At 39.2% G+C, this 58,725-nt stretch overlaps 1 protein-coding gene across 2 annotated transcripts; it reads right to left on the bottom strand.

Moving 5' to 3' along the window:
- Positions 1 to 1,901: 1,901 nt before the first annotated feature.
- On the bottom strand, positions 1,902 to 27,531 carry LOC117300346 (homeobox protein Nkx-2.2-like). 2 transcript variants are annotated; one of them, XM_033784119.1, is made up of 3 exons: positions 27,451 to 27,531; positions 8,467 to 8,889; positions 1,902 to 5,242 (listed from the first exon to the last, which is right to left on the bottom strand). In XM_033784119.1, exons 2-3 carry the CDS (start codon positions 8,777 to 8,779, stop codon positions 4,554 to 4,556), a joined length of 1,002 nt encoding a protein of 333 aa, XP_033640010.1. In that variant the 5' UTR covers positions 8,780 to 8,889; positions 27,451 to 27,531; the 3' UTR covers positions 1,902 to 4,553. The 2 variants fall into 2 exon arrangements, with proteins under 2 accessions (XP_033640010.1, XP_033640004.1); XM_033784113.1 differs by lacking the exon at positions 27,451 to 27,531 and having other exon boundaries at positions 8,467 to 9,053.
- Between the last annotated feature and the right edge of the window lie 31,194 nt (positions 27,532 to 58,725).

Below are 58,725 nucleotides of genomic sequence, written 5' to 3' on the forward strand. Positions count from 1 at the left end.
TAGAATTGGTCCTTTGAGAAAACACTTCAACTGTTGTTAACATTGAGTATCCATTTTTTCAACACAGTAAACGGATTAGTATTTTTTTTAAAAGAGGGAATAATAAACAATGCACACAAAGGTTCATGTTTTCGGGAAACATAAAGTCTCACCACCGCAATGAGAAAACAAAACAGTCAATTTTTGCTTTCCCGCTCCAAACAAATCTGAACATGGTGTTGGCTTCAAAATAACAACATCGAGACACCAATGGCCAGCGAGCAACGTTGTTTGTTTTCGTTATGCAAAAACTAAAAATTATTTTAAATTATAGAGATCAACTAAAAGTTGTCAATAGTATTTAACGGTTTTTATCGCATCTGGGGTGTGACCCCCTCTTTTATTGCACCACACCCCCATTCGCCACCCTAGACTCGCCACTAGTTCTTCACAGCCTCGAGCTACGATACAGCGCTAAACGAATCATTGGCAAACAAACATAAACAAATCAGGACAAAATGACATCAAAAACAAATTGTGTTGAATTACATTCGGTGGTTTATTGTGTAAGTTTGATTTCTTGCATCTCTAAGACAAAGGGTATTGTATTATTAACGTAGTGATAAAGAAACCTCAAATCTAGGGCTTAAATAAGTCCACGACTACATAATATTAATGTTACACGAATAAACGTCGCCATATTGGTTTGGATAGAAACTTAAACTTAATAATAATTATTTACAAAAAACTTCACAACTTCTGCATTTGGTCTTTTTCTTTTATACAAGTACACGAGTATAAACATTACAGGAATCGGCATTGACCGAATGCACTGACGTCACGCCATAGATTCGCAAGTCTCGCGCATATTTGAACATGAACCCTTTAAAGTGCGAGAGTTTGTTCCTCTTCACGTGTTATAGCTATCTACGTGGGAACCAACAAAAATCCCAATGTTCAAAATACGCGCGAGATTTGCAGTCTTTGGAGGAAGTCAAACCGTTAACGTGTCAAAAGACGCGTCAACTAAACAGGGCACCAAACTGTAGAGCACACAGTCACATTGACTCCCAAAATGGTCGCAACTAAAATCATTGAGTTGGTGACGTCAGATGGATTTGTTTAAGTATAATTATTTGCCTCATATATAAAACACTTTTTCCGTCCACTCCGCATCCAAATATATTATAACTGCGTAGATATAAAATCTTTATATTCGTCTTATACTGTGAAGTTCATGATTCTGGACTTCGATGAAGATGCTCTGCATACCAACAAAAGTTTGAAGCGCAACTATATCCAAGTTTTCTTGAAATTAGAAAAATTCTCTTAACAATACGGGGAATAAAACGATAAAAAAAACAGTCTAATTCTTATGAAAACACTGTGTGATGATACAGTTTTGTTTTTTCTTGGGAACAAAATAACGGCTCTAAAAAGGGCCGTCTGGTGAGTCAAATGAGTCGCCTTTGTCATTTAGAAGTCACACATAATACATTGCGACCAAATATTTACCAGGTGTTGAAGATTTACAAATATATCAGACTTGTAACATCTTGTTTGAGTAAACTACTCACAGCTTTAAGGCAGTGGACACTAATGGTAATTACTCACAATAATTATTAGCGTAAAACCTTGCTTGAAAACAAGTAATGGGAGAGGATGATAACATACAAGATTGTGAGAAACGGCTCCCTCTGAAGTGAAGTAGTTTTCGAAAAAGAAGTAATTTTCCACGAATTTGATTTCGAGACTTCAGATTTAGAATTTGAGGTCTCGAAATCAAGCCTCTGAAAGCACACAAGCTTGTGTGACAAGGGTGTTCTTTTCTTTCATAGTTATCTCGCAACTTGACAACCAATTGAGCTGAAATTATCACAGGTTTGTTATTTTATGCATATGTTGAGATCAAGTGCGAAGACTGGTCTTAGACAATTACCAATAGTGTCCAATGTCTTTAAACTAGTTTCACAACAAAATGAAATAAAAACAACAGCTACAATTGATCAAAATGTGCACATTCAAATTCCTCATCCCTAATAAAGTGTACTTTTACAGCACAGCGCCACATGCTCTTAACTTCGTTTTTCAAACTTGCTCCCTCTGGTGCACATCAGATCAGGCGCCAAGTTACAAACATTTTCAACAATCATCCTGATATGAACACGGAGCCAATTAATATTATGCATACATTTTGTTGTGAAACTATATTATATAGACCATGTAACCTGTGACATGTTTGAAAAGGTGCCACAAAGCCTGGACTTCTAGCAGGCAAGATCTGAACACAGCTGAATTGAAGTACAACTGAAATCTGATACTTTATGGAGGTTGCACTGTCTGATTTTTTTTGTATCAACTTTTGCCTTGAAGAAATGAGGCACATATCCAAACCTGTTCAGCTGTTACTTGTAAAACTCTTGACTTTTTTTGTGGGAATTATAAAACAAAATGTAATCTTTCCCTTATGACAAGTGTAAATATCTTGCCTGCCAGAAGAACCATGGAATGCATATGGTCACGTTTTGGTTAATAAAGGTTACATGGTCTAACACTGTGAGAGAGAATAAAGAAGCGAGATATTATACCAATGGTTGTTCCACCAATGCGTCTGAGTTCACGAAGCTCAATTCAAATTCAAACTAAAATTCATCTCTCGCAGCACAGTGTTTTACTTGGTTTCATAATAAATATTTGCCTATGATTAATTATGCAGTGCCACTCCTTTTGAAACTCGGGCATTTAGTACACTCATAACAGCTTCAACGCCCATGGCAATGTTGATTAAATACTACAGTGTACTACAATGAGGTCAAAAGTCGACATTTTGTGTCCACAAAGTGTGTGGTGATTCACCGATACCAAACTGATATGCTTCAAAAATCAACCTGAAACTACACCGGGAAGAAGTGTCTGGTTTCCCTCACCAAATGTCCGCTGAAAAGTAGCCGTTAATTTGACAACAAATAATAATATTTATCTCTAAGATAACTCTACACGCTACATGTCTTGAAAATGTTACTTGTTCTTCAAAGTTACTGGTATTTCTTGTTCTTTTTCTTATATGTATATTTCAGTTTAAGTAATTACAAATTGCGTCAAGTGTGTGTCATCCATGGCATCTTAGAATACAACATAATGTGATCAAACAGCTTGGGCAAAACAAAGAAAGACTGAGGAGGAGGGAAGCAAATATTTTGCTTGCTGGGTACTTGGTGGTGAGTCGGCTTAAGGGGACGTGTTTGGACGGTCCTTTGTGACTGAAACGCTTGACAAACAGTTTCCTGTCAACCCGGTCGATTGGAAGCTGGCACCGTATGAATAAAGTCAGCCTAGCGTTTTTATGGCTTACATACAACAGACTGTTGAAGTCGGTGGGAAAACTAAAACCCAAAGAGGGTGTTACTTGACAAAGGTGCACTAGAGTAAAGGCTTTGTAGGTCGTTTTCTAAAAAGGGTTCATCAAAGTAAGGAAAGAGGGGGGGGGGATGGTATGATAGATGAGGGAATTGACTTGGATGGTTTCTCTCGAGCCAACTTCTTGGCATCCCTTTGTTGAGAGGAAGAATAAAACGACCACCAAGCCGCTGTTTTTAATGTCACTCTATGGCTAAATCGCATTTTAGTTTCTATTCATAGGTCACACCTGTAGCCTTTCGTCTGAAACAGTTAAACGGGAAGGAGTTGGATGATAAAGATGAGAAGGACACTGGGTGTCATTTCATCCTGAAGAATCCATTTCCCATGTGTGTCAGAGATCGTAAACAGACACGTCTTGATAGAACTCATCAAGCTATCAACCAACTACTGCAGTGGTTCAGTTTTAGCTATTTGACAAAAAGCAAACGAGATTTTCCAACCAAAGTTTCTTGAGAGTTCAAACAATTCGAGCCTTTGGTTCGATTTAGATTTAGAGGAAGCTAATTGCGCTTGAAAGCATTCTACTGAAATTGAATGCACTTTGTTTGTTTCAACACATCACAAAAGACTCACTGATTTAGCTTTTGAGCACCTGAATTGCCAATTCGAGTCCTTAAACTTACAATATTCCATCAATTATTCAGTTTGTTTGAATTGAATATGGCTTGGTAGTTAGCAATGTCCTTGTAATAATTCTCTCGTAAAAATGGAAAGAGAGAGAGAGAGAGAGAACGAGCGTTGTTGGGTTTTGTTTCTTTTCATGGAAGCGCTTGTGCAGTAAAGATAATTTACCGTCTCATTAAGCACGATGGGGTTAGGTAGCAGCGTGTGCAGGTGTGTGCACTCTTGCCCGTCTCTGGGTTGTAGAGCTTGCCTGGTAAAAGTGAGAGAACTCGTGGTTACTCAATCGTTGAAAGAAGAGAGGGGAGACAGAGGTCCTTGACGCAACAAACTGACTGACGGGATTGGTCTGGGATCAAGGGGGTTGCTTAATGACCATTGAAACATCCGCTTCAATCCCCAATAATAAAATAACGCTAACTGTCCAAAGATATAGGCACCTCCTTCTTGTCTATTAGGAGAGACGTTTGGGGTTGGCTTGAGTTTTTTTTTAGTTTGAAGTGGCAGAGGGAATGATTATGTAAATCGGCTTTTCACCAAGTCCACGGTTGTGCCATTGAGCCTGAATATTGCATATTGTTCGACATGCCTGAGAAAGTACTGTAACTACTGTAGGGTGCAGCGGCGTAGCTACATTGTGACGGATATGCCTGCATGTGTTGGAGTGGTGGTGCTGTGGCGGCGGTCGTTGCTATCATTTCATGGTGTGACTTTGGCCCCATGCACGGCGCTGCGGCCATCGCCGCACTCGCTGAACCGTTCATGCCAGCCCCGCAGGGCTTACCGTCCCTAACCAACACCGGCACGGCAACACGCCGTGGTGACGGCAACGGGTTCATGTCCAGTCCTTTCTCTTGGCGTGATCGCTTCAACTTGTAGCGGTGGTTCTGGAACCAGATTTTGACCTGTGTTGGGGTGAGGCGTATGATGCTGGCGAGGTGCTCCCTCTCCGGGGCTGAGAGGTACCGTTGCTGGCGGAAACGTCTCTCCAGTTCGTAGGTTTGCGCTTTGGAGAAGAGCACCCGTCGTTTCCTCTTCTTGGGCGGGTCTGATGACGAGGAGTCCTGGTTGGGGGACTCATCGTCGCTCCCGCTCCCACTGAGGTTCCCGTTGCTGATGTCGGTGTTCGCTGACGTTGTATTCGACGCCGTGGTTGTGTTCACGCTATTGGAAGTGGTTTTAGCCGAGGACGAGTTCGGGGTAGTCGCCGTCTGGCCGAGAGCTTTTGGTATCAAGAAAACAAAAATGAAAATACCATAAGTATACAAATAAAAATACAATCATAAACCTTACATCTTTGCTCAGTCAGCGGCTGATTACACATACAAACGAATAACATCGCCATGTATAGCCAGCAGCCTTCTTCAGTAGGCAAACAGTAAAGGGCATTAATATACAAGTCAAGTTGCTTAAACAGTGACAGTGTGCAATCAGTCAGAGAGGGGAGGGAAATGCAGGTTTGCTGAACGTGAACGGCATAATGTTAAGACGGCGCACAAAATTCAATCTACCACACATTACCCGTCTCTCCACTACATAAACCATTGCATGTTAGTGTAGTTTAAAGGCCAGTGATAGTGATGGATCGCTATGGAGACCCGAGTTTTCTTATTTTGCTTCTATCCCATCTCGGCTCCATGACAGCAGAGCGATGGCAGCGTAGTTTATCTACTGCCAGTGCAGGCCTCATAAGTCTATCTCAGTGTTTGCTCATTGGCCAAACAAATTAATTCGGAAATGGGCACAAAAAACGATCATTACTTATGAACACAGACCAAGTCGTGGGAAATTCGAAACGGTATTGAGATTTATTTATGGAAGGAAGGCGGGTAGTAATGGGGCTGCAAACAAGCAGACAATTAAACACTGACACCATGAATGGATATCATGTATATATCACTGTTTAAGTTACACATTGGTATACATTATACATTGTGTATAGAGTTTATACAAAGTAACTGCAATCCTTGTTTCCATTGGTACATTTAATCTGATTTGTGTCAAAATGGTATTTTAAAACATAATTGTCATTTACACTACGAAACGCATGACTGACATTTTGATTTCAATACTATTGTTAAACAATAATTTTTAGCAACCAACACGAAATTGTGTAAATGATACTATTTGGAACGTGATTTATCTCGACTTTGACTTTGGGGATTTCTCTTTTATTAAGTTCGCTTTTCGGAATTTTAGGCTGCTGTTTTTTGTCTACATATACCTTTGTTTTTCGTAATTCTGGGTCAGAATTTTTGCCTCAATCTTCTATTATTAGCGTATTGTTTATTGTTTAAAGCCTGAACAAACAATTAAATAAATCAATCAATCAAATAGTAAAGACTGAATCTGCTCTTCACACATTTCTAAATTTATTAAACGTCAATTGTTTGTGAAAGGGGAATGATATACATGAACTTGACTGACCGCTCTAAGCATGAGACATTTGATGACATAGCTTAATGTACGGTGACCGATCCAATACGTGTTGCATTAACACTTAACGTCAAATTTGCGCAGTGTCACACGAGGTATATTGTGTAAAGTTTCAACAACCATGCTACAATTTCGCAAGGGACCCTTGCTATAATGCTCTCGTGTGAATGTGGCTTCATAATTAACTGATACCACTGTTGAAGTAAATGAAGACATGTGTGTACAATTGTACACGTGTATTTCATTCAAACTAATACTTTAATGGACGAATATTCAATGTTGGAAAAGATTTTCAAACGGGACCTTGGACACTGTATACACAAAATGTTGTCTTTCACACGAGATACATTTTGTAAAATTGAACAACCTTGTTACAACTTAGCAAGGGACCCTTGTTATATTTCTCCCGTGTGAAAGAGGCTTTATTTAATGTGTAGGTCCGGACATTTAGAAAAGTGGCGATGCCAGCTTGCAACTGCGTTAATAAATTAATTAATTGAATTACGTGTAAATTGATTTAACCTCAACGGTGACACGTATAGCGATCTGCCGTAACAGCCAAATGGCAGTTAAAACAAACGAGGACCAGTTAAAACTCACCCAAGTGGTTTGTTGGCTAGAGAAAAAGTTGAAAAGTCATTCCTATTTCATTTGAAATGTGAACTTGTGAAAACGCTAACGGACTTGTGAAATGATAAAGCTAACTGATCCTGCATTCCTAAACAGTTTTTGTGTGAAAACCCGATTAATCTCGTCCGTAAAGTCGTCAAAAACAATCTTGATAAAATAAACTAATATTTATGGCTAAAACGAAGGTTTTTCATCACAGCAAACCGTTAGGAACATACACACTATTGCATTGGTCTTACCATCGACTGCCTGTGACAGCTGATGATAGCATGTCAACTAACATACATTGAATTTGCAGAAATTAAACCTAGCAAATTTTCAAATATTAACCTTTTTGAAAAACACCTTAACGAGAATAATTTGATAGTTTTGCAATCTTTGTGTAACTTAACTTTGAATTATCCCTATTTGGAATTTTAAAAGTAAGTTATGTGATGGAATCATGACTTCCTTTCTTTGAGTATGGTTTGAGGTCTAAACACAAAGTTAAATGTATTTGTTTGAATATATTTTTGTGTCAGCGTTTGAAGCAGCCTTAAAACGAAAATTCGTCTACAATAGTAAATTTGTTTGCTTAATAAAATGTCAAATAAGTATAAATTCTACCATGGTGCTATTTTTATTTGAACTGGACTATACCGGGGTAATAAATGATATCAAGTGTAATGGAGATGCGGAGCAGTATATTCAATAACATCATAGTGACTCGGAGTACGAAGGAGTGATGTTAACCGTTAACAAGTAATCGAAGACAATTTGGCATTTTAGCAACTCGCTGTAGTTGAAATGAGGTGTACGACCCCTGTGGTATTAAGACTCACTTAAAGGCAGTGGACACTATTGGTAATTACTCAAAATAACTATTAGCATAAAACCTTACTTGGTGACGAGTAATGGGGAGAGTTTGATGGTATAAAACATTGTGAGAAACGGCTGCCTCTGAGGTGACGTAGTTTTCGAGAAAGAAGTAATTTTCCACAAATTTGATTTCGAGACCTCAGATTTAGAATTTGAGGTCTCGAAATCAACCATCTAAAAGCACATAACTTCGTGAGACAAGGGTGTTTTTTCTTTCATTATTATCTCGCAACTTCGACGACCAACTGAGCTCAAATTATCCCAGGTTTGTTATTTAATGTATATGTTGAGATAGTGCGAAGACTGGTTTGAAAATTACCAATAGTGTCCAGGTTCTTTAATTACAAACTGCGTGTGGGACAATTACAGTAAAACGCAGTGATAGTTTTCTGGGGTGTAAGTTAAATTTCAAATGCAGATTATTATTCTATTACTATTTGTTGATAGTTATAATTAATACTCATACTCAAATTTCAAAATGCAGATTATTATTATTCTATTACTATTTGTTGACATACTCACATGAATAAGGGATAGGATCGGATCCCTGGCTCTGCAACCAACGCGTGTACGGGTTGTCACTGGCATCATAGAATGAGTTTATACCGATGGACTCGTGTGATGTGATAGCGGTGGCCCCGTCCTGCAGAGCTGCTACCGTGGGGGACCCACCGCTCCCTAGCCGGCAGGACCGTGCCTTAGCCGACTCGCTGGCTGCTGCAGCGGCAACCACAGCAGCCGCTTGTGGCATATCCAGTATGTCCTTCACAGAGAAGCTGGTCTTGACGTTCATAGCAATCTCGGTCTCATCCATGAGTGATGGAGCTGTCCACATGGGGGCACACTAAGGAGGATGGGTTTGCAAACTCCAAAACTAAAAAACTCCAACAACTTCACTCGCAGGGTTTTAGTGTTGTTGGTATGGTTTCTTCTTCAGCGCTCACACTTGAAAGACAAAAACACATGCATAGAGAGTATTAATTGAGTGTCGCTGTGAACTCCCAAGAACTCCTGCCGAGAATGGATGAAGTTGTGGTGGTTAGAAGGAGAGGAGGACACTGTGGGACACCGATGCTCTCCGTGTGCTTGGATCCACTACACTGACCAGTAGACATATGACGGATTATCTTTAAAAAAAAATGACAACACAACACGGCCTTCCGATCCAAAACATTGTACGCATACACCATACGGCGAGAGGTAGCTGTGTGTGTGTGCGGGACACGGTGTGCGCACGAATGATGGCCACGGGCGGACAGTGGGCGGCGCTTAGAGTCAATTGCCCAAACAAGGTGTTAGCATAAAATCAATTTGTCACCCAACTCTGGGAGTTAATTTGATTGGTGTTCAAGTACTGCCGTTGACCCGCGTGTCACTGAGGTTTTATTACACACCGGAGGTGGCGGGAGCGCTTAGCCTTTTGTCTGGTTACGATGATACCCACAACTTCATCCCGTCCAAAAAAAAACAAAAAAAAAAAACACCTGACGATCTTTTCATCCCAAATTTAATTGAAGCGTTAATACCTGCACAAAGCTCTCAGCCTCCACACAGAGTGTTGAAACGGACCGCTCCAAATTCAGTATGGATTACGGTTTACGAGCTAGAATTGAGCCGCGTTTTCTCCTTTTGCCTTTTTATCATTCCTAGAATACCAGCTCGTGTATAAATTCAATTAGGATTCGAGACATGTACAAAAAACATTAACACCTTCATGAGAATTAAGCTATAGGAATATGTATACATAAACAGGTAGGAGTTTTAGTCTCCATTTGGTTTATGAAAACATGACAGGAGAGACAATAAGAAATCCACCACGGGACTCACAATACATGCCAAGAGAGTGTCATCAACGGCCACGATTATTGACAAACATTCCTCTTCATTACGCAGACACTATACAAGGGGGAGAAGTATGGAGAGTTTCAACTGAGGACTAAAATCTGCTATGCAACCGTTTCCTATTCCAAGCATGATTTGGTCCTTGGAAAATGTAGGAACCTTTAAAGTCGAGGGTTAACCAACATGTGCTCGTGGTATAAGCTTTAGAAGACTTTTCTGGCTCTTTAGCATCGTTTGGTTACGTTTATACCTTTTAATATAGCACAAACATATAACTTGTGCAAAAGGGCAACCCGAATTGGACCTTTGTTTACACATCAGAATAAAACAAATTAACAAAGACACAAGCAAAAACGAGAATAAATAAACCAGTAGAAAACACAATCACAATTTTTCTGATATATTGCAAGACAATTGGAAATCAGAATATCATGTCTGCTATTTAAAAATGACAGTCTCTTCCTGCACAGTCAGTACCCAGTACAAGCTACACGATATAATTTATACGGAATAAATTTTTACAGAGTTTCTCAAAGAGAAAAGATCTGTATTCTGTATGTAGTCTGTATTCTTCTACATGAAACAGTTGTCTTTTACCTATTATGCATTTGTAAAAGATGCGCTTCCTGAACGTGCTCAGTTAAAAAATAACATTATTTTCACAACCCGGGTGTTTTGTTTATAGTATCTGTAAACGCAAATGCTTGCCCTATAGAAACTTCTCGCTTCTGCACCAACCACTGCTGTGTTTTTACACAATTTTCCAAGTTTGACCAGAACAGAAGTTCACATGTTTGAAAACCAGCGAGCAAAAACGTTTGTCATGCTTTGTTTTTGACACATTTAAAAAGGGCACATCACAGTCGTGCTTATTACAAGTCTAAATAGTGGAACTAAAATTGCTTACGGGGCAATGTTCTGACCATAATCTCACTAAAGGTTTAGATCCATATATTAACCCGTAGAGGCATAGCCTATCGGTGATCTCGAATTCGTGCACCCACTACAGAGATTACAGTGTGCCGGTTAAGGGCCTGCCATCGGACCCTGAGTGACCGGACGCAGACTACCCCACCAAGGCTCAGCCTTCCGTACCATTGGACTTCACAGTGGGTCCGTGGCTGTAGTGCAAACCCACCTATAAAACATCAACCCTAACTTCTAGCTCTTCTATCCGGGGTGATGGTGTATGGGGTTGGGACGGTATCTAAACAGGGATGGAGTGGCCGTCGCTCTCCAAATCTCAAGTCCATACAAGTTGTCGCACTTCATACCCCTACGTTAAAACTTGACTACTGTTTCCACCCAATAATGTAATGTCTCACATTTTCTTTGACGAGTCGGAAGACAAAATTCATGACAATTGCAATTTGTTTGAAACTTTTCTGACAAAAGCAGCACTAGGAAAGTTTCCGGATTAACATATTATAATCCTTTGTATTGGTGTACAAATCCTTGTGAAAAGTTGGATTTTAGTTTAAAATTATGAATTAAAATGACTAAAGTTGTCAAGTAAGGTTGTTCTGCGTATTGTTGATACTTCAATGTCTGTTAATCGTCTGTAAGAAAATATTTGTTTCACGGCAACAGTTCATGCACGATTGATGCATTATGTACATGAATAGTCTTGTGGAAGAGTTTTACGACTACTAGACTGTGCAGCCATGGTGGAGTGGTGCAACCTTTCGTGAGATCTTTCCCCCAAGGATGCAAGCCGTATATACTCGACTACAAGATCCAGGAATGATAGACCGAAGGCCCGTTAGCTTTCCCCCTCTTCTCCTAAACTTTGGGTGGTAATTATTTTCCCAACAATTTTTCCAGTTGTCACTCCGATCTCGAGTGTTCTTCATTATCAATGAGCGGTTTAATTTGTTACCAACTTGACGCAGACAAAAAGCGGGCGCTGTCAGTCAAACCTGTGATAAATCGCTAAATGGTGATATTTTTCTCGATAAGATCTCGGCCCCGAAATCGCAGGGCTTTTATATTATTGTCGCCACAGACAAGAGGGGAACAGAGAGCAATATGCCACACTGCTACCAAACAAACCAAGGACTATCATTTATGTAGGTTATCCGAAAAAAGGAGCATGTCGCTCCAAGGTACAACACTGCAGAAAAGGGAGTTGTTTTATGTAAACTTCAAAATCCATGCAACAAAAAAACACTACACAGTCGAGGGGCTGCGTGAGGACAAAAGACACTAGTCCGCGGGTTTGTTCCTACGGACAAATACAGTTGCCTTCACTCACATAAACTGATAGTCCAACAAAATAGCACGAAAAGCAATTTGCAGAACATGACTGATATTGAAACCTTCAATTACGATTGAAAAGGAATTGTCTGTAGAGACGGTAAAAAAAACCTTTTTCAAAAAACCTTGCAGACAGGAGAACACTTACATTGCTGTGGGAAAAAACATAAAAGAAAATACACGCTCGGGCGTATAAAAACGTAAACTAAGAAAAAGTTGATATGCATCTGATTGAGTACACACATCAATGGCGTCACTCAATAGACAAATACACAGCGTTTGCCTTTAGGGAGGGCACCTGCTAAACCTACCATACTTTTAGTATACTACTTTGAGAAGAAATGACAAAAAAAAAAGCCGGCATGCGCAGACGATCTTTGACTAAAGGACAAAGTGATCTAACGGCGTGGGCGCGAAGTCGACTCGGCCTTTTATGCGCCTGTCAAAACCTGCAATTTATTAACTTCTTTGCAAACTTTTTGGTCATCCTGTTTTTTTTCTTTCTCACTCTGTCTTTCTTTCTTTCTTTCTTTCTTTCTAGAAGGAGTTTAGTTTATATATATTTTTTTCCTAGAGATAACGGAGGGGGAATTTGCGATATTGGGGGTGGTCGTACTTTAACATTGTAGGGCCACCCCTGCTATCAGATTATTATTTGAATTTATCTAGATTTTGAGAGCAGAGGTAGAGTTTTAGTCAAGGGGCAGGGTAAATTGAGGCTATGTTGATAGACTTGATAAACCTCTCCAATGCTGACAAAGAGGTGGGATGACACTTGTTGTGTGTCTTTATCATATAAATCCCACGTTATATGTCCATGGATAATTAATACCTGGTCACACAGAAGTCAGAAAAGTGGGACATGAGATTAGGGGAAAACTGACAGCGTATCAATACTGGGCTATAATCATATTCAAGGTTGCTGGGACGAGCTGGATATATTTGTAACCAGGCTAGACATTATTGCAGTTGTGGATGTTTGTGTGCTTCTCTAGAAACAACTTCAGGTGTTGCTTTATTAGAATAAAGCGTCTCTGATGTCTCTGATGTGATTGAAAACATGTTATTTGTTCAATTTGATGTGCCGTTCTGCCGAATTGCCTTGCTTTCAATGCATTATACCAATAGAACTTATAAATTTAATAGTTTGGCGTGTCGTGACCGAGCGGTCTAGCTATATTCCACCGGACCCAAAGCTCATCTGCTGTCAGGAGTAGAGTGTGGGTTCGAGTCCCTGTCATGACACTTGTGCCCTTTGAGCGAGGCACTTAACCATAATTGCTTCGTAAAAGTTGGGAAGGTAGTGCACTCTGCTGTACCAGCCAGGCTCCTAGTGGATGATACCCTTGCATAACATTCTTACGGACTGTAATGGTTGTTAAAACTATTTCAACCCCAGGAGTATGAAATGCTGAGTTGGGTCGTTAGCCAAAGCAGTGGCCGTCCAGGCCTTGTAATGTTAGGCAACGTCTCATAACAATATATATACAAACACTGTTTATAAATGTGCAAATTAATTGCATTATATGCACCGTTGAGTTGTCTGACTATGATGAGGAAACTTCGATCTCCATCCGTGTACTTTCTTTTCGGTGATGTAAATTTGGGGCGAGATGCCAACACGTCTAAGAAAATGATGTGTAATCTTAGTATAGCCATTTGTAAAAGTCGCATAAGAACAGATCAGTTTGACCCAAAGTTATCTCAATCAACTTTTACTTCTCTTTTGTTTTCATCTCAAAGCGCATAGGGACTTCTCTGTTTATTGTGATATGCGCTCTACAAAAATGGTTCACTATTATTATTATTATTAATGTGGAATATGATAAGGTTAAAACAAGACACCAAGTACAAACAACACCTATTATGCTAATACTATAACAGAGGTATATAGCTCAATGATTCTCCATAGAATAAGAAAAATAACACAACGCAAACCGGACGATTGTTCCACAAGAATGCCAACAAAGCAATACCGACTGACTAGCGTTTAGGATATCAAGTTTATCAATTGACTGGCTAGTTCACAACAATATATACTTTGAAACGTCACTTCAAATGTATCCGATTCGTGCTATTATGATTTAGCTCACCAGATCAACTGCACATGATCAACGGATCACGTTGTCATAGCGTAACTCAAAACCCAGAAGCACCGACTGGCGTTACCCGAATGAAGGCATTTGGTGTCTCCTTCTTCAACGGCAAGAACAACATCATTCCAATCTCAACACTTCTTTAATGCTAGACAATTATTTAATAATTATTTGCTTATGGGTTTTACAGCTCTCGTGTGTTAGTGCTCAACATGGCTTCGCCAATCCCTGTGGATGGCCTTGGTTTGGTGGTTCTATGATTTGGACAACATTATCTGTCTAGTTGGAGTGTAATGGTGATTATTTTTGGCATTTACAAACAATGCATTATAAGGGCACTTAAGAGATGCTGATTAGACATTATTGGCCTAAAGCATTAGCGGACTGGCACATTACAACTGTGTGGTATATGTCTCCACCGTCCAATATTCATAGCAGGTGTTTCATTGTGCAAAGGTAATAGTTCGCAAAGTTAAGTTGCGGACAATTAAGTACTGTTCCTACGGCAGTCTTGTCCAAGGCTCTGTGTTCAATATTCAAAAAAGCCACACAAATTTTATTCGAACACTGTCTTTGGAAGATTTGTAAAACAAAATCCTCCATAGATTATATGATTTATTTATTTTGATTTATTTAATTGATTTAATTGAAACAAACGATTGGTGATACCTTTGAGTCAATTGTTGCTTATTAATAACATCTGTTTGGCGTAATTAATTGTTGTCAATCTCTCTAATGGAAGTAAGAATACGGTTCAGTTTTAAGTTTGGATACGGTATGTTAAAATGCAATTTGACTCATATACTTATTGTGATTTTTTGTGGTGCACAATTAAAATAAGCTATCGAAATCTATTATACAGGGTTAAAGATGAATTGCAGCTACTAACATTTATTTCAAATATTATTTAAAGGCAGTAGACACTATTGGTAATTACTCAAAATAAATATTAGCAGCAAAACCTCACTTGGTAGCGAGTTATGGGGAGAGGCTGATGGTATAAAACATTGTAAGAAACGGCTCCCTCTGAAGTGGCGTAGTTTGCAAGAAAGGAGTAATTTTCCACGAATTTGATTTCAAGTCCTCAGATTTAGAATTTGAGGTCTCGAGATCAAGCATCTGAAATCACACAACTTCGTGTGACAAGGGTGTTTTTTCATTCATAGTTATCTCGCAACTTCGACGACCGATTGAGCTTAAATTTTCACAGGTTTGTTATTGACAATTACCAATAGCGTCCACTGTCTTTAAGAATACGGTTCAGTTTTAAGTTTGGATACGGTATGTTAAAATGCAATTTGATTCATATACATATTGGGATTCTTGGTGATGCACAATTAAAATAAGCTATCGAAATCTATTATACAGGGTTAAAGATGAATTGCAGCTTCTAACATTTATTTCAAATATTATTTAATATCACAGTTCAGTGAAGCACTGTTGTAAAATATGAACATTACAATATTGTTACGATAAACACGTGATACTATTTCATGCTTCATTTTAGCTTTTAAACTTCCATGGCCATTATGCAGACCGTGAATTTCAATCTATGTCAATCTGAAGCGAGTTCGTTATGATGGCTGACAAAAATAAAACATGTGTTCTTCATCCGTAATTTGGTCCCTTCCTCTTATTTATATAAACAGTAATCAAGTTACAAGTAAACCGAGACCTTTGTGACCGCGTCCTTTATGAAACATTGTAAGTATCAAATAGATACGAAAGAACCCTGTGCAGTAACGAGCGAGAAGACATCTTCCAGTCGTGATGAATTTGCCGACTTGCTTCTTAACTGCAGTGTGTGTGTAGAAACATCCAAAGGCAGATCAAACAAAACAGTCCTTAAGTACTATCAAAAGGCCCTTGTGATATCGCACACTTCTTGGCCTTTGTCAACGAGTTTATCCAAAGGTTTAGAGAACCCGCCATAAAAGAAAAAAAACCCGTCAACAAACCAAACATGGCTTCTCATTTGAACAGGAGATGGAGAATGTTCCTCCACCTTTTTCTCCCAGCCTTGAATAGGTTTCCTTGTAATCTATGTGTTTAATTTTGTTTGTTTGGGTCCATGGCAGTCAAGGCAATACTTCTTTACACACGTCCCATGGACAATGGCTGCAGGTTTTTCTTTTAGATCAATCATTCAGAGTTTGAGCGATGACATTGTCAAACAGCAAAGCAGGCACCGATAAATTACACAAGTTGTAAAGTCGAGAGGGGGTTATTTTAGTGATGTCAAACTCTTTTGTTCAAGCCACAAAACTTCAAAGGAAAATATTCGTTTGTTATGAAACACCAATCAAAGGTTTACTGGGGACCTGAAAGAAGCCTTTCGAATTGGACTAAATCTTATACACTTAAAGGTATCGATTATATATTGCAAGGGGAGTGTAGTTTTGAACACAACTTATGATAAACAAACTTCTATCTGGACATCTTAATTGTGACATTATCTTAAAGGTATTATATTGCATCTTTGTTTAGATGAGAGCAAAGTCATTCACATCCTCTGGTTTTCAATAAATGTTGTGTAATCAACATTTTGTAAATCTCAGTCAACGTTAATAGGGATAGCCGTGTTAGTCTAAAGGATGAAAAAAAAATGAACTTAACTCAAAATTACCTAATACTAGAAAAACTGCATGATCTTACGAAGTAGTTTACGTTTTGCCAGCGATTTCTTATACCGATTGCTGAAATCGAACTAAGTAACAACGCTGTGTCTTGCTTAAAAAAAAAAAATTGCTTGTCTAAAAACACAAACAAAATTCCCGATATCCGAAGTGACTCATTATATGCCGCCTGTTCTCGAACACGAACCTATAACATTAAACAATGAATGTCGACCACAATCAAATAAAAAACACCAACGTGTCGAGTCCAACTCTGTCTTTATTATGATCACATCACGCGATTTGATGGGACTAATGATCAGAGTCTAAAGTTTGTTATGTGATAAGACTGTAGTGTATCCACAGTCTTTCATATAGTGTATGAATAGTCGTAGCCTGCAGACGACCGTACATTGGCCGAGTTTGTACGGGGTGTCAACGAAGCTTTAGACGGTATAAGGTCATCGTCGGATCACGGAGAATGCTTTGGACACACATACCATGACTGACGGGGCCGGATTAGACGTCAGACCTCCAACTTGGTGTTTTTGTTTGTTTGGCAAACCGCATAAAACCCTAAACAAATAAAACAAAATTACAGCCGCGGCACTCAATAATGTAACACGGTTTGTTTTCTTCAAAATTTGTACCATCCGGAAATGATATTTCCAACAATTTCTTAAAAGATTTGGCAAAGAAAAAAAATCCCATAAAAAAATGGCAAACAAGAAAATTGTTTGGTGGCCTTATACTTAATTTGAGGTATAGAGGCACGGGTTGCCAGGTGTAACATTACTGCTGAGGGGATGTAAACAAGAGGGTGGTTATCTAACTGTGATGAACTTGGCAATTTATGATCATCGCGCCAATTTCGTTCCGTTGAGCAGCAGGCTTAAGTACAGCAATCGTACCGAATGAACGCATTCAGCTATAGTCTCATGACTAAGGTCACAGAGTCACACTGCCACTCACAGCCAGCCGACCCTGCCTGGCCAAGCCCTCGATCTACGGTATGCTTCACTCCTTCCCCCATGGTACTTCATTCAAGCTCTCGTTAAACTCTCCATTAAAGGTGTTGTTAAACAAACACTAACAAAGAACCTGCGCATCAAACTCTTCTATCGACACTCAAGATGGGTATAACTTTTGTATGTTGTCGATACTAGGGTGTGATATGAGTGGTAACTTTGACAAGAGGAATAATGAGGTACAAAGTGGACACGGGGTGGCTAGATCACAGGGCAACCGAAATCAACTAATAAACAGTCCCTTTTTACATTCATACAGCTAATATAATGGCATTTAAAGGCAGTGGACACTATTGGTAATTACTCAAAATAATTATTAAAACCTTTCTTGGTGACGAGTAATGGGGAGAGGTTGGTAGTATAAAACATTGTGAGAAACGGCTCCCACGGAGTAGTTTTCGAGAAAGAAGTAATTTTCCACGAATTTGATTTCGAGACCTCAAGTTTAGAATTTGAGGTCTCGAAATCAACCATCTATAAAACGCACACAACTTCGTGTGATAAGGGTGTTTTTTCTTTCATATCTCACAACTCCGATGACCAATCAAGCTCAAATTTTCACAGGATTGTTATTTTATGTATATGTTGAGGTACACCAAGTGAGAAGACTGGTCTTTGACATTTACCAATAGTGTCCACTGGCTTCAAAGGCAGTGGACACTATTGGTAATTACTCAAAATAATTATTAGCATAAAACCTTTCTTGGTGACGAGTAATTGGGAGACGTTGATGGTATAAAACATTGTGAGAAACGGCTCCCTCTGAAGTAATGTAGTTTTCGAAAAAGAAGTTAATTTCAGATTTAGAACTTGAGGTCTCGAAATCAACCATCTAAACGCACACAACTTCGTGTGACAAGGGTGTTTTTTCTTTCATTATTATCTCGCAAGTTCGATGACCGATTGAGCTCAACTTTTCACAGGTTTGTTATTTTATGCATATGTTGAGATACACCAACTGTGAAGGCTAGTCTTTGACAATTACCAATAGTGTCCACTTCCTTTAATAAGCCTAATTTTAAACTGCAAGCTAATAATGGACGGGAAATTTGAATTCAGCAGACTTACATATGCATTCTAGTGCCAAGTTTTGTAACAGGGCGCAGAATAGAGTGGGTTGAACTTCTTAACATCATTTCACACTACTTTGACATGATACGGGTATATTTTCATTGGGTATTCCCAGTTCAAATGAATCAGTTTTCCTTGCAATTCATTCTATCCCATTTATGCAGTTTGCATTTACTATTTACATGAAACGGATTGATATAAGACCGGGTAATGCCCAGTTTTCGTAAATGCTATATGTGCAAACACAGAAGACCATAACAATAAAACAATTTTCCCACTTATGATCCACAATGACATCAGCTTGACCTAATCACGTACAACCGCACCTTGTCCCTTTCCCAAACTGATATATGAATATTTTTACCAAACAACGGTTTGCTCATCAGATTAATATAGATTTTCCATTCTCTAATATTAATGCGACCTCCCGATGACCAGCCAGCCGCCTCGTTCCCGTGTCTCTCTCGTTCTATCCCGATACCCAACGACGTGGCCCCGGTGCGTTGACAGGGAATATTTGTCTATGGTAAATTACCGCTATAAAGACGTGATTCGTAGCGATCACGGGTGTAAATCAAACGGGCAGGCTGACGCAAATGACCTCATGGAAAGCTTGCTTTTATGGGAGTGATTACGCTTGGAGAGCGAGGGTTTCCCCAGTTCTTGGATTGTAATAATAGGGGTGCAGATCCAATTTGTAAAAAAATATACATGTGTTTCTACAAAAACATAAAATGATTTAAATATAACCCCCAAAACAACAACAAAAACGAAACTAAAGTACAGCGTTGGTAATTATTGAAAAATTGAAATCAAAATGCTTTCAAAATAAATTAAAAAAAAAATCCGTGTGGAATGACGTCAAAGTCTCAGAATAATATTTGAAAAAAAACTCATCCGAATTACATTGCTCATTTCGATTGTTGTCACAATACAAATGAACACAGGAACGTCCAAGCATAATCATGCACGATCCTTTATGAAAATACACATCACATTTTTTTTCCCTGTTTTCTTTTTGTTTTCTTCACAAAAACGAGGTTGTCTAATTATTTTGAGACTTTCAACGGTTGTGTGTCCCAAACTAGAGGTTGGTGACTAATTTACTATTTTAAAAAACAATATAGGGATATACAGATAATTATAATATTAACTTATACCTTTCTAGTTATTAAAAAAAAATGTTCCGTCATGTAGCCCATTTAAAAAGATGGACCTTTAACCTTGTTTATGGGCACCTTTCATTGAAAAAATAATAACAATAAAAGGTGTATTTTACTATGCTAATCTGAGAAGAATCATTACTGATTTCCCCTCTCTTCTCTCAGCAGTATTACTTCACCAAGGATGACTTTACCCAGGATGACTTCACTCATGTGTTTTTTTGTTTTAAAGCCAGTGGACACTATTGGTAATTACTCAAAATAATTATCAGCATAAAACCTCACTCGGTAACGAGTAATGGGGAGAGGTTGGTAGTATAAAACATTGTGAGAAACAGCTCCCTCTGAAGTGACGTAGTTTTCGAGAAAGAAGTAATTTTCCACGAATTTGATTTCGAGACCTCAAGTTTAGAATTTGAGGTCTCGAAATCAAGCATCTGAAAGCACACAACTTCGTGTGACAAGGGTTTTTTTTATCATTCATATCTCGCAACTTCGACGACCAATTGAGCTCAATTTTTCACAGGTTTGTTCTATTGTGCATATTATGTTGAGATAAACCAAGTGAGAAGACTGGTCTTTGACAATTACCAATAGTGTCCACTGTCTTTAAAACCAAAACATCCATTATGAATGCTTTTATAATGCAACGACCATGTGTAATTACAGCAAATCGGTTTTCATGTATTTACTCTATTGAGTTGTACGTAGTCTGTGGCTTCATATGAAGCCCGTAAGCATGTTGACTTTACGGGGGGAACCAAACTTGGATTGACCCCGGTTGTTTGGTAAAGTAACGAGGGCTGGTTCAGGCATCAGGCTGGGTCCAATCGCAACCATTCCCCTTCATTGATGTCTGCCCCATGAACGATATTATATCAACAACCTCAACTCATATAAAAAGTTTAGTATCAACAATACATTACCAGCATTAGCCCCAATATGCAGCGATTACACGCTAATAAAAACGACACCGCGACCGAATCCAGATAGAAAAAATGTTGTTGGTATAATAAAAGTTATAATTAAGGGTTGGAAAGATCATATCATTCCGAGTTGCGCGGGCGCTCGAAAATAAAAAAGGTATAATAACGACAAAACAAATATAATTCGGCTCTTTGTAAAAGATTTGACTAAACTAAAGACTTCTACTGTGGTGGGAAAACAACACTGTAGGTCAAAGTCGGAAGGACATTAGCTACTCCGCAAATGAACTTAAAGGCAGTAGACACTATTGGTAATTACTCAAAATATTTGTTGGCATAAAACCTTACTTGGTTATGAGTAATGGGGAGAGGTTGATAGTATAAAACACTGTGAGAAACGGCTCCCTCTGAAGTGGCGTAGTTTTCGAGAAAGAAGTCATTTTCCATGAATTTGATTTCGAGACCTCAGATTTAGAATTTGAGGTCTCGAAATCAAGCATCTGAAAGCACACAACATCGTGACAAGGGTGTTTTTTCTTTCATTATTATCTCGCAACTTCGATGACCAATTGAGCCCAAATGTTCACAGGCTTGTTATTTTATGCTTATGATGGGATACACCAAGTGAGAACCCTGGTCTTTGACAATTACCAAACGTGTACAATGCCTTTAAACATCAACAACTACGTTTGTCATTCAACATCAATCAAACAAAATATGTTTTCGAGAGAAATTACAGACCACCTCCCCCGTCTTCACCGTTTTAATAGCCCACATGGTGCATGCGTTATTTTAGCCCTTGCATCGGCAAGATGTATTAGCTGTAAGCCTACACAACTCAACCGTAATTATTACGTGCCATGGGACCCGCTCCAAAATGCCTACACTTTTCCCATCTTCAATAAAACATTACAAACGTATTTAAGAAAACCTTCGACCGCCGCCTGTCGAGGCCGAAGATTTACGATGTACTTCATTATAGATGAATTAAGTTGATGAGAAATCATTGAGTTTAAAACTCCATCGCCACTCATTCTCACGCATTCTTTGTAAGGGCCTGGTTTTGTGTGTGTGCTGAATGTTACCAAACGAAGAGGGCGCTGTTTATCATCCCACGTCACATTGATGTTCTTCCCCATGTGGAATGTTTTTTAACGACTCCAACAAAGTATTTTGTTTGTGCTTCTTAATGACGTAACGGTTGAAGTATTATACAACCCACCGAATCGTTTGTGTTACCACAATGATTCACTTCTATGAACAGGAACTGTAGCAACAGCATGCAGCAACATCATCGTTCACAATCATATTTAAAGGGTCTATGTACTTTTTGTAGAACGAAAAACACAATGTCTACAGATTTACACTAAACTTACAGTTTGAAGATAGTATAAAGCTTCCCTGAATATAATAGTTGCTGAGGAGCTGTAGTTTTTGAGAAATGAGTAAAACAATGTCATGAAAATAATTTTCGTCTCACTGATCGTGAGACGAAAATTATTTTAGCTTTTAAAAACGTATTTTCTTGACATTGTTTTACTTATTTCTCAAAAACTACAGCACCTCAGCAACTAATTTTAAGGGAAGCTTTGTATTATCATTATCTTCAAAACTGTGTAAGTTTAATGTAAATCTGTGGACACTGTGTTTTGTGTTAGAAAAAGTACCCACATTCTTTAAGTGAAGTTATAATGGATAGTCAACACGTAAAAAAAAAGCAAATTAATGAAACAAGCGTTTTGTGCTTAAGATATTGTTCATAATAACAAATGCTATACTGATGGCGAGATATTGTGAATTCAACCAATCGGAGTCTGAAATAGAAAGTGTTTGTAGGGGTCACAATGACTGAGTAAGAGTCACTTTCTTTGTTTTTCAAAAGTCTTTAAGATTTCTCGATAAAAACCAAAATCGGTTACAACGAACGACGCCAACGGATAATTCTCATTATCAGTCTAAGATTTTTACACCAGTTTTAGATCTAGGGTTGTTGGTTTTTAGAAACAACTGACTGGAACCTGATAACTTTTTTTTTTTTTTTTTTAATGCAAACCAAGACTGCTCGATTAAAACCTGAAAGACTGTAAGGCAAAATCAGGTGAAATATCATTCCAAACTTGCTCTTTTCGTGAGCAGATTCCAAGCCCTTGCGAAACCCACCCGGTACGACCCTCCCTGCTACGAGAAAACGTCGACAGATGCGCCGGCGATTTATTCCATTTGCTGCCCACTCCGTGGCCCATTTCCTCGGCGGGAAATATGGAACAGACCTCCCCCGGATCGAGTTACCGAAGATGAGGGACCTCGCACGTAGCTCGCGCAACCGCCGTTCCAAAGCGGCCCCGTACGGTTTCCTATTCTACAGTTAATCGGTTTAGCTTGGGGGAGTCGGCAGGCAGTTGCATCGAGCCCGTTCCCATATTTCCCTACTTATTGGTGTTTCCTTCGGATATTTGATACCAGTTTGATAAGGGTGATATCTCACTTTGCCCTGTTTCCATATTTCTGGTCGTTTAGAACGAAGGGAGTCATATCTGTTAAGAGTGAAGATTGTGTGTCATGTAAGTTTTTATTACTAAGAAGTTTAAGGATTTCACGGGTAGTGGAACAGAGACTAAAGGCAGAATCTGGCTTTAATGGACATGTTGAGTCACCTGCTTTGAATAAAACCATCCTTTTTTCAAATAAGTTTTCAAAAAGACTCTGGACACTATTGGTAATAATTTTGTCAAAGACCATTCTTCTCACTTGGTGTATTTTAACGTTCCGTATGCACAAAATAACAAACCTGTGAACATTTGAGCTCAATTGGTCGTCGAACTTGCGAGATAATAATGAAAGAAGAAACACCCTTGTCACACGAAGTTGTGTGCCTTCAGATGCTTGATTTCGAATCTAATTATGAGGTCTCGAAATTAAAATTCATGGAACATTGCTTCTTTCTCGAAAACTACGTTACTTCAGAGGGAGCCGTTTCTCAGAATGTTTTATACTATCAACCTCTCCCCATTACTCGTTACCAAGTAAGGTTTTATGCTAATAATTATTTAGGAGTAATTACCAATAGTGTCCACTGCCTTTAACCATACAACCGCATGTACCTCATATATATACTACACAAACAACCAAGGAGCATAGAAACAATGCGGTACTGGCTTTGTTTGTTCACCAAACAAAGTAAGCAAGTTTGAATAATCAACAACTAAGCCGGAATGAATGTGCATTTGATTCTATACCTTGACTGGAAAATGTCAACTGTTAATAATAAGAGATTGCTAAGAGCCATGCATTATTAACTCAAGAGTATATTGAAGATCAGTACAGTGTAATTATATGTGATATAAACATAAAAGCCCTGCTGTCTTCGATGAGCATTCGGAGCTCGCTTCGTCTTCCTCGTTTTATTTCTCCTGGAGCCGTTTTCCCGCATAATGTGACGGCGCATGTTTGTGAATCCGAGCGAAATGCCGAAATTGACATACCCTCGAACGAATCGAGTAGCTGGCGATTCAATTTCCACACGGAATGCCAGCTAACTCAACTAATGGACGCCGATCATCACTTAAGAAAAGGACGTAGAGGAGGGTGGACATGAAGAGAAGAAATCACTTTTCAATTCAATGGAAAAGGTTAAGCATCTTGTTTGGTTAATTAATAAAAAGCATTATCAACAACATTTCAAATGGCAATGACGATTTTTGTGATGCATTTAAATATCCCAAAGTCGATAAATTCCATTTCGTGTTTGCAATGAGTCATTTGTAAACTGCTGTTTCAAGGGATAAGTTTACGCCCATTTAGCATTTCCCATTGAAACATTAAAGATAACGCTTCCATTATACTTGTGTGTGATTTCAACTAAAACCCTTCTGCGATTTTGTTTCATCCGAACAGCCAAACAAGTTATAATATATAGCCCCATCATTTTAGCTAAAATATGTGATGGTTTAAAAGGGACGGTACACGTTTTGTAATCGTCAAAGACCAGTCTTCTCACTTGGTGTATCCCATCATAAGCATAAAATAACAAACCTGTGGAAATTTGAGCTCAATTGGTCATCGAAGTTGCAAGAAAAAGATGAGAGAAAAGTAACCCATTGTTGGACGAATTTGTGTGCTTTCAGATAGGAATAAAAGACTTCTAGCTAGAAGTCGTTTATTATTTTAGTGAGAAATTACCTCTTTCTCAAAAACTACATTACTTAATCCGTTTCTCACAATGTTGTATACTATCATCAGCTCTCCAATGCTTGTTACCAAGTCAGTTTTTAAGTTAGTATTTATTTTGAGTGATTACCAACCGTGTACCTTCCCTTTAATGGTTTACCCTTCCTTAGTTTTCTTGTCAACTGATTATAGAACTCAGGCTTATATTATTTAACACCCAGACATCCAAATTTGTAAAGAATTTTGAGTAATGATAATTGAAGTTAAGTGAAGGAGAATTTTGTTTAAATATTGTTAGAGCTAGGCTTAAATTTAAGCGATCAAGCCGACTAACAGCTATATTATTCGTTTTTGACAAACTTCCTCTAAATGTTTTAATTGTTTTGTTTGGGAACATGTGTTATATCGTGTATGAAAACACGGTTGTAACGACCGCAGATAAACACACAAATTTCCGTTTATTCCCCTTCCTATAGACAGTAACACGAAAGCGTAACACCATGCCTATATTATTTCATTAATCTCGAATCTGAATTTGCAGAAATCAAAATGACGACCGTACAAAATCTTTTCAAAATGTAAATTGGATGAAACACGATGGAAACACGTTACTATAATACGTGTGAGCGAGTTTGGATGTTTAAGCCCATGTGGTATTATGCACTGAGCGGAATTCGCTTCGCGTCAACATGTTAAGTCCGCACATCGGGCAGCCATGGCGGGCAATCGGAATTTAACGAAAACGTCAAGATGAACTAAAAAGCGATTACCTTTGTGAGCGTAAAACGTCACAATGATTACACCCTTAATTAGTTATGACTTAATTTGGGCATAAACAATGAGTAAAGTTATTTAACACGATGCTTTCTGAAAGACTCGAAATGCGTTTCGTTGAGCAATGGTACATTACATGGGACGACGTTGACAAGTCTATGAAATGATTATTATTAGTAGTATTAATTATACGATAAACATTTAATGATAACTATAACAAAATATTTTAAGCTGTTTTATCTTTGCGGGAGAAATGGAATAATATTTTGTATTTCATTTAAACAATTACATTACACCGCCATTAGAGTGACGTCTTTGTCCTCAAACGTTCCGATTTGCTTTTTAATAAGTCAGTTGCTTTTTTTCATTCATTTTTCATTGATCATAATAAATTATTCAATCATCATAGTTAATCATTTTTCAAGTATTGTGCTATAATATAATACTCTTGAATTAAAAGCTTGCTTTCAAAGGATTACTTATCAGTTAAAATATGCTCACACTAAAATTATTATGGAAAGCACATTTCCATTTCTGGAACAAAACTTCACTTTGATTCTAAGAAATGGATAGAAGGGAAGGGAACGTATAAAGTAAAGGAATCAGATCAATGAAAACACTACAGTGAAATTACCGGTAGCTTAAAAAAAATACTTCCAAGTGAGAAGTGAATAGCATTTTCAGGTCAGGCAATTAAAGAAGTTATCCAATGGGCATGAGTAGAAGTCCGCACAAAAAATAGTTAGCTTGAGAAATTTTGTCTAAACTATTTAAAATTTAATAGTTATACATTTATTATTAGGATACTTAATAAAAAGGTTTCTTATGAAAAACCACTGAACCATTATGACCAAAATAATTGTTGAACATTTCAACCCAAGAAAACAAACAACTTTTTCACCAAACCGAAAGGAAAACATTTTTATTAAAGGAAAATGTGGGATAAATGAAGTCAGAATATAAGAAAACAAATTAGAAGAGTTTAGTTGTCGACCTCGCCAGTGACTGTCATTTTTAAAACGACATGAGATGTTGATTTTTTTTTCAATATTAATTATGTCAAATGACAAGTGGAAATACAATCTAAAGATTTGACAGATGTAAGACAAAAAGTTATTTAAAACATGCATAATCAAACAAAATTAAAAATGACGCAATAATTATGATAATTTAACAAACATGTAAAATATCACTCCAGCGAAGGAATCAGTACGTGGGAATATTTAATTGGCTTAAATAAGAAAAAATTGTTAAAAAGAAGGATTTTTTATTTTATAATCATCCAAATCAATTTATTGAGGCAGATTGTGCCCTGAGAAGCTTGGAGATCCAGCAGACACCCAAATGTGCAGTAATGCGCAAGAACGTGTACAAATAAGACATTCACAAGTGTGTGACACTTTAGAATTGCATCTATACTTGGGAAAGAGAGAATCTGTCCCCAGCGATAGTAAGTAGTGGTGGCCCAGTAAATAAAAACGATGCCCCCCTCTTCAAACTAAAATCAAGCATGATTCCTTCGGCTGAAGTGCTCAAGCGCGTACTCCGCACCAAGTAAAGACCCTTACCCGTTCTCAAGGAAGCTGATGACTTTAGGAGGAGGACCTCAGAGAGGAGAGTGAGAGTGAGAGAGAGAGAGAGAGAGTAGCCGCTCTACAGAAACAATGAGGCGAAAATGAGGCAAAACTTTGCTCGCCAAGAACCGTGGCAAGAGTGATGTAGCAGTCCCGCCCACATAGTAGTTTATATATAAGGTGATGATGCGAGAGAGAACTTGACGCGAGAGAGGTGCGTGTTGACACAGTCAAATGGTCACGGGCACGTATTAAGAGAGAGAGAGAGGGGGGGGGGGGGGTGTAGTGAGAGTTGTAACGCTCCTCAACGGCCGCGGTTTCCCCAAGCCGTTTGAATTATTATATCTGCACTTCATTTTTTGTGTCTTGTTTCTGGCAAAGCAAAGCCCGCCATATGCTTCTCGTACTCATTGTCAATAATACTGAAGCTCCCATCATTTTGATTTGGCGCAATATGCTCGACGCGCGCGCGAAGATGACATGTTATTGACTCTTGTTTCCTGCTAGGTAAACACGGGGCCGCGGAACTTAGTGCGGCTAGCAAATACCGAGATCGCGCCTGCAGCTCTCTCCCCTGTGTCTTATGAATTTTATTGGGTTTTAGACTAAACATATAGGGCCTTTAGAGATGAAAACGGCTACACACGGCAAGAGAGTGCTTTTCGATGGAAAGGGGGGGATGCCCATGAGTTTAAGGGTCGGGAGAAGGGAGGGTCAATATGGCCAACAGACGGTGGGCACTACGCCAGCGGCACACATAGCCTTTACTAGTATTTGCCGTTGCCAATACCCCGGCTAAGCAAAACATTTTATGATTTCCTCATAAACTGCATAAATCACAATTTGGGATTCTAATATGTGGTAACTAAATACTTGGTGGGTTTGCACTAGCAACTATTAGTAACAATGCATGCCTGCGTAGGTCAGAGTCTCGTGTTTACCCACCGCCTGCTCCCATCTGGCGCGCCAAAAAACTCCCGCCGTTTTCAAGCAAGAGTCTCTACTCGCTTCCCACTGAGGCCCGGGTACAGTGGAAATGATGTTTGCTTTTCCACAGTCTATCACTCCCTTGGGGCTACATCCCCCGAGGCTTCTCCCCCCTGTATAGCAACGCAGCACGTCACTAAATACTAGAGCAAGCTGGGACTGTGTATACGCGGTGGATTTTCGCCAGCTCAAATGCGTTTAGGCATTGTCGGTAATAGTCGATGACATATGGCCGTCGCTGACAACTTATTGTGCGCAAAGTTTAAACAAGAAATCGCTCTATTCTGCCGCCTCTTTGACCGAACAATATTCCGCTCAGCCCCGTGTCATGATCAGCCATTCATGATCCTTATGATTAGGTTTTATCGCAGTCATTATAACGGTTCACCCAGGAAACTCCCCTTTTTCTGTGCTATCTACTGAAGATAGCAGGCGCATGCAGTGTGTGTACGGCCTGCCGGGCTGGCCGAGTGTGATAGCAGACTGTCTGATTGAGTCATGACCTATCATCAGGCTGGTGCTTTAACTCCTAATGTCAAATCTACGAGATGAGATGGCTGATTACAAACGGCACTAAACGGAGAGAGTGCACGTAGAACTGACTCAGGCTCAGTCCTATAGAAAGAGAAGGGATCGAGATTGCAGCAATGTAAAGATGCAGGATTAAAATTGGCTTCAATACAGACAAATCAATTCAAAGATGTCATTATAGCTTATTGACTCCTGAACACGATTCACACCCAGTAAAAATCCATCACAATACTAGGAAATGACAAAGACCATGAAGTAAGTGGCACAGACTCCAATATTTTCCCTCCTTGATGTTTTATAAAAGTTCGAAACCAGATTCGAAAACTTAACATTTCATTGATCACGATATGAGAGATTTTTAAAAATTCAGCCTCTATTCAATAACAACAACAAAAATCAGTATTTGGGGGGGGGGGGGGTGGTGTTCATCGTAAAGCAAACGCATCATTTACTTCCAATACACGATGACATGGGGAAAACCTTTACACTGAAAGTCACATATTATTAGTCAAGGTAAAGTTACTGTCGACACAATTCACAAGAGATTCCCTGTACACTCCAGTATGACCTTCTTGAAGTAACACGTCAACTCATTTCAGGTTTCAATAAAAAAAATGCCGCAACTAAACCTCTCTCAGCTTACATGAGATAATAAAGTTGAGTTGATGCAAAGTAAACAGAGTCAAACAGAAGCTGACTACACCATCTAGCTACTAATCGATTAGATGTCAAGGAAGCTATATACAGAGCTCTCTGAGAGTATAGGTGTAAAAGCATCGCTTTTAAAGGCACTGGACACAATTGGTAACATTGTCAAAGACCAGATTCTGACATGGTGTATCCATATAATGCAAAAAATAACAAACATGAGAACATTTTGACTCAATTGGTCATTGAAGTTGCACGTAAACACCCTTGTTGCACAATTCATTTGTGTGCTTTCAGATGCATAATAAAAGGCTTCAGGCCTGAAGTATTTTAATATTTGAGTAAAAATTACCTCTTTCTCAATAGTGTTCAGTATGTTTAAGTTCTTGTTCCTCCCGGACTGCAATTCAATGGATTGGAATGGGGGGGGGGGGGGGGAACGAATGGATGACAGAAGAGACTAGTTGACCTTAAGTGTGTCAGAACCGAATCGGGGTAACGAGAAAGCTCATGTGACTTCAGACTGTAGTCTTCCTTCGTGAACTTTTTACATCGATTTAAAGGCAGTGGACACTATTGGTAATTACTCAAAATAATTATTAGCATAAAACCTTTCTTGGAAGTGAGTAATGGGGAGCTATTGGTAGTAAAAACATTGTGAGAAACCGCTCCCTTTGAAGTAGCGTAGTTTTCGAGAAAGAAGTATTTTTCCACGAATTTGATTTCGAGACCTCAGATTTAGAATTTGAGGTCTCAAAATCAAGCATGTTATGAAATCACACAACTTCGTGTGACAGGGGTGTTTTTTTCTTTCATTATTATCTCACAACTTTGATGACCGATTGAGCTCAAATTTTCACAGGTTTGTTATTTTATGCATATGTTGAGATATACCAAGTGTAAAGACTGGTCTTTGACAATTACCAATAGTGTCCAGTGTCTTTAAACCACCACTTGTTTACGATGTTTTGTTTGCAAAAAACATGACTTTGTTCATAGCAGCAGGGCACTATGGCCGTTTCCGAATTAGCGGCTACAGCTAACGGATACGGCTAGGTTTCTGCGTCATCATGTGTTGAGGTATAACAGGTCCTTAGCAACACCCTTGGTAACAGCCGTAGCCGTAGCTGCAGACGCCACTTCGGACACGGCCTTAATGCCATCCAGGGTTCCACGTATATATCAGCATTGGTACGTTTTACACTTGAATTTCCGCAAGTATGAAATATTAAATGAAACAAATATGAGATGTCATGAAATGAACCGGTCATGACTGCAAGGCTTATTTAGAATGCATGGCATGTCCAAGTATGCCTCACACTCAATTAAAGGTTAAAGACAGAAAATCATTTCAATGCTCAGTGGATGTTTTACATTACATGGACCATTTTGAACATTAGAAAAACAAATGCAAAGTTATGCTTAAACTGATGCTGTGCATAAAATGAATTTGAATAAAAAAAACAGTAGCAAAGGTCGATGTATCATTATTTATCACCCTCACCATAAAAAATACTTCTTAAAAAAATCTTTTAAAGCATATTGTTTGCTGACTTTTGAGAGAGATTTATTTGTTATTTTAACTTATGTCCTCGCGGTATGCCGTGGGCTTCATGGAGATAGTGAGGTTCAATGAACGCCATTTATATCCCAGTGCATAATATAACAGTGATGACTCCATCATGTGAATGATAAAAAACAACTCCCTCTCTTTTTTTATTTAGATTCGAGGCTGAGGATGAAATGCAAGGCACTCTAGGTGCAGAAAGCGGGCCACTTATCAGCCCCACGTCCATTTACGCGCATCGATTTCCCGTCATTCCCCCTCGCTCGTCCTCCTGAAATGCTCAATATGAGCAAATATCACTTGCCAAGACGTGCATGAAATCGGTGCGGTGCTATAAACCTCGGTAGTAGCTTCTTCGTCTTCTTCGTACTCAGTCTGTGTATGTGGGGCCGGCCTCGCCGAAGCAAGCTCAGCGCATATTTAACGCTACGTTGGCGGCAATATTGTCCCTACAACCTCGGCTGTATTTTCTACCCACTAGTTCTTTCTCTTTCACCACAAACAGGGAGCTGGTTGGCCCCGGGCGATGATGTGCGTTAACGCAGTGTCGCTCACTACTGTAGGATAAAGGTCCGTAACAAAAATATAATAAGAGAAAAAAGGGCTTGGGGCTGAACGACTACCCCATTAGAAACATGCGCAATTTGTCCCCAGCCTAGGAAACCGCTAATATCTCCGTCGCTTACCCCGACGCTTTGGAAGTTAGACAGGGATCGCTCATTATCGGTTATATACACGTTTTCCTGCCTAAATGACTGTTAACAGGAAGTGATTGTCCATCGGAGTGGGGTCTCCCCGTTTTGCTCATTTAGAGCCCTGTGTGAAGTTAAAATTGCTTAGTGATTCTAACCTCGCAAGGTTGCCTGCCCGCCTGACCGGCCTCAAACCTTTAAAGGATGGCTTTTTATCATTTGATGCGTGCCACGGCTTCCCACAATTATAATGGTTTACTGGTTGCCTGCCGGAAACCTATTCATTGTTGTACTTGCATTAACCTATTAGAGCATCGGCCTGAGAAATCTGTACAGAAATAACAGGAATTGGGAATTCTTGAATCGGATAATCGTTTTGGTCGATGTATCTACCCTCTTTTTTTGTTAAGCCACAGAATAAACAGACTACAGGTTTGTTTTTATTTTCATTCATATTTTGTTAACTGCTTAATGCCATGCCACTCAAATCAGGACAGAAACAGAAGTCCATGACAAAACTTAAAGGAAAGTGACTGTATAAAACGAAAAAAAATGTTAGACTTTTTAATCGATGATGTAAAAGTTACCGTCCTGCACGGTATAATTGCCACCAGGTTCTCAATGCCTTTTACAACATTGTTTTTTATTTTCATTATTGCTAACGCCATGACACTCAATTTAGAAAATAAATATAGTCCACGACAAAACTTAAAAGAAAGTGACTGTATAAAACCAATCATAATTATTAATTGATGATGTACAAAAAAGAAAATGTAATTATCAATACCCCCAAACAAAGATATTTGGAAAGAATGGGAGATCGCCGACATAGGGCTAGATAGCTCAGTTGGTAGAACACCGGCACGTTAAAACGGAGGTCGTTGGTTCGAGTCCCACTAAAAGTCAATTATCTTTGTTCAACCCAACATCATCAACAATTTAACCGTTTACTGTCCTGCGAAAACTTGAGGACATGGTATCACCGTAGGGTTCTCAATGTCTCTTTAAAGATACCAAACCCCTTTCTGAAGTCCGTGAACCAAGACACAAGAGCGCCAGCTACGTCAATCACACTGAGCCAAGGTTCATATCGAACCCCTAGTCTAGTCGTCCAAACCCTACCCACAGTCAAGTGAACTGACCTCCTGTATATCTTCTGATATGTTTTACATGTACTTTCCAACTGCAAACATTGGGAAGTTTTAATTCACTGCACTCTTGATGACGAAACATAGTTTTACCAATGTGTACCAAATTGCCGATGTTAGATTTAATGCTGTTGCATAATGTAGTCGATTAAAGACAGTGGACACTATTTGTAATTGTCAAAGACCAGTCTTCTCACTTGGTGTATCTCAACATATACATAAAATAACAAACTTGTGAAAATTTGAGCTCAATCGGTCGTCCAAGTCGCGAGATTATAATGAAAGAAAAAAAACACCATTGTCACACGAATTTGTTTGCTTTCAGATGCTTGATTTCGAGACCTCAAATTCTAAACTTGAGGTCTCGAAATCAAATTCGTGGAAAACTACTTCTTTCTCGAAAACTACATAATGTCAGAGGGAGTTGGTTCTCACAATGTTCTATACTATCAACCTCTCCCCATTACTCGTAATCAAGAAAGGTTTTATGATAATAATTAATTGAGTCATTACCAATATGTCCATGCCTTTAATGCTATTAGATAATAACAGAAAGCATGATTACATTTTCTGTATATGCGCTACCGCTACTTTCCAATCATGTTGGGGAATTATAATTTAGCAATACTGATAACGAAACACACAATTACTTGTACCAATTTGTTCGTTTCATATTGCCGATGTAAGATTAATGCTACTGCATAATTAAACCGGATCAAAAACACAAGTGTATAACAGTAAACATAATTATACCTACTCTAAATTAATTGCCTCAAAACTTCCATTTCTTGCCAAAGTACACAAAACTTGCAAATCTCGATTAACTTTAACTATACGGCTCCTAACGTACAGTAACATCCAAAAGAACTTCCTCAAAACAGAAAAAAAAAAAAAAAAAAAAAAAACCCAGAGTAAAGATAAGAAAATGAGGCCGGATTCACTGATTCCGTAAACGAGGTTCCTCAAATTATTAAAAGCCCCCAAAATAAACTCATTTATGCGCCAATTTCCTGCCGGTGACAACGTGTGCTGCAGAGCAAACACTCGGCGATATTCGACTGGAACCCCCAAGACCTCCATATGGCCGGTCATTTATCTTGGGAAAATATTAGTTTGTGTGGATGTAATGTCTTACAGTATGGCGTTTATATTATATTGTGCCTGAGTGAGGAACGGAGATCGCAAAAAAACACTTTGCATTTGATGATAATGTTAATCTTTGAGATTTGAGATAGGGGGGAAATGGTGAAGGAAAGTCCACCGAGGAAGGTTACAGACAGAAACGGATTGAGCAGATCAATTAAGATTGGCAAAAACTTAAATTTCATTACCAGGAAACAAGGCTCCATAAGTTGTCGTTCTCCTGAAATTGTGGCAAAATCGGTGAAATAACATTTCGAGATTAAAAAAAAACCCACAAAAAACACCGTTGCTTATTTCGATTTCAGCAATCGAAATTAACCAGGTACAAAATCCACACAAACCCAAAGACAATGTTGTTGTTTCCACTTAAAGGCAAAACCTTATTTGATGAAAACCAGAGCACCAAAATGAGTTGACGGTGTCCAAACTCGTCCGAAACACAGTGCATTATTATACCTTTAAAGACTGCTGTAAGGAATCAGTATGATATGATACAATGACGTATCGGTCCGAAAAACAAGGACGAGCAAGAGCAAACTATTTAGCAATATTATTCTTACGTCGTCCTAGTACCAGTTCAAGCGTCATGCCCGTCAAAATCGGCAGATATAGTTTATTTGTACTAGTATTTATTATTAATTTTATGTTAATTTGCGTCTTAATTCTACTTTCTTGATTTGTATTTTTTTTTTTCATTATTAAAATATTTAATTATAAATGGAAAGGAAAACGCAAATGGTAATCATATTCATATTGTTTAAATATTATCCAATCATAATTGGATCAATGCAATCACAATGACAGAAATTTATCTCTGATTTCGCGCGTTCACATTTGTTTCCAGAGGATGCAAATTTAAAAACATCAGACATGCATTATTATGATTTGATGTGACGAACAGAGCACTCACAGAGAGCACTACTGGGCCATTAGATATGACAATTAGGCAAGATCAATGAACAAGGGGTAGACAGTAACAAGCATAACAACGCTGCCACAACTAGCCCTGCCAGTCCCACTTCGCTGTGTAATCAAGTCTTTTAGCCTATATATTACGGGCCAGGCCTTTATTGTAACACAGATACGTTATCAATTAATTAGAGGGAGGACTTCTTATCTGACAAATTAGAGGCTTTCTCTCAAGCGCTGAACGTATAGGGCGACCGTGAAAGGGGTCATGCGGCAATCTCTAACGCCTGGCACAACAGATAAATGGAATTATCAAATGCATTTAACTTGATTAAATGCATTGGTCGTGTGTTATGAGGGTAGCAAATTATGTTTTAAATTAATTATTGTGGAGTATCAATCACTTCTGTGGGGTTTCCTTACGCCATGGGTTGAGTCTGCCAACAAGTTAAGCGCATATAGAGCGCTAGTGGGTGGACCTTAACAACATTTTAATAAGTCATTAGCTTTTCGGGGGGGGGGGGTGCGGATCCTTGCCTAATGTGGTAGGATTTATCTTTTGGCAGAGTGCAGTTCTTGGCACCCTGGATGTAACCATCGCAAACACATCCTCAAATATTGGGTTTATGGATAACTTGTGTCATTACGAGTGACTCTCTTCTCGAACTACATTAAACTGCAAAAGCACGACTGGGGCTTTTAAGTTTGGCTTTGTTTGTTTTGTTCTCTAAGGGTATTTTTGATGAGCTTTTTTTCTCCTTCATGTAGTTGATTAGTTCCGTTAGATTTCCTTGGACCGATTTGGACTTGAAACAAAAAACATATTGTTTAAAGGGCTGTAAGGGGAAACACAAATTAATGGTAATCAAGTTGTTTTAATTAGTTTTCATGCTAAAACAAATGTTTATTTATTGTGAATAAAAATAAACAGTGTGCAAGGCTGTAAAGGCAAGAACGTGGTACTGTGATTTAAGAGGCATTCACTCGTTTCTCTCCAAACTCCAAGATGTTCATGATATCTCACTAACAACCCTGACCCTTACAAGAAGTCATGTATCAAATTGGTGATGACTCGATCAGTTTCAAATCATATTCCGAGCTTCCCTTCCCCCGACGGTGCACTTTCTTCATTCTTACCGCATGGCTTTTCTTATTAAGTACGGAGAGTACCGCCTCAGGATTTCCAGCGAGAACTCCGATCACTTAATTTTGAAAAAAACACTGCCATAGAGGCTTCCTCTTCTAAGCTGTAAATTCATTCCCAACACACTATCCTTTAAAAGACTACATCGATTTTGCTTATCAAACCATACATTGTGTAAAACACGATGTCATTCCATTTCGGTGTTATTTATATACAAGCCAGATAGAGAGATAGAGAGAGGGAGGAAGGGAGGGAGAAAAGGTGGAAAAAAGGACGAGAAAAAAGGCAAAGCGACCGTGCATGATTGGTTTCTATTTTCAGATTCAGTTTAAGGCAAAATTGGAAAATAGAAAGAGTTATAGAGGGCATTGAGACGGACAAAACATCCAGTAATTACGACTGGATGTTGTTACATCGATTGGACCGGCGCGTTTCTACCCCCACTCCCCTCTCTTCTATTATTCCCAGCATCCAGGGCTCATATAAAGAAGGGGGAACTTATGCGCTTTGAGTCCCCTTGTTACGCTGCTACAGTTGCCAAAGAAACTGGAGAGGTGTATAGTCTGAAATGAGGGGAGTAGTGTGGGAGAGTGTCTCGACATTCCATGCTCAACTGAGTGCAGAGTGCCGGCCGGTAAATGTAGCTACAAACACGGAACTTGTAACCCGAGGATGGCGCGCGCTCTCGCTACTCTAAATTGCCGTGCTTTTGTGTCAATTTAAAGAATATGCTGACAATCCTGCGCAAGTATTCAGCGGCAACACGCGTGAATTTTAAGACTCGTTTTTTTTTCTTTCTCCCTCTCTCTAAATTGATGAGAACAAAGGGGTCCTTCTCATTTTCAGGTCGGGATTGCTTCGATTCGTGCGCACTTTTAATTGTATACAGCGAGAGGCAATAAAGGTAGGGCCAAAAGGATTTCAACTGTTTGTTTATTTTAGTATGAGACAATTAATCCGAAGAAGGCATAATTATAATGCCTTATTCAAATTAAATATCAAACCATTCGTATTAGAACAGTTCAAAACTGTGACTTAAATATTTGGCAAGTTATGACAATTCATGAGAAGAAAAAAGCCAACAGGTGAATTGGAAGTTTAGTACATGCCAATGTTAATAAGTACATGTATTGGCGAGTAGAACATCAGAAGTGAATGGAAGGGAATGGGGTAATGAATGGCCATCAGTAAATCTTTCACTGATTCTTAGCGTAATTCTAATAGGCTCCAACTATATTCATGGCAGATACCGTACGAAGATATTTTGGCCTATTTAATGTTGTACGTTTTGTTTGTTTGACACAGGCATATATAAAGATGTCCGGGTGGCTTTATAACTCATTATCTACAGTTATAATTGCTTTAATATTAATGTACTCGTTGCTCTTATTATAATTCAGTCTTTCTGATAGTAGTTAACAATAATGTATTCATAAATACCTCAGACAGTTTCGCTAATCCTATTGGTGGAGAGCGCGTCACGTGGGTGTGTATAAACCTTTGTTTATGACCAGTGAAAAGTGGTGAAACATGGGCGTGACACGCGAGCTTGCACCTGTTCTTACAAGACAGTTTTTTTCGTTCCTAAAGGTATTTATGAATGGGTATCAAAGTGTGTTGAATCGGTTTTCAACAAGTGGTTTAAACCCGCCGAGGCCTGGTTCTTGATAATTTACCTCGACTTCGATTTGGTAAAATTATCAAGAACCAGGCCTCGTTGGGATTAAACCACTAGTTGAAAACCTCTTCACCACACATTGATTCCCTTAGTAATGTATGCATGGTCTCTCTATGGTAGTCGAAGTATAAACAAAATGTACGATTCAGGGAAAGTGTGGATGCTTATCTAGCACGATAAGCACTGTCCTACAAGGGCGACACCATTGAGAGAGAATAAAGTCAAAAATACCGAGTATAAGTCAGGCGTGTCATAGCACCCTCAAGTACAGGAGGGGGTCCTTCATAGCTTAAAGCACCTTTCGTGGTGGAGAGGTACACATTGAAGGCCATCGTTTAATCGGTATACACCCCCCCCCCCTACATGGTGCATATGTATGCACTCAAGAGGGTAAGTCACGTCACCATGTTCTTGCTTTGATGGTTGAGTATCGCCAGACTGATCTCGGTACATGAGGGCCTCTTATGGCGCGAGTTGTTTGGTGTGGAATATAGGTACGGTAAATGGCACCAGTGCGTTAAGGGATCCTGAGCATACACGATGTACATTACATCCAGTCTTACAGCTCGTACACACTTAAAGTCCGCATTACAGCAATGGAAACCTTTGGTAATATCAAAGACTAGTATTCTCAAAATATGCATTAAATAATACATTTGTGTACATTCAATTGGTCATCGAGGTTGCAAGAGAATAATAGGAAGGTTAAGCTGCACGTTCCGCGTGAACGTGAAGGTGAGAAAACTGTGTCGTTAAAATCTCACGTGTTTAGCCTTTTTGAAGTAGCCATTTTCCAACTCAGGATGTACGTGCGCGCAGACGTCATACATGAGCATGCAATAGGCCCAACGTGGCGACGTCACCCAGACACAACACAATTTGTTGACGTTCACGTATTCGCTCGCGTAACGTGCTGCTAAACCTTGCTAATGAAAGAAAAACACCCTTGCTGCACAAATTTGTATGCTTTCAGAGGCCTGAAGTCATTTAATATGTGAGTGTTACCAATAGTGTCCGGTGCCTTTAAACACACACGGTAAAACAATATCACTAAAAAATAACTGTAGTGGCAACTTGAAATCTTAAATGTTACCAGTACAATCATGCGGCTGGTACTTCAAAACTTTTAATGAACAACGAATCCGTAAAATAAGATGTGATTTTGATTATCTCTTCTTGCATTTCACAGCTCTTTAAAGGCAGTGGGACTATTGGCTCCCTCTGAAGTTATGTAGTTTTCGCGAAAGAAGTAATTTACCATGAATTTGATTTCAATACCTCAGATTTAGAATTTGAGGTCTCGAAATCAAGCATCTGAAAGCAGACAACTTCGTGTGACAATGGTGTTTTTTCTTTCATTATTATCTCGCAACTTCGACGACCGATTGAGCTAAAAATTTCACAGGTTAGTTATTTTATGCATATGTTGAGATACACCAACTGTCAAGGCTAGTATTTGACAATTACCAATAGTGTCCAGTGTCTTCAATACCCACCGGGAGTTGACTCTTTAAAAATGGCTGCGTCCTCTAACATGGCTAATCAAAATAAGTTATATGGCTAATGAAGAGTGGAAGGCGAGGACCTATGCATCAAACTGATGAAGTAGGATTCAGTCACGTTATAACGTGCTCTCTCGTTGCGAAGCGAACTACTCAATCAAGGTAACAGTGACGGGGACTATTACTGTCAATAATGGTGCATCTTACTTGAGGTGACCGCTTATTCATTCGGGTTGGGACTAGAGACTCAGATACACAATTCTGTTTGTTAGGAGTGATGTAATTCGACTGAAGCCGCACCCACTTCAAGCAAACAGGCTCCCATGTTATGACTAGAAGGTTATAGGAATCGCATTGAGTTAGTTTTTTCTTTGAAGAAAAAGGGGGGGGGGGGAGTTTTGGATTGGCCTTTGACAAAGTGGTTTGCTAAGGCTCAAAATCCTATCAGATTTAAGTATTTCGGTTGTACGAAAAGCCTTACAAAAAAAAACCGAGTGGGGTTTTGTAAAATAATGCACCGTATATTTTGGAGCTCACATTATTTAAACATCTTGCGATCACAGCAAACGCGCGCGTACAGTGACATAGTGAACCTACCGACAAGATCACAAACATAAAGAGCACTGTCGATTTGTAAACCAACCAAACCAAATCTTGAACTGTTTTTACAATTGATTTGAGTTTAATTTACGGGCTCCTGAGTACTCCAATAGGGGTTTACTTTTTAAATAATTTGATGCCATCATATTACCCATTGACATGTTATTAATTTTTCCCTTTTTCGGACTTGAAAACGAAAGGTAACTCCCCGTGACGAACGGCTTGAAAATGATCTTCAGGGAGCAGTTTGTCAATCTAAAAGTAGGCTACCCGTGTTTAACAAGAAACTGAGATGGTCGACACAGCAAATGGTATACTATTGGTAATTACTCAACATAATTATTATCATAAAAACTTACTTGGTAACGAGCAATGGGGAGAGGTTGTTAGTATAAAACATTGTGAGAAACGGCTCCCTCTGAAGTGACGTAGTTTTCGAGAAAGAAGTAATTTTACGAATTTGATTTCGATACCTCAAGTTAAGAATCTGGGGTCTCGAAATCAAGCATCTGAAAGCACACAACTTCGTGTGACAAGGTTTTTTTTTCATTGTTATCTCGGAACTTAGACGACGGATTGAGCTCAAATTTTCACAGATTTGTTATTTTATGCATGTTTAGATACACCAAGTGAGAAGACTAGTCTTTGACAATTATCAATAGTGACCACTGTATTTAAGTGTAGATGCACTCAATGCAACATTTCAAAATCCTTGGGAATTGAACAACTGTGGAGTGACTATAATTATTTCACTCGATTGAAGATGGGGGAGGTGGAAAAGGAGAACAGCGTGGGAAAAGGTCTGATAAAGGGCTCTGAACTTTGCAACACTTCATGCATTATTACTTTTTGACAACCTCAGTATTAACGATTAAAGGGGCTATTCCTAAATACGGACTAGTCCTATAAGTTCGGCCTATTCAAAATTAGCTTATGACTAGTCCTAGGAGTTAGGCCTCATCAAATTAGATTAGGACTAGTCCTAGGAGTTATGCCTCATCAAATTAGCTTAGGACTAGTCCTAGGAGTTAGGCCTCATCAAATTAGCTTAGGACTAGTCCTAGGAGTTAGGCCTCATCAAATTAGCTTATGACTAGTCCTAGGAGTTAGGCCTCATCAAATTAGCTTATGACTAGTCCTAGGAGTTAGGCCTCATCAAATTAGATTAGGACTAGTCCTAGGAGTTAGGCCTCATCAAATTAGCTTAGGACTAGTCCTAGGAGTTAGGCCTCATCAAATTAGCTTAGGACTAGTCCTAGGAGTTAGGCCTCATCAAATTAGATTAGGACTAGTCCTAGGAGTTAGGCCTCATCAAATTAGCTTAGGACTAGTCCTAGGAGTTAGGCCTCATCAAATTAGCTTAGGACTAGTCCTAGGAGTAAGGCATGTTCAAAATAAGGCTAGGCCTATTCAATATAAGTCTAGTCCTAAGTTAGGCTCGTCTAACTCTGTGTGAAATCCAACCAAGGTGTTTCTAGCGCAATGGAATACATTTGGTTGTGTTTTATCTTCGCAATAGGATGAAACATAGTAGTGAGGAATCGTTGAAAAGTTCAAAGAGCCATGACAATATACCGCAGAACAACAGGGTGAACGTTCTATCCGTGTACAGTTGGCTTGAACCAAATTTACATAGCTTCATTTGCATTCATTACTCTGTTAATAACATGTGTCGGCCAGAAATAAATAAAAAAGGACCACGCCAAACATCGCGTGCATTTACATCATTGAAGTAGCTTTCATTCAGAGTGCGCGTGAATATTGACAGATATAATCACGTTTACTCTGCGGGATGTCCATTCGTTAAAACCATACTCTCCCGATTTGGAGACAGGGTGGTTCCATCCCTTCCACACGCCGCGTGGAGAGAGAGAGTAGCTCAAACCAATAAACCCGCACACTTGGGGCAAACCCACTTCCCCCTTCTGGCCTAGTGCGTGCGTGAGGTTTAGGCGGCGTTGGTCCATATGGCCAACGTGCCAAGAAAAACACCCAGAGTGACAAAAAACATGGTGTGAGACATGGGGGTAGAGCTCCCCTATGGTCGCTGTAGGAAAACATCAGAACCAGCCTGTCTATTTGGTAGCGCGTATTGTCCGTGTTAAATCGACTGTACGCCGTATTTGCCCATAAAAAAACCACAACGTTATTTTTGACGGTCAAAGAGGGGGGAGAAACGGCTTGCGTTTTTACATAGCCCTCGGGGTGTATGCGCTAAAATTATTACTTACTAAACAAAATGAAGGGAATAAAAAATAGCAGCGTGCCGGTTGGCTCGTGAATTACAATGGATACATTTAACTGCCCTTGACCATGTAACAAGCTCGATTTGAGAACTTAAAGTGGTGTATTCTCCACAGGAAAGGCCACACGTGGCCCGCCGTTCGCTTAACACATCCGACCCCACTGAATATGCCTTAATGCACTGACTTTATGGGTAATCGCCACACTCTCCAAAGCATTATGTCGCTTGCTTACCAACCATCATAAGAGAGAAAGGGACTGAGAGGTAAGAGATAAGAGAGTTAATGAAGTGTGTAAGAATATGCCCAGCGGGACTGCAGTACCCACGCGTGTGTAGACAGCACCTAGTCTAGGTATAGTGCACATCGACAGCTGGGGCCGCAAGACATTGTGTTGATTTAACAGTCACATATAAGTAAAAGGAAGGGGCAGGGCAGTACTAAGTTCCTTGTTCTTTCTTTATTTATTTTCCTATTCCTACAAATGGAATGTACTTTTGTGGGCGAGTCCACTTTTTTTTCTTCTTCTCATTTCCATTTGTTGTTATCTCCAGTGAGCTCGCAGCACGCCGGAGCAAGCGAGCGAGCGGCCGGGTCGCCCACGGCTTCGCGTCGGCCGGCACACAACACTCCCTGAGTCGCGCTGATGGATGGAGCTGTCAGTTTGTAAATGGACTGTCTCACGCCATCATCATAGCAAACATTTAACGCTTCTTTTTTCTTGTTGCTTTCGATTTAGTTGGTCATTTCAGCGTCGATTACACGTGTTGTGACAAGGCTCCATTGAGTGTAGCACTCAGCCGAGTCATTGCGATGTGTAAACCCAGCCTGGTTATGTTCACTTTCGTTCAGTTGCAGACTTCATCATATTTGCTCGCTCAGAGCCGTGTTGCTTCGAGACAAAGCAATCCCTGAACCACCAGGGCAACACACCCAGAACAATCTCCAGCAAATACGCGTATCCAACTATGTTGACTCTGTAAAGTGGAAGATAAGTTACAGCATATATCATTCCTTGCTATATGGTTTCCTACCTCCATGGTTTTAAAGTAAGCTTTCAACTCAGGAACAAACTCTGCACAAATCTTTATAAGGATCACAGGACGCATAGGCCACGCCTTAACGCATGCATGAATGAGTCAGCCTCCATAAGCCCATGCTGTGAACAAAATCCCCTTGACGCGTGTACATAGTTCATGTACAAAGGATCTATGTGCAACATCTCAATTATACCACGTGTCATGCAGTCGACGGTGGTACCGACCTAACAACGCCACTTGGTACCCTCTCGACACAAATCGTAAATCTTGATCTTACGAGTGGCTATCATCAACAGGTTAGCACTATAACTTGAATGGTCCTTAAGCGGGCCCGCCTGCACCTTAATCCATTGACAAGCATCGGTGATCAAAAGGTTTTGCAAATAGATTACTAATATTATATATGGGCCATAAGTATAATTACACACATAAATATCCGATCATATCTAGAGTCTGTCTGGCTAACTGTCTTGTCAATAGATCACTTTGACTAACAACTCTGTTTGCAAAATCTCAATTTTTGTGTTGTAAATACTCTCGTTTCATCCTTAAAGAAAGACAATCCATCGCACTCAAGTAATGTGTACAGATTTAATAGTCATTCATACATGTTTTCAGAAGCATCCTTCATAACAGATTGATGATAGTTAGCCTATGTTATATTTACCTGGTATTAAAACAAATTAGACATGAACATTGCATGCCTTGCTATGTGACCCGAAGGCCTGTTGATACATTTGAAGAAAATACGTTAAAGACATTTTCCTTCTAGATTTGGGAGGAAACCCCAACTGGGAGAACCCACTCATTCGGGTAGAGACTGAAAACACAGACAACAAGCAAGGTAGCGGGGTTCGCACCAGGGCCCTGCAAGGGTCAACACATTTGAAAATCAGGGAATAAACCGCCATGTCCACCTGAAGGTTAGTTACTGGTTGCTTGCATTATAAACACTTGACAGTTCAAAAGGAAACTATAACCTAATGAAAACATTTTCTGTCGTAAGAAGAAACCTCCAAGAGATTTTGATAAAATTATTCTTGACGATTCTATCTTTGATCCGTGCGATAAATGTCACTAGGTTCTTTATAACTAGGTTCTTTATACAGTGCCACAGTGCTCAAACTTCTTCAAAACAAGTTGAACCTGGATGACATCTCAATGGGTTAGATCCACGACCTGTGAGTGGGACGTTAGTCTATTGGAACGAACGTATTTATTCGTCAGGGAAGGACAAAGTTGAACCTCCTCTTTGCAACAGGTATCGATCACTTAAAGCTGGTGATGTTGATACACGGAGTTCAAGTCATCGCCCTCCCAATATTGGGACATCTCGACACTTAATTCTCAAGCACGAGTCAGCACCCCCCCCCCCCAAAAAAAAAAAAAAACCAAAAAAACATAACCATAGAATAGCATCACCAGTCAATATTAATATACAGCATAACATTGATTTAAATACGGGTAGCAATCTTGTTTTCTGTTGTATAGTATTTTCATCCTCAAAATAAGATTTTGAATCGATTTAGAAGAAAACAGACCCCCTATTGAAAAGCACAATGACAGTGACAATTTTGATGTACGGAAACAAAAATGCTAACGGGTATCCGGGTAAATATTTGCTTACAGGGCGCCCTCAAAGAGTTGTGGTCGGTATGGATATTGTTATGTAAGAAAGAATAACACCTTTGATGCAACCTTTTGGTTTCAAATGAAGTCAATGATCATTATTAGAAAATGTACATCAGCAGGTCACCATACACATTATTATTTGTAAAACTGAAATGTAGCTTTGACATCAATGAATTTGCGTTGAAAGGTGCCACCCGTAAACAAACTAAAAACATCTCTTCTTTGCTGATCACCCTTTTTACATTATAGAAGTCAGTATGTTCCCCGATGAAATGGTAACTATCGAGTTAAAATTGTGCACTTAGCTAGTACAACCAATGTTGTACGGTAACTTTAATGCGATTTGACGGCATAGGTTGACCTGTCCAGCCAGGCGTTTTGACACGGTGTTAAAGACACGTGCTCGCACGGACACCATCGATGGAAATTACCCACTGTGTTGTGATAACCCCACGCGTTCTACACAAATTAAGCTGCTACCATCAACTACCGTGATATCCACACCGAAGTATTGTTATTGCAAAATGATGTCATTATTGGGCTCTTAATATGAGAAAACAAATTTCAGCGGTAGGTTTAAGATTTTAATCTGACGTTAAAACAAGTTGTAACAATAACAGGACGATGGTAAAGAGATATTTGATGATTTGCAGTCAAGATCAATATTTAGAGGAAGGCGAGGTTTGATTCCGCTCAGTTTCCTGGAAAAGTTCATTTGCTTTAATCAAAGTGCAAAGTTCAGTTAATTAATTTTGTACACCTATAGGTATGATAGGCATACATAACTCAAAAGATCGAAATAAGAAAAAAATGTATGTTTAATTTTCAAGTTCATTCTATTCAAAGCGTGCAAGGCGCCAGAAGAAAAGAAAAACTACGAACATATTTTGAGCTTTTTCCTAAACCCCTTATGTGTGTATGGAAACTAACTGACGTACATGCATCATTGGTTAAATTAAAAGATGAATATCTGTTAACATTTAAAAGCTGTCCTCTCTTATCTAGACAACTAAGGACACTGTCGCAATAATGTCATTCCAGGAGACACTTGTTTTATTTCTGATTTGTGTTAATCAGCATAATGTTTGTTCGCAACATTATAGGAAATATTTTTTTTTTTTTTTTTTTTTTTTTTTTTTTTTAGAATTTGAACTTTGATGTTGCACTGCTCTAAAAACGCTACAGGTTTATGAGCCCGTGATCAAATTCGCACCCCTTTTATTATTGTAGATACTGCCATCATGCCCAGCGTTTCAATAAAGGCAGTGGCCAATTAAGTTGGTCAAAGACAAATATAGACCCACCAGTAGAAGGATTTTCTGGAGTTAAAGCTGCATTAATCTAGATAGAAACAACACTCAAGGAAACTTCTGGGGCCCAGTGAAGAGGTTTTAAGAGCTGATTTCATTATCACAGGAGGGGCGAGAGATGTTTTTCTGAGCAGCAAATCTAGGTCTTATTAACTGTCGCTAGCAGCACTTGGCAACTTCTTTAAGGGTGTACGGGTACTCAACCTCTTGGAAACCTGACAAGTTTAAATATAAAAAAAGGTACCAAGCCGGAGATGAAATTTCAACTTATTGCTCTGAACTCTGCCGTGGGCGGTCGAGCTGGCTGATATGAATTTCTGCATTCAAATACAAGGGAGAGGCACTCGAGCTTGTCTTTTATTGGACTCGTTACATAGACGCCATAGGATTAAACCTCCGAGCAAAATGGCATTATACGAAACCTTACCGGTCCCAACCCCTTCTTCAGTCTTTCCCTTCTTGTTTTTTAGACTTCTCGGCAAGGAATCTTCCCTCATAAAATGATGAATTGCACTCCCGATTGTCTTTCTAGGTCTGAAATCAGTCAGGGCCCGTGGGCAATCGATAAAAGGCCCAATGACTGCCGGACCAGCGCCGGAAGAGTGGGAAATGCCTTAATTGCAAAACGGCTTCTTGTTTTTCGGTGGGAGAGTCCGGCCCGTTTACACGAAAGCAACCGCGCGCGTAATTTTGTCCCCGACAAAAAGAAACAGGCCCGTGAAACATAAGAGAGTGGTTTAGAAAGGGAGAGAGGGTCGACATTATTAAGTCGTAGTGCAATCTTGCCAAAATAGTCTAGATAACTATCTCGTGTTAAGTTTGAAATAATCATCCGCGGTCTGTGAGGAGGGCGTGGCGTGATGAGTAAAAGTTAGAGTGCTTTGCGGAGTGATCGGCCTCTACCGTCTCAAAGATCACAGCCAAGATAAAAAGTAAGAAACACTAACAGCAGAAAGTAGGACTTTAGGATATTGGTTTTATAAATAGTTTATGTAGTTTTGTATATTAATTAATATTGAAGAACATTCAAAGATTTAACAAATATAGGACTTAACAAGAAGAAGGACATATATCATAGTAGTACGGCCATCTTGATTTTCTCCCATTGAAATCCATGATATCAAACCGAGGCTGGGGAGAAATAGTCTGGTTCCTTTTGGGTCAAGATTTACAAGCATCCATTACTGCCATCCATTGTGTACAAGGAACATTGCCCTGAGAATGGTGACAGCATGGTATGGTTTATTAAACAAACAAAAAAGAAACACCATTTCCAACCATGACCAACTCATCATAAGTTATGCCAATAATAAAAGACTTTAAATTCATTAAAAATTAAGTTGGACAATATTGATTCTGTACAGATCGAGTACTATTTACTCTCGGAGAGTGTTACAAAAATAAATCGGCAGAGCAATCAAAAACACCAACTACAAAAACAATATATGCAATATGCCACGGGCAAACTCGACTAAAAGCAGTGACAACAAAACCACAAATCATGAGTAAATTAAATTTCAAAGTTTACACACTGAACGTTCATATCTCCGAATCGCAAAATAAACAACACAATATCCCCAACCACTTGTAACATCATGGTGAGCTTTAATATAAAAAAAGTCACTCTACTAAAAGCTTTCTTTTTGTTGTTGTTCAAGACCTGGGAATTTGAATACTGATTGTGGTAAATGCATTATTTATTTGGTAAGTCATCATATTCGTATTCAGGCCCCCGGGCAGGTGTGTGGGTTTCAGCAGGACAGACCACGGCGACCATTAAGGCACTCCAAGTACCTGCCAGTTCAATACATGCAAATCAAACCCCCCTCAATATGGCGTTGTTTCCAATCTCATGAGTATGCATTAGATTACAAAATCCATGAGCCCCCCCCCCTTTCATTCACTATAACATGGTGCTGCACAATTTTAAACACAGACTACTTTTCTTTAGTTTTAACTTTGTGATGAGGCAAACTAGATCACAATCGAGGAAAATCGTACTCGATATTTTTTTCCAGATCACACACAATGTGATATTTATAAATGGTCAGCAACTTGAACTTTTAGGTATACATGAAAAAACCATGGTCAGTCACATTACGGTCAGTCGCATTACAGTTTTCCAGACAATGTAGCCACGCCTACATGGAGCCCAAGCTGAGTTCTTATTTGGCAATAATTGGGTTCATTCCTTGTCAACAACTAAAAATAAATTGGTTTCATATGTTAGCTATAACTTCTAAGTGGAAAGAAAGTTGTGACAAATTAATATGGATTGTTTGGTGTCATGTCCATGTTTGCTTGGAATTCCCCATGTGCATTTCATAACATACGGTTTTAAGCGTTTTTTAAAGACCAACTTGTCCGATCCAAGGCAACGTGTTCCTTAAAACTCTCATTCCTCTCATGAACATTTCTACAGAGTTTTTGCCACAAAGCAAAGTCTGAAATCAAATCAATTGACTTATTTAATGACTATGATTTGTCTTTATCCAACGAGATTGTCCATAATTTAGAGAGTCGTTTGGCTCAAAGTTTACTGAGTCTCGTAGATAACTTGTGAAAAATCATGGTCAATATATGTCATAATGAAAGAAAGGCACAACTCCACACTCAATTTCGTGGTAGTTTGAAACAGTTGTCGAAAAGTAATGACAATTGCCAATTTTAATTTAGGACCCTTCTAAATCCGTGACATTGCACGGACCACTGGGGGAGACAAACCACATCTTGTGTAATTAGAACACGGTCAAGTTGAGCAGGCCAGCAACACTGCACGATCAACCCCTCTAGGCATTCCAGCCCATGGTTGCTCACTACACAATAATACAATAAAGGAGAAATTGTAACCATACAAACAAAAATGAACTGCGGACAAAAATCATGTGTCAAATGCCGGCGTCCTAGTGTCTAGCGTGATATGCTGACGGTGACGGGAGTTTTTCCCTCCTTGATTTTTTGTATATATCAAAGATGCTACATCATGTATTTCCTCCGCTGGTTGAAATTTAATCTCATAGCTGGTTTGGATGGTGGGGAAGCTTGCTACTTTAGCCCTGGAGAAAGACAGTATACACGTCCGAGCGACGGAATTGAATGTCTATATTCTTTGGGATGTATATAACAGGGGACACCATGCCTAGCCGCGACATGATTGAGTTTCGGGGTGATCTATGTCTATTTGAACAGTGTAGATAATTTGCAGCGATTTTCGCCAGGTTAGAACTCTATCCCACCGCGGGAATTATTATTAACTGGCGAAGTGACTTTAATATCTTAACTCTTTTTTTCTCCTAAGTGACACGTATTTTTTGTTATTTTATAGTGTGTGTGTCGTACTGAGCTAATAAGCTGACTCACGCCCGACAGTTGACAAAATGATTGTCCAATTTGTTGTTAATTTGGACAACGAGCTAATAATTAAATTTCAGTTTGTAAATTAAGTCCTGTTTATATTTATGTAATGTCATTTAAGCAACTGGCATTTTAATGAACTTGATTTACATTGGTAACGAAATCTGCTCTTAAAGATCACAATTGTGATTATTTTATGCAATATTTGTAAATATGGATGTCATTTCTAACGTCATGTGTCATAGGGCGCACTCTGTACTTATTTACACAATTTCTGTTGTCACATACAGATACCGCGGAGAAATTCAACAGGTTGTTAAAGGCATGAACACTATTGGTAATTACTAAAAATATTTATTAGCATAAAACCTTACTTGGTAACGAGTAATGGGGAGAGGTTGGTAGTATAAAGCACTGTAAGAAACAGCTCCCTCTGAAGTGGAGTAGTTTTCGAGAAAGAAGTAATTTTCCACGAATTTGATTTCGAGACATCAGATTTAGAATTTGAGGTCTCGAAATCAAGCATCTGAAAGCACACAACTTCGTGTGACAAGGTTTTTTTTTCTTTCATTATCATCTCGAAACTTCGAGGACCGATTGAGCTCAAATTTTCACAGGTTTGTTATCTTATGCATATGTTGAGATACAGCAAGTGAGAAGACTGGTCTTCAACAATTGCCAATAGTGTCCACTGACTTTAACATAACACCAATGTATTGTTTGTAATTTGATTCTATGTTCGGTATCTATTTTATGTGACATCACCAATGGTGTCAGTTTTAACACCCCATGCGTTTTTGAAGTGTACAATTCACTTTAGTTTGTATACAATGGACCATTGTTTTATATTCACCGAAGTCAATCAAGGGTAGGCCTATCCGAAAATTATCCGAAAATTATCCGAAAATTATCCGAAAATTATCAGAGAATAGGTCCACTCTAAATTGGTGTTTACAGTATTATTATTATTATTATTATTATTATTATTATTATTATTATTATTATTATTATTATTGTTTATTATTTTATTATTATTATATAATTATTGTGTTATTTAACTTTACTACAACTCAATAAAAATTAGATTGCGGAATTTGTTTTCTTTTCCCGTTGACACATCAGACACAAGTGCCTCTCGGGAGGACTTCTACAAACAGTTTCAAAAAAGAAAACGATTACAGACAAATAAACACAATTACTGCAACTTTAAACCAAATGACTGCCAACTGAATCGAAATAATTTATTTCTCAAACAGACTTTTATTTATTCGAGACTCAGTCGTAAATGTCGCCATCAACTCTAAAAGCCATTGCATTATTATTTTTGTGGTTTTCTTCTGAGATTTGACATTATTATGATAGTAAATATTTTCCGGTTAATAGACTCGATTATTACTTCGGCATGACTGGGCAAAGTCAATTTACACGAACAAGACCTCAGAGAAGTCATCCCCCTTTATCAACACCAATGTAACAATAACGAGACAAGAAAGATGATGCCACTCTTCTCATTTCTCCATCTGAAATTGCCTTCTTTTCCGAATCCAGATACAATTTCCCCACTGAAACCTTGCAATCTTGCTTTGAGCTGTTTAGATGAACCAGTTCACTAAATATTGATGCTAAATAACAATCAAGACTAGATGTTAACTCCGTAAGGCACGCACATGAACGCAGGAAATGTAGACGTATGTAACACACCGTTTACTCGGTTAAATGCTGGTCTGGGGACTCGGCGCATCGCCGCGGTGCACCGTGACAAAGTGGCCCGTTCACTAGCGGCTTGCAACGGGATCGTTCACGGTATACAGCCCAGCCAAAGCTTGCCTCCGGCCCCAAATAAATTACCTTCTGCTTGCTGTACACTCTATGATTGATCGCACTCGCGGGAGAGACGTAATGTCCTTATTTTTATACACAAAAAAACGCAGAGTTCGCTGGAGTCTCGCCGACCAAGCCCCCCCCCCCCCTCCCGTTACATACAGCACGGATGCAGAAATCGCAAGCAACATGACCCGAGGCTACGATGTGCTGGTCGGTAGCTACTTTTCCCCCGCACGCGTCTCGATAATTGGTGTAGCTAAAGAATAGTAGAGGAAACGGCAAAATGCCGCGCGCGCAAGGCTTGTTTTAGAGCGTCAAGCCACCTAGTCATCGGAGCGGATCGGTTATATTATCATAGTTCATGTGTTTTCATTCACATAAACAAAGAGTAGAGATTTCTAAGCAAATATGACCTCGGTTACATTAATCAAAGTACCAACTCGACCCTCGTACATAAAGCCCATTCAAATCAACTCATCCAAAGTCATGTCCCCCCACTATTACTTTAAATTGAGTATATGCACGTCATCCTCACGCCATGTTGAACCACAAGGGGATAGCACTTCTACCCTGCTTGCCAGTTTAAGTCAAACCACTCCATGACTTGACACTATAGGAAGTACTTGTAGATGACATAGTTAGTGTATAAATAAAAGACTTGTACAATTGTGGAATTCAGTCCACGTTGATCGTACTGTCGACCCTCCATGCAGTCTTCTGATGACACTGCACATATGAAGAAGCTACGGCTGTGTATAGATTCTCAAGACTCAAGCAGTGCGATTTTACGGATGGGAGGTTTTTTTGTCCTACCGACTGCGATAAACCTCGGCTATGTCCTCTTTTGTGTTTTATGAGTTCACACTCGCTGGCTGGCGAGTCCCCGGGAAAGGAAAGACTTGAAGTTTAGATACGAATGCTTCAGAGGATTGCAATAACAGTCATCCAGAGCCGGCAATAATTCGATATTAATAGGAATTGTAGGGATTTCGCAATCAATTTACAATGCTCGGGTTTTGAAAGCATTGGGGAAATACAGTTGTGTGGGTGGCTTTGACACACAATAGGAGTGACTTACAAACCTTTAGGCCCTATACAAGAATGCAACAAGTCAAACAAAAAGTTAAAATTGAAGTTAAAGAAGATGAAACGACTACTTTGCAGCTCAGAATTCAATACAAAACCAACCAATTTAGTTTATTTCCAAAGTTCCTTATTTCTTATATAATTCGGAAGGGTGACCAGAAGGGCATCACAAAATGTCATCATTTATTAACTAGAGGAGATGGGTGGCTTATCTTCGTCACCATTCGGAGACATTTAAACAGTACGTTTACAAACGGTTATCCCAGTTTGCAGATCAGTGAGCAAGTGAACCCGCAGAACACGCGCAGGTTCAAATCCAGCCTCGGTCATTATTTATACTCAGTCGTCAGTTTCCTTTTATGACTTATTACTTGAAAACGAATAAACATGATCACATTTTCCCCCTTGTTTTACCTAGCGGTAACCATTATGAAAAGAACAAACACTTGTTTATTGACATTAAATTGAAATTGTTTTATTTTATTCAAACTAATTATGTTTGTTAAACTTAGTTCTACAGGGTTCGACCCACAGCAAGTCCGTTTTAAACAAAAGTCCTAAATGTTTTTATTTTATTTCTAGACAATAAGCCAATGTGTTTCGGTATCTGAAATTCAAAATTTCTGACACATAAGAAAAGGCGGTAGGCTGTATGATAAATACATCTGCATCATTCATAAGGAGCTCGCTCACTCAAAAGTGATACTTCTTGTTAAAAACATTCCCGTCATTTCAAAGCTATTTAAATCGTTCATTCAAAACGTTCGGCAAAAGTGTATTTTGCTAAACCTTGATTTTAAACGAAGACAACGTCTTCATTTAGCTTGTTATCAAATAATCCTCGGTTGCTGAATGCTCTATTTTCCCCCTTAAAAGGGCAGACTGAAGACCTTATATGGAGGAGGTGTTGTTTTGAGAGAGAGCTAGAGAGAGAGATAGAGAGGGGCTGTGCAGGCAAGCGTTGCTGATGTTGCCGGACTGCTAGGCGGGCGGTTGGTTGGTTGGCTGGGCGTGCATTCCGGCGAGGGCATGCCGTCTTTTTACCTGAGTGTGTCGGGGTTAAATAGCGCGGCTACGGCAAATAGATTAGTGACGCTACACTGGACTAATGTACCTGTGTACCAAAATCAGCCGGATTTGAAAAGGCAAGGTAGGACTACAAATAATTTCCAAATCATCGTTCAGTGGTTTAAAGTGGACAGTAAAGGGTGTTTACGTATTGGAGTTTTCCGCCAATGGAAAATGCTTAAAGGGACACGTTGCCTTGGATCGGACGAGTTGGTCTATGAAAAGCGTTTGAAACAGTTTGTTATGAAATGCATATATGGATAGAAAGGTGTTTTAAATGTAGAATATAATGATCCACACAAGTATCACTCAAAATTGCACGGTTTTCATTTTACGTCGCGAACTAACACGGCCGGCCATTTATGGGAGTCAAATTTTTGACCCCCATAAATGGCCGACCGTGTTTGTCGACAGGGTAAAACGAAAACCACGCAATTTCGAGGCATATTTGTGTAGATCATTGTATTCTACTTTTACAACATCTTTCTAACCATACCGATTTTATAACAAACGGTTACATAGCGCTTTTCAAAGACCAACTCGACCGATCCAAGGCAACGTGTTCCTTTAAAGTGACGTACCCATCATTGCCTATATTAGACAGCTGACTTTTAAAGTAAACAATGATATGCTTTCTGTCCAACAAAAACTTCAAATTAAATAGTCTCCAGTCAAGTCTGAATGGTACGTATCTGCAAAAAGTCATTATGTTACCCATGAGGGACTTATAATAGTCTCGCACCTTGGTTTCGTTTTGTTGTTGTTATTATCCCAGCCCAGACACTCAATTTGAGCTGAGAGCGGTTAGAATCTGGAGTAGCAACGAGTCCTAAGCCACTCTGTCGCCAATGACTCTCCCGGGTAGTAACGGGCAAAATCAAGGGTCTCTTCACCCCCCAAAGACGAGCTACGGTTGCTAAGAACAATAGAGACTTGTCTGTAAAGTGTAAAGGGGTAGAGGGAGGGAGGGGGTTGATAATGACGATGTGTCCAGTACGAGGGATCACGGTGCTTCGGAACACAGCTTGCGAGGCTAGGGAGTGATTAACCCATTTTGATGGTGGGGCAATAATATGAACATTGCTCGGTCGTCCCGTAGGCTCCCGAGAGGTACAAGTGGTGTTGGCGGCTGCAATCTGCTCCTCCTAATTACGAGTTTATTGTGTGCTTATTTTAGGGATATGAATATTAAGATACATTTCACTCTTATGTTTTTAAGCATCCTATTTTTTTTTTTTTATTTTTTTTTTTTTTAAAGGCCATGAATACAGCAAAATGTCCTGCAACGTGTCCAGGCAAATGCGGCCGTGGTTTCTATAGTGAAGTGATTACTTGGGCTATAGCGAATGTTTCAACCCAAGATAAAAATGGTATAGTTACTATGGTCATGATATGGGGTCGATAATGGTCAGCGATGAATTATTATCCACTACCCCATTGTAAATTTAGTATAAATATATATAATGTTTACATGGAAAAAATTGCGACAAATTCAAGTATCAAGGGTACACGCTGACTATTTTGAAAGCTCATTTTTCTTATGGGCCATGATGCGGGCCCTTGATTCACCACCACGTTCAGTGTTTAAGTCCAGTGTGGCGTAAATGCACAGTGATCAACATAGAGAGGGATCTGTTCGGGTTGTTATGGAATAACAACTCATAATCTCGACAACAGGGGGTGATTCACAACCAAAAGTATCAACCATTATCATCGTGCTGGCATTTTTACTTTTCTCCAATCCAAACCATTGTAACCGAACCGAGGCAGAAATTTAAAAGCAGTGGACACTATTGGTAATTACTCAAAATAATTATCAGCAAAAAACCTCACTTGGTAATGGGAGAGGTTGAGAAATACTGTGAGAAACGGCTCCCTCTGAAGTGACGTAGTTTTAGAGAAAGAAGTAGTTTCCAAGAATTTGATTTCGAGACTTCAAGTTTAGAATTATTTTGAGGTCTCGCAATCAAGCATCTGAAAGCACACCACTTCGTGTGACAAGGGTGCTTTTTTCTTTCATAGTTATCTCGCAATTCCGACGACTAATCGAGCTCAAATTTTCACAGGTTTGTTATTTTGTGCATATGTTGAGATACACCAAGTGAGAAGACTGTTGTTTGACATTTACCAATAGTGCCCGTTGCCTTTAAGTAACAGTCTGTTCCAGTTGTGTTAATGTTAATATGCATGCATTTATGTTATTGGATACAGGGAACATTACTCAAGCTGGTGGCAGCATTATAAAGGTCTATGGTACGCAGTAAACAGGATAGTAGGCAAATATTACTCTTCCTCGTTTGATTTAGTATCATTTATGGTTTTCCTTGCTTTATTTTGTTGCTAAGTTTTTTTTTTTTTTCGTGTTTATTTGAACCCTTTTTATTTTGAATAATGTCGTTCATTTCTAGTCCAAGACATTCTTTAAACTATTATTTGGCCGAATAGCATAATACTTTATACTGGTGGTAAGGGTTAGGTATAGAGAAAACAAATCTTTGAATCGATTAGAACCTCACACAAAACTAAAACCTGATAAATACACTGACACTGTCCGAGGTGTATCTTGTAAACGCACAGGGAATCATTTCTGGTCATTTTATAATCGTTCACAGGAACACAAGTAAGGAAATTTGTCTCCACTAATTTTTGTTTTCAAATGCTCCCGAAAGTGAACAAAACAAAGTTTAGTTCTGTAAAACTAAGAAGCAAATTGTCAACTAAAAAACCCAAATAATTACAAAATGTTGACAATGCAGGGGATACAATAGTTTCACGTATGATATTGCTAACTCAAAGAACGGTATTTTGGAACATATGCACACGGTCAACACGATCAAGTACAGGCGTTTTTAGTTGATTCTGTGTTCACTGTATCAAAACCATTATGAAAATGCTACTCAAACAAAAACTATAGCTCAAAGAAGAAGGAAAATAAACCAAGTGCATTTTACGGTTATCACTTTATCGTATCAGTGCCTTCATGTACTTCAACGTTTGATTATTAATCAAAATACTGGACCCATTTCCAATCTGACGCTCTGTATCAACATCGAGGAGTTCAGCCATAAGCTTTGATTTGCTGACTGCAACACGAATTCACTTTTAGCTTCCCCCGACTATCCACACAACGACTGGCTGGGCCGTCATTAGCGCTCTTTACACGGCCTAGCCAGTCACTTAGAGCCAGCCCGTGTATAGAAATTGGCGGTATTAAAAGTGCAATGAAAGTCAAAATGCTACAGCGAGCGCGGTAATAAAAAAAGAACCCATACTGACATTTACTACTCTAACACACTGTTGGGCGGGAGAGCAATAAGCGACATATGGAGGCGAGTTGGACTTTGAAACCTCGCCTGCAATACCCCCGACATTTATCAAAGTCATAAAACCGTTTTAATCTCAAATACATATAATCTTGGTGTGCTAATATTAGGAGCGCCATTGGTTGTTATTAATAATTCTTGGTGTGGTAGTGCTGGTGTTGGGCGAATATTGAATTCGGTGGCAAATGGGTTGGCATACAGTGGTCAGAGTTAATGAGGGGACAGACGGTCAGCGGATGGATACACTTGGCTTAAAGTGGCTGGTCATCCCAAATGATCAAAGAGGAAAACAGAGGCTTTACCGAGAATTGTTCTTTCTGTAATCTTTAATTAGTACCTTAAACCAACACCAGGTTTTGGTATTGCCAATTTCATGTTGCGTGTAGCTTCCGTGCAAACGCTGTTGTAACAATCGGCAAGTTGTGCACCCACACGCAACCTTGCTATCCACAGGGCTTTAAATATGTACTCAAGTTTAGAGCAGTCTGTCATCAAACATAGAAACTTCGCATAGAAGAGTGATACAAAATTAACCCTTGTTTCGAAGTTGTTGCCGTTCACTCACAGAATGTGCATTAAAACTGCATCTTCCGTTTCTTCAATGCCGGACATAAGCAAATGTACGACACAAGCGAATGTACAATAATAACTACATCAAGTGTATAATATTATGAATAATGAACTTACCCCCTCCTGAGCCGTAGTGCAGGGCTTGTTGCTTTTGTTTCCCAAAAATTGAGAGGTCCACATAGGATGAAGAGAATCTTCCAAGCACTAATGGGAGGTAGACCAGTAAACCCAACCCTCAGCTTCCACAACTGAAACACCAACACAGAAAACAATCTCATAAAACCATATCAGAGATACAAACATGCGTCTTGTTCAAGCTAAACAAAAATGACATCATAATTGCCCGGCCTTCAGTCAGCACTGGGGGGAGGTAGGGGGCGACTGTACGGCGAAGGAGGGACCCGTCAACAAGCTAGCATTGTTGCTCATTTTACCAACAAACTGAAAGGCTTTTTTTGTCTACTGTGTCTTAACGGAAGATTTCTGCAGTTACAGACGCCAGTGAATCCCATTCACTTCCCCTACTTCGTTTGTCCTACCTTACAGATCTACTGTCCAGCAAGAGAGTCTGCTAATTACCCAAATACCATAATTGCGTTTGTTGTGATATCCATCCGTGACGCTAGGTTTCTTCGCTCTGTCTTTTGTCCGTACGAGGACGGGGTATTATTCCCTCCTCTCCAAGTTGAGTGGAGTGGAGACAGGTAGAAGAATGCCCAAGAAATAAGACCTTTCTTGGCTGGTAGACCATGGGTAGACACAGCCAGATGCATGGACCTATTGATAGAGAGGGTGGGCCGATGGCCACCGGTTTGTCTCCGGATGAAGTTAACGCACCACGCACCAAAAGACTAAAAAGAGCCGTTGATGTGATGGTATGATTGGGACCTATCTAGGTGGAAATGATTTGTTTGTGTCAAACTCTCGCACAAGACGTCTTGTGATAAACAACTTTGACGATTTATGACAAACCACCAACTTATCCAAAACTGTTTTACGCCACTTCAGAACTCTTACATTCAAACGAGTCGTAACGGTCTCATTTTTCGATACTAGCAGAGTATTTCTCAAAAGCTTGACTCCGCCACAAAACAATAGGTCATTACCACTTTGTACCTTTACACTTATAGGTCATTTCGGTTGGTGAGCAGTTTGATAGCAGATTTTTGTTTCTTTGAACTTTACATTGAAAAAAACCCCCCCCAAAAAACAAACAACAACAAACTTTTAAACTGGTGACGGTTTATGGAAAGTATGGTTTTTAGGGTTT

Source organism: Asterias rubens, chromosome 1 (genome assembly GCF_902459465.1).
Source record: "Asterias rubens chromosome 1, eAstRub1.3, whole genome shotgun sequence".
NCBI lineage: Eukaryota > Metazoa > Echinodermata > Asteroidea > Forcipulatida > Asteriidae > Asterias > Asterias rubens.

Excerpts from the sequence above, each read along its gene's own strand:
- LOC117300346 (XM_033784119.1), bottom strand. The coding sequence starts at position 8,779 with ATGTGGACAGCTCCATCACTCATGGATGAGACCGAGATTGCTATGAAC. Across the intron at positions 5,243-8,466 it reads CGATCCTATCCCTTATTCAT|CTCTCGGCCAGACGGCGACT; the intron begins GTGAGTATGTCA and ends TGATACCAAAAG.